Here is a 72,089-nt window from a genome sequence, read left to right on the forward strand (position 1 = left end):
TCTTTCTTTCATTCGTAAGTCACACGCATTAATCTGGGCCCACACATACAGCTGTATAGATAGGCTTATAGGATTTTTTTTTCATGAAAAAATAAAGCAGAGGAGTGTATTATTTGCTGATCCTTGGCTCATCTCAATGTGGTGTTTCCACATTGCAGACATTTTGTTCAGTTGTCTTCCTGTGTGTAGTAGTCTGGTAGCTTTCTCGTTGTATATTCCATACAAATTCTATTAGTTCATGTCTGCTGCAGTTATTGTTTAAAACAGGTAATTGTGACTTGATATCTCATCTCAAAAACATTTGAGAAGTCTCAGGATGGTGTGAAGCCAACAGGGAATGGATCTTTCACGCTCCCGAGGCGTTGTGTGTCTGTTTTCTTATTTACCCCATGATGGAATGTGAAATTATGTAAGTGTATACGTCTGGGCAGCTTCGTCATTGTCCCAAGAGGGTCCCAGTGTTTTTTTTAAAATCCAGTGAGAAAAAGCAAACAAACTTGCAATTTTATCTTCAAAATGCACATCCTTGTGATAAGCCTTGCTTAACTGCTGTGATGATGTTGAAGGAGTCCCTGGTGCCCCTTCTGGCCTTGGTGCCGCAGCTGGAGCTGTGGGATAAGGCTTTGCAGGTATTATGATACCAATCTGGGATTCTGTATTGTTCTGCGGTATACCAGACTGACTGTCGACGATGGATGCTGTCAGAAGCCTTCTCGAAATCAATGAAGTTGATAATAAATGGTTTCTGACACTCTTGGCTCTGCTCTAAGGTTTGCCACCCCAGACACCTGCCTGTTATTTTCAAAGGGTACTGTCTACTTCTGCTTTCAATCATTTGGAAAGCATAATTTTGGAGACCCCGCCAGATATTGATGGAAGGGTTATGCCCCTCCAATTGTTAGAGTTACTGAGGTTCCCTTTCTTTGGCACCTTGACGATCACTCCTTGCCTTCTATCATCGGGAACATCGTCGACAGTTCAGGTCTTGTTGAACAGGTCCATGAGCTCTATTGTGATGTTGTTCTTGCCATGTTTCAATAGCTCTGCTTGTATCTCATTGATCCTAGGTGTCCAGTTGTTCTTCAGGATCTTGATAGCTGTTTGGACCCTCTCATCTGGCAATTTCTCTCAAGTTGGTGTTTAGTGTCTGCGATGTGGTACTGCCGTCAAACGTGATGTGGAGCTGTGCTTGGGCTAGTTGAGGATCTCCTGAACGGATTCCACCCACTTTGCTTCCTGCCCCTCATTCCTCAATAGTGTCCTACTGTTCCTGCCCTTGATTTATCCAGTGGTATTGTTTCGTGCACCAGTCAGAGTTCTTAGATGATTCTGTACAGCATCCTGGTGTTGCTCTGATTTGTTACATCTTATGTTTCTCTGCCTTTTAACTATACCCATGCTCGTTTGTCTTTCCAGCAGTAATTCTTCCCGGCATTGCACAGTCTTCTATACCGCTCATAGTCTTCTCGTCGTTACTCAATGTTCTTTTCCTGGTCCTCCTTGTTCTTTTCCAATTTTCTTTCATCAATCAATTTCCATGTTGTGTCATTTATCCATTGTTCATTTTTAATCCTCTCCTCTGCCTGATGGTGACTTCTGCAATTGCCTTCATCCCTCTGTTGAACAGCACCAGTACTTTGAACCTGTTGGAGAGAGCCAGCTGAAAATTGTCTGCATACATAGATACAAAGAAGATAAGAGCAGCAGAAGGCCTTTTGGCCCTTGAAGCTTGCCCCACCATTCATCACGATCATGGCTGATCATCCAACTAATCCTGCTTTCTCCCCAATAGCCTTTGACCCCATTCTCCCCAATATTACAAATTATAGATATAGAACATATAGTGCAGAAGGAGGCCATTCGCCCCATCGAGTCTGCACCGACCCACTTTAAGCCCTCATTTCCACCCTATCTGCATAACACAATAACCCCTCCTAACCTTTTTTTTCTGAAATATTCTTGTCCTTCAGTTTCTCCATTGCAAATGGCCATTGTGAACGTCATGGTTGTTGCCTACTTTGGCTTCAGGTGGGTCTTTTTGAACACAGGCTGATGGTCAGATCCTACATTCATCACCTCGACACGTCCAGACAACTTGTAGGGATGTTTTCCATCCATTCCTGATGCATATCTAGTCAATGTTGTTCAGAGAGTTACCATCTGGAGACCTTTGTTGGTGTCCTTGTGTTTGAAGAAGGTATTCCCAATACTGAACATATTGCTGTTGCAGAAAGCAGGCTGTTTCCATGGAGCATGCTGACCCATGGGGCCCGATCATACTCTTCAGTCCTCACCAGTTGCCATCGAGCTTAACATTGAGGTTGCTGGTCAGTGGGTTGATATCATAGCAGGTTACCTAGAAACATAAAAAATAGGCCTCATCCCGTGTGTCCTATAACTGGCAGCAGATATCCTCTTTCTCCTCTTCTGTGTCTCTGTCAGTGAATTAACTTGCATGCCAGTGATTTTGACATACCTTGTATAGAATATAGTGGTGGGGACGCAAAGGATTACTGGCTTCCACCCCAGTAAGGCTTGTGCTGAGCATTTGTTGAGTATGATAGGTGTGGTATTCTTGCCCAGAGTACAGGTTGGTTGCACCCTTACCGTTGATTCATCCTTGGCCTGGTCACTGCACCTCGCCGATGTCTAAGGTGTCACATCGATAGGTTCTCATTTCCTGCAGCACCTGGGACATCTTCTCACACTGGAAGAATCTTTGGACGTTCCAGGTGCCAATTCTGATGATGGTTTTGGGGTTTGTCAAGAATTGTGCTGCTTTTTGGCTTTCAGCCAATCCCATCACACGTACATTCTCAGATGTTCCATCCTTTCTTTGCCTATATGGCTACTTCTTCCTATTTCTACCGTGGTAATTGTCGTGTTGGGTGTTCCGATATACAAACGAACCAACACGGTTGTAGATGGTACAACTCTGTTTTATTATTCTGTATAATAACAACTGTTAACTTCTGGCTGTGGTTCGTACTTCACCAGTTAACCTGTGGACCCAGCCCTAGCACTATCTTAGAGAGGCACTCAGCACATGGTGTATGTCTGAGAGGCATGCTGTGAGCTCTGTGCTCTGAGCTATCTCGGGCAGCACGGTAGCATTGTGGGGGGCAGCACGTTAGCATTGTGGATAGCACAATTGCTTCACAGCTCCAGGGTCCCAAGTTCGATTCTGGCTTGGGACACTGTCTGTGCGGAGTCTGCACATCCTCTCCGTGTCTGCGTGGGTTTCCTCCGGGTGCTCCGTTTTCCTCCCACAGTCCAAAGATGTGCAGGTTAGGTGGATTGGCCATGATAAATTGCCCTTAGTGTCCAAAATTGCCCTTAGTGTTGGGTGGGGTTACTGGGTTATGGGGATCGGGTGGAGGTGTTGACCTTGGGTGCTCTTTCCAAGAGCCGGTGCAGTCTCGAATTGCCTCCTTCTGCACTGTAAATTCTATGTTAATCTATCTCCTGGTAGAATGAGCGGGAACTGTGGTGTTCCCTGTTTTATAGTGCGTGTGCTCTCACTGGTGATTGGCTGTGATGTTGCGTGTGTGTTGATTGGTCCGTCGACCTGTCCATCAGTGTGTGTGTGTGATTGCACCATGATATGTTAATATGGATATCATGACATCCCCCCTTTTCGCAAGAATATGTGCCTACATGGTAATAAATATTGGTGTGTACTGAGTGAGGCTGAGTACGTGTGTGCAATATTTACAACATGTACATGAGGCTAAACTATATACATAGGAAGGTGTCAGGTGCAACATAGCAACGAGGTTGTACCACAAACAAAACAAGTGCAAACATCAAATATCGAAAGAGAACTCCTGGAACGACAAAAAGAGAAACACGTTAACATTGTTGCACAACAATTCAGTGAGTCCAATGTGCAAACAGGCTCATAAGTCCAGCCTAGTAGGCGGGCGACGAATTTGGGTCGACCGCCTCAAGGGTGGGTCAGGATCCACCGGCTGAGGAATGGGCCTGGCCACGGGCGATAGAGGAATAGGACAGTGGCAGGAAGCTCCACAAAGTCGACATCAGGGACAACAGGAGGGCGTGGCACCGGTGCATGATCACGTAGCGAGCGCGGAAGCAGCCGAAGGGCCCGCCGATTACGCCGGCGAATGGAGCAATCAGGCATGCGAACCAGGAACGAGCGGGGAGCCACGCGGCGGAGAACCTCGGCAGTTGCCGACCAGCCACCCTCTGGTAGGTGTATGCGGACGTTGTCTCCAGGTGCCAGGGCAGGAAGATCAGTTGCCCGAGTGTCATGTGCCACCTTCTGCTGAGCAGGCTGCTGTCGCATCCTTTGCAGTACTGGAGCATGGTCGGGTTTAGGAACATGAATGGACGGCACAGGGGTCCTGAGGGCACGACCCATCAACAGCGGGGCTGGTGAGAGGCCTGTGGACAGTGGGGCCGAGCGATAGGCCAGCAGGGCTTTACAGAAGTCAGATCCGGCATTAGCAGCCTTGCAGAGGAGCCGCTTCACGATATGGACGCCCTTTTCCGCCTTGCCATTTGACTGGGGATGCAGAGGGCTGGACGTCACGTGTGTGAAGCCATATGAAGCGGCAAAAGAAGACCATTCTTGGCTCGCAAAACAGGGCCCATTTTCCGACATGACGGTAAGCGGAATGCCATGGCGAGCGAAGGTTTCTTTACATGCTCTGATTACAGCTGATGATGTCAAGTCGTGCAGGCGTATGACCTCTGGATAATTGGAAAAATAGTCAATTATGATGACGTAGTCCCTGCCGAGTGCATGAAAAAGGTCCACACCCACCTATGCCCAGGGGGAGGTTACCAACTCATGGGACTGAAGCGTCTCAGGGGGTTGCGCCGGCTGAAACCTTTGGCAGGTGGGGCAGTTGAGCACCATGTTGGCGATGCCGTCGCTGATGCCCGGCCAGTAAACAGCTTCTCGGGCCCTCCGCCTGCACTTCTCAACCCCGAGATGGCCTTCGTGTAATTGTTCGAGGACAAGCCGGTGCATGCTGTGTGGGATCACAATCCGGTCCAACTTTATGAGGACACCATCAATGACGGCCAAGTCGTCCCGGACATTGTAGAATTGTGGGCACTGCCCCTTGAGCCACCCTTCCGTCATGTGGCGCATCACACGTTGTAGAAGGGGGTCAGCCGCAGTCTCACGGCGAATGTGGGCCAGACTTGCATCAGTAGCTGGCAGATTGGCCGACGAGAAGGCTACATGTGCATCGACCTGACAGACGAACCCCCCCGATTCGGGCGGTGTGCTCACTGCTCTGGACAGGGCATCCGCGATGATGAGGTCCTTTCCTGGGGTGTAGACCAGTTGGAAGTCGTACCTCCGGAGCTTGAGCAGAATGCGCTGGAGGCGAGGGGTCATCTCATTGAGGTCCTTTTGTATGATGCCGACCAGGGGACGATGGTCAGTCTCAATGGTGAACTGAGGTAGACCGTCGTGGAATTTATCTGCGTTGGTTAACAAACCCAGGCACTCGTTCTCAATCTGCGCACAGTGCTGTTCTGTGGGGGTCATGGCCCGCGAGGCATAGGCGACTGGGGCCCATGATGCAGTGTTGTCCCGTTGCAGGAGTACCGCCCCAATGCCGGACTGGCTGGCATCAGTCGAGATCTTTGTATCTCGAGTAGTGTCGAAGAACGCCTATACCGGGGCGGTGGTGAGCTTGATCTTGAGCTTCTCCCATTCCTTCTGGTGTGCGGGAAGCCACTGGAACTCCGTAGTCTTCTTCACTAGGTGGCGAAGAGCCGTTGTGTGGGAGGCAATGTTGGGAATAAACTTCCCCAGGAAGTTGACCATCCCGAGAAAGCGTAGTACTGCCTTCTTGTCTGCGGCATGGCTGCAATAGCTATCACTTTGTTTGCATCCGGACGCACCCCTGACCGGGATATGTGGTCCCCCAGAAACTTTAGCTCAGTTTGGCCAAAAGACTTGCCGTGTTCTCGTATCCGAGCAAAGATGCGCTGGAGACGACTGATGTGCTCCTGTCGTGTGGTGGACCAGATGATGACGTCGTCAACATAGACGCGCACCGCTTCGATGCCCTCCATTATCCGTTCCATGATTCGATGAAACACCTCGGATGCCGAGATGATGCCAAACGGCATCCTATTGTAGCAGTATCTGCCAAAGGGAGTGTTGAAAGTACACAGCTTCCTGCTAGACTGATCCAGCTGAATCTGCTAAAAGCCCTTTGAGGCATCAAGCTTGGTAAAAATTTTAGCCCGGGCCATTTCGCTCGTGATTTCTTCCTGTTTGGGTATGGGGTAGTGTTCCCTCATGATGTTATTGTTCAGGTCATTCGGGTCGATGCAGATCCGGAGTTCGCCAGAGGACCTTTTTACGCATACCATGGAGCTGACCCATGGCGTAGGCTCCGTGACCCGGGAAAACACTCCTTGGTCCTGCAGATCCTGCAGCTGCTGCTTGAGGCGGTCCTTGAGTGGTGCTGGGACTCTACGAGGTACGTGAATGACCGGGGTGGCGTCCGGTTTGAGCCGTATTCTGTAAGTGTAGGGCAGTGTGCCCATGCCCTCGAAAACCTGCTGGTTGTGGGCGAGGAGCGAGTGGAGCTGTGCCCTAAAGTCTGCATCCGGGAAATCGGAAGTGCCTTCTGGAGACAGAGTGTGTACCCGCCGAACGAGGTGGAGGATCTTGCACGCCTGTGCACCTAGCAGTGAGTCCTTCGAGGATCCAACTATCTCAAAAGACAGTGTGGCTGTGTATGAATTGTGTGCAACCTCGAGCTGGCAAGACCCCATGGCCGGGATATCATTACCGTTGTAATCGACCAACTGACAGCGGGATGGTCGAATCAGTGGTTTGACCTTCAAGGTGTGGAAGGCTGACCATGCAATGAGATTGGCGGAGGCACCAGTGTCTAAACGGAATGTGATTGGTGATAGGTTGACCGTTAGGGTGGCACACCATTCATCGCCCGGATTAACCCTGTGCACTGGCATCGGCTGGGGGGGTCCTACTTGGGGACAGCCGATTTCTGTCGATTACCGCAACGCGGAAGGCTTCCCGGTCGTCGGTATCACCGGTCTGTACGTCGTCAGGGTATGACTCGGTGTATGGAGGCTGAATTGCCCGCACGTCCCTGCGAGGCTGGCGGAATTGCAGAGCGTTGGCAGGTTGAGCTACTTGACAGCAGGCAGCGTAGTGGCCCATCTTGCCACAGTGGAGGCATTGTCGAGTTTTGTCTGGACTTGCCGCTTAAAGTTTGCGGATCCACAGTTGCCGCACGTCATGACATCATGGCATTCGTTGCGCCACCATGCATGCGCAGATGGTCCTGCGTAGAGCGTGCCTGCGTGTCACGCCACTCTGTGCCAACATCCGCTCTTTTGGCGCGTACAAGCGCGGGAGGCCTCGGAAAGCGCGCGAAATGGCTGCCCTCGTCTGGGCAGCAGGCCGGGAGGAACTCGATCGACTGGACCCGCTCGGCCTTCATAGGACCCCTGCCGTGCCGATTCGGCCGCCTGGAATTGGGAGTACCGGCTGGTCGCTTTTTCGTGGAGGACGCAGGTTTCGATGGCAGTGGCTAGGGTGAGGCTCTTTATTTTGAGGAGCTGCTGGCGTAGGGTGCCGAGGTGACCCCAAAAACTATCTGGTCCCGAATCATGGAATCGGAGGTGGCCTCATAGCCGCAAGACTGCACGAGGATACGCAGTCCAAAGATGTGCGGGTTAGGTGAATTGGCCAATGATAAATTGCCCTTAATGTCCAAATTGCCCTTGGTGTTGGGTGGAGGTGCTGAGTTTGGGTAGGGTGCTCTTTCCAAGAGCCGGTGCAGACTCAAAGGGCCGAATGGCCTCCTTCTGCACTGTAAATTCAATGATAATCTATGATTAATCTAGGACAAAGGTTCGGCACAACATCGTGGGCCGAAGGGCCTGTTCTGTGCTGTATTTTCTATGTTCTATGTGTGTCAAAAAGGATTGAAAAGGCTCATCCTTACCCTGCAGGCGCTGCTGGAAGAGGTACCTCTCGAAGCTCTCATTCACTTCAACGCTGAAGTGTTGCTCAAGTTTTAGAAGGACCGTCTTGTACTTCGTCTTGTCCTCGCCTTCCGCGAATGCCAGGGAGTTGTCGATGTGGATGGCGTGTTGCCCTGCCGTGGATAGGAGGAGGGCGATCTTCCTGGTGTCCGATGCATTCTCCCTGTCTGTGGCTTCTAGGAAGAGCTGGAAGCGCGGTTTAAACAGCTTCCAGTTGACGCCGAGATTTCCAGCGATTTGGAGCGGCGGGCTGATGGTGTCTATGGCACAGGATGGCGGATCTCTGAAGATGTGCAGGTAGGTCTCACAGTTGCTGGGGAGTTTCCAACCCTGGTATCATGTCGTGTTGGGTGTTCTGATATACAAACGAACCAACACGGTTGTACAACTTTGTTTTATTATTCTGTATAATAACAACTGTTAACTTCTGGCTGTGGTTCATACTTCACCAGTTAACCTGTGGACCCAGCCCTCGCACTATCTTAGAGAGGCACTCAGCACATAGTGTATGTCTGAGTGGCAAGCTGTGAGCTCTGTGCTCTGAGCTATCTCCTGGTGGAATGAGCAGGAACTGTTTTATAGTGCGTGTGCTCTCACTGGTGATTGGCTGTGATGTTGCGTGTGTGTTGATTGGTCCGTCGACCTGTCCATCAGTGTGTGTGTGTGATTGCACCATGATATGTTAATATGGATATCATGACAGTGATGAGCTTTTAAAGTCTGAGGGTGCTAGCCCCATGCCAAACTCGCCCCCTTCGGCTTCAGCCAAGTTTTGTAAGCCAATAAATTGCTAAAAATATACACTGACATCCTCAAAAAGCAAACAATAAAAAGTAGAAAACATGTAAGTAATGAAAACGGACCATTAAAACTTGGGAAGTAATTATAGCAGAGTACAGGATGTATATGACACTCATAATTTGATTCAAAAGCTATGTCAAAGTACAAGTATGTATGTTTCGGAATAAAGAAAATGGTATCAGCCTACCATTCTTAATACCGCTCCTCTCTTCACAGGTGGACTTGACCATCTGGCCTACAAGGGTTGAATTCCACATTGTTGACAGCAACAGAAAATCATAGCAGATGTTCAGAAAGTTTGAAGTCAACAAAATGCTGGCATTTTTATAACTGTCAAAATAACCATGTACGCAATTACTTTTGGATGTTCTAATTCTGAACGTAAGGTTTCAGTAAATTACTATCACTCGGTGATATTATAAAGCACGTTACAGTCTTCTGGATTCAACATTGAGTTCAACAACCTTCGACTGTGAACTTTCTCATCCCTCTTGACCCTTTTTTTGTTTCCTTGGTTTGTCCCAATGCAAACGCTCCCTACCCTCCATCACTTGCTCTTCAGTTATGCTTTCACTGAGCATTGGCCTTTGTTGTCCTATTAACACATTCTGCTACCTTACCTTTATGTTACTAGCAACACTTCTTTAGTCTTTAATGCCACCATTAATACTCCCTCTGTCTTGTGTCCATGACATCTTTGTCAATCTCACTTTAGCCCCAACCTACCTGACCTTCTGTCCTGTCCCAGCTCCTCCACCCCTCCATCCAACTATATAAACATTCCATTTCTATCCCTCTTCACTGCTGTAGAAGAGTCATCCAGACTTGAAACTTTAACGCTGTTTCTCTCCACAAAGATGCTGCCAGACCTGCTGAGTTTATCCAGCATTTTCTGTGTTTAGATCTCTGGCTATTAAGTTTTTTGTCCTTGGTCTGTCTTGATTAGTGTGTGTGCGTTATGATTATTAACATTGGCTCAGTGGGGATTTCAACAAGTAACGTTTATCTTATAAATTTATAGTCACCAGCGCTTTAATGTAGTCTTGTTTTGAGCAATGTCGCTTAATGTAAAGTATTCAGAGTTTGTATTGTGAATGAAAATGAGGCCTCCCCTGGGAGAAAGGATTTTTGAGAGTGAAACACTTGACTTGTGCAAAGTGCTGGCCACTTTGTGAATTGGGTGTGAATTCCTGTAATGTTGCTCAATGCATAAAAGAAGCATTACATCTTTTTGTATTTTTGTAATCCAGAAGAAATATTTTGGAAGATTAATGCCTGAAGATGCCTTCCATAGTATCATGTTGTTATTTCATTTGGATAACATATATTTCAGGTCAAAACAATTGTCTGTTCAATTTATTCTGAATCCACATTTGCTTTGTATTTTAGTGAATTGTTTAAAGCAGTGTAAACTTTTTTATTTTGCTACATTTCAGTGACAATTGTTGCAACCAGGCGAGGAGGGATTGGAAGGCTCCCCCATTTTCTCACTCATTGTTTGATCATAACAGAGATTTTTTTATTTAAAAGGATACACTTGCCAATTCTTTAAGTGTTTGGCCGGGATTTTCAGCTCCCGGTCACTTCAGCTGAGTTCGGCGATTGGAGCGAAAAGTCTCACAAGGAGTCCCAAACCTTTTTTTCAAATTGACGTAGACGTGTGACGGGGCTGTTTTCCCGTACCTCATTTCCAAACGTTAGCATCTAATTCTCAGGTCTCTACATCCACATCATCTTCTCCATTAGGAAAACTATGTGCGTTGGTGTGAGGGCAGAATGGGGTGAACCACAATGGCCCTCCCAAGGTATGCACCTGGCAAGCAGACCTCCCAGGGTAGCTCAGGTGAGTGCATCACTGAGGGGGAAGAGGGCCATGTCCAGGCACTGCCTAGACACTGGTCTTGCCACTGCAGTGCCAGGGTGGGGTGCGTGGACAGTTTTGGGAGCAGTGCCCAGGCATTGCCAAGAGACAGTGATGGACAGTGCCAGGAGGCGGTTCCAGGTGAATACCTTTGCACTGGGGTGAAATTTAAAAATGATGCCCCAATCATCGAGGGGCTAAGTTGCTAATGAGGCGGGTGAATCAGAGGCCACCCCGCTAGTGTTGGGTCATGGTACCCACACTTAAAAATGTTTTTTCTAATTCCGATGCGAAATGGAAGCCATTGCTGTCGATGTCCTCACTATTGCTTTTTCCACCCAGTCTTTGCCAATTTACTGGAAAATTCTGCCCTTTATCTGTCTATGTCCTATGGTTGTAAGATAATCAATTGGACAGGTTTTCTTGCGTTTAACAAAATAAGAAGTTAATTTTATTATACTTACACCAATCTGGGTAAGATAATAAAATATGCATCAACCTTCACATGCATACACGTAATTGGAGGGCCCACACACCCACACACAAAAATTACAGAGTGAAGACGGATAGGTTCATCAAATTAGAGTCCGTTAATATACGGTTTGTGGCTCAATGACTCTACTGGTCAGCTACTCCCTCAGTGGTCCTGATGTTTAAATTTACAGGCAAAAAATTTGGTTGTTCCACTGAAGAAATGGTGTTGAGCAGAATTTCTGTTTTAAGAGGTCTCAGTTTGCAGTAGATATGCTTCTGGTTAGTCTTGATCAGCAGACAGGGCTCGAAACCTGCGCAGAATGGTGGAGAGAGAAAACATATTAAGCTACTTATCCTCAGTTCATTTGCACCAACCTTCAACTCCCTGCAAAATATGAATTTTATATCAGACAAAAGGGGTTTCTGACTGCGTGACTTTCTCTCTCCATTGATGGAGCAGACTCCAAATAAAGCTGTTCTTCAGATATTCCAATAGGCAGCTTGATTAGCTCATGCCTGCAAAGTTACTTTAGCAATCGTCTCATCATCCAAGTGATTAGATTTAACGCCCCTCTCCAACAGTTGAATCTCAGCTGCTTGCCTTAATGCCATGTCAATGTCGAATGGAATAGGGTAGTTTGCATTGCTTACGGGTTCATTGTCTCTGCTGGGGGTCTTTGCAGACCCAACAGCCCCATCCCAGTGAAGAGGAATGTGGAATGCACAGTGATGCAAATTGGGGAAACCATTTTTGGATGTGTTTTCCAGTCATCCTTTTTAGCCTGTTGTTTTTAAAGTCTGTTCCATACACATGAGTACGGCCTCAACCGGGACCTTGTATTCATGTCGCATTACATTCATCCCCCGCCTGGGCTTGCAAAATCCTACCAACTGCCCTGGCTTGAGACAATTCACACTTCTTTAACCTGTGATTATCCCTCTCTCCAGTCGTCCGTCTGGACGTGTAAAGACTTAATTACCTGCAAAGACTCGCATTCAAAGTATCGTCTTGCATTTGTCTATATGTGTTTCTGGAACCCAGCTCTTCATTCACCCGAGGAAGGAGCTGCGCCCTGAAAGCTAGTGATTCAAAACAAATCTGTTGGACTTTAACCTGGTGTTGTAAGACTTCTTACTATGTCCACCCCAGTCCAACGCTGGCATCGCCACATCATAGAATAAATAAACACAAAGGCATGAAAAAACTTCAGAGAAATATCACATTTATAAATGCTAATATAGATGTCAAGAAATCAAAGCTTGTCCTCTCCCACAACATATAACTACCAACATTGCCTGCTGAGCTAAGTGCATTAACAATTATTGGAATTTAGCTGAACATACAAAATAAGGCCATTTAGAAAAAAAAACAAATGTCTACCCATTCGAACTGGTTCTTTGGAACTAATTCCAAAATTAGCTCGTTATGAATCCTCAGCTGAGCTCCAAGAATGGCTCATGCACTCAGTTTCGAAAGGTAATGTGCGCACAGTTGCAAAAGGAAGTGTCAGCTTTCAGTGGCTTTTTATTACCTCATATGAGTAATTCTTTCTTTGATCTACATTTTCAATGCCTAGGTGACTATTTACAGACATTTAAGAGGTGTGAAGTAGAAGAATACTTTTGACATTGATCCTATGAAAGGCTGTGGTTGATCAACATTTTAAGGGGTTAAAAGTTGATCAAGTTTCTTTAAAGGAGATTTTCAAAGCCTCTGCTTATGCTGCCAATCATTCCAAAGACTTGCCAGACTTCTAAATGGCTCCTTGGTTCTGTACATACTGGAAACTGGGAGAGCGGATACGAAGCATGCATGAAGGGCATGGAAGGGCATTGGGGATAAGAGAGAGTATGGACAATGCATGAGAGCATAGAGGGTGGATGGGTAATGAATGGAGAGTGAGGAGTGAGGGCATGAGGGTCTAGCACTCACTATTATAACTGGGCTAATGTTCCAGTTAATGGAGGCAAACCTGCTAGTGCCTGGCCATCTGTCCACCTCTGTTGCTGCCCCAGGTGTGCCTTCAGAGACTTTGGGCCCAACTCCATCTTACTCCTGCCTCCCCTGATTGAAAATATGGCAGTTGAGGAGCTCCTTAATGGATACAGATTTGTGGAATTGGGAACTTTCCTATCCCCTTCCCAAAAATCCAGTCCCAGGTTTTCTGCCAGACTCCGCTGCTCTACATGTGTTGGTACGTAAAAATTTCCAAATCTCCTCATTCCTTTTATTTATGGAATTAGGAACTTCTTCAAGAGTGCAATTAAGTTGGTTATCTCCAATTTCCTTGAACAAATTTGTGATGGCCGTACCTGACTAACATCAAGCATTTGTAAATCGTTATTAATTTATCCTAAATTAAGGATAATTATAATTCCAATTTCCCGACAATTTGTTAAAACACCCTTTCTCTTTAAAAATGTTCAAAATTCAGCAATCCATAGAGCATCTTCAGTGCATGATAAGTGAAGCAGCCCAAATTATTTATTTCCATGCAAATTGACAAGTGAGTGGTAATGAGAAGATTTGAAATGAAATGAAAATGAAGTGAATGGTCACACACAGGGCAGCTCCGCCTCGAAGGTGTTGGTGCAATTTATACCCATTAGTGGGGTAGCTCCGGCAGGAAAGAGGTGCAGAAGGTGGGGAAGGTGAGGTTCTCTCCAAGATTGGTATGTCTACTAGCGACCGGACCCGGCAAAAAGCGGTCAAAAACCTGGCTAAGGAATTGGAGGGATCTCGTGGCGCAGCAACAATTGAGAATGTGGCGGAGGGGGAAGGGTCAACGCCAGTGGGAAAGGCCCAGATGGAGCAGTTGATGGCCTTCATCAGAGATTAATTTTGACATTAGAGGAAGGCGATGCATAAGGACTGGTTGAAGGCCATCCAGGGTGCAGTAGCACCTTTGCGCGTGTCGGTGGAAAAGTGCCTCGAGGCACAAAGGGCAAAGTTGTGGGAGGTGGAGACGATGGCCTCTGACCCAAACAACCGGATTGTGTCCCAAAATGTGAAGGTGGGGGCTCTGTGGCACCTGTGTAAGTCATTGAGAGTGAAGGTGGAGGAGTAAGAAAACAGATCCAGATGGCAGAACCTACGGATTGTGGGGATGCCAGAAGGTATGGAAGGGACAAGTGCCGCAGAATATGTGTCAAAGATGTTGGCCAGGATGGTGAAGCAAGGAAGCCAGGATAGTGAAGCAACCTATCAAACTATCCTGCAACCTCTCCTCTCCGCCAATAATTCTTTAATGGGGACCCCCGCGTATCTCCTGTCCACTTCATCTATCTCATCCAACAGCTGTCCATACTCCTCCCTCCACCTCCTGACCTTGTGCATCTTGAACCAGATAATCGCCCCTTGACCACCGTCTTTAATGCCTCCTACAATATGCCGCCATAGGTACAGAAGGGCCATAGATCTTTAAGGCAGAGGCCGAGAATGGAGAATCCGCCGCGGGCGGTGATTGTGCGGATGCACAAATTCTTGGTGAAGCAAAGGATCTTGCAATGGGTCAGGGAGAAACTGTAAATGGGAGGGAAACTGGATCCGAAAATACCAGGATATTGGGGCGGAGCTGGTGCACAGGATTCAACAGGGCCAAGACAGTATTGTACTGAAAGACAATTGGATTTGAGGTGCTTTACCCAGCGAAACTGTGGGTCACATTTGAAGGCCGGGAATACTATTTTGAAACGGCAGAAGAGGCGAATGACTTTAGAAAAGACCATAAACTGCAGGAAAACGTAGAGTTTGTCTGAGATGAAGGAGCTACGCCTGTAAAGGTTGGAGGGTACAGTTGATGTATGTTGCCGTAGGGTGGGGGAGTTCTTTTTGTTTTGTTTGTTTGTTGTTTTTACTATACATTTTGCAGAGTTACAAGTTTCTAACTTTGGACAGGGGAGCAGCCAAGGGTTGGAGATTTGTAACAGTGAGTGGGTGCAGGAAGGGAGTCGGTGGTGTTAGTTAATATAGATGTCCCGAATTGGGATGATGTGGGGTTTGTGAGAGGTTTGCTGGGAGCAATCCTGAATCTGGACAAGCACCAATTGATTATGGATGGAGAATTCAATTGCGCGATGGAACCAAGGGTGGACAGGTCGTGCTCCAAGTCGATGGGAAGGCTGAAGATGGCAAAGGAGCTGGGAGGGGTTATGGAGCGGATGGGAATTGTTGACTCATGAAGGTTTAAGAACCCGGGCCGGGGGGTGGGGTGGAATATTCTTTCTCGCACGTGTATGAGGCAAACTCGAGAATTGATTTCTTTGTGGCGAGCTGGGTAGTGCTGTTCGCGGTGGCGGAGGCGGAGTATGCGGGAATCATAATATCCAATCATGCGCCGCATTGGCTGGAGGTGAGGTTTAGCGAGGGGTGGGTGCAGAGAACTGGATGGAGGCTAAATTCGGGTCTGTCGATGGATAAGGATTTCTGTGAGAAGGTGAGGTTGGTGATCGGGGAATACGTGGAAATCAATCAGAACGGGGAGGTATCGGCGGCATATTTTAGGGGGCATTTAAGACGGTGGTCAAGGGGAGATTATATGGTTTAAGGTGCACAAGGTCAGGAGGTGGAGGGAGGAGTATGGACGGCTGTTGGATGAGATAGTTGAAGTGGACAGGAGATACGCGGGGGTCCCCATTAAAAAATTATTGGCGGAGAGGAGAGGTTGCAGGATAGTTTGATAGGTTGACAACGGGGAAGGCAGTGGAGCAGTTAAGAAGGGTGAGGGGAGGTTCAATACGAATATGGGGAGAAGGCTAGCTCATCAGTTGAGGAGGCAGGCTGTGTCCAGGGAAAGCTTAACAGTAAGAAGGGAGGGGAAATGTAGTGTCAGAGTCGGAGGAGATAAATGAGGCGTTCCGGGGTACTACGAGAAGTTCTATCGGGTGGTGCCAGGTGGGACGGTTGGATGACTTAGAGTTCCCAAGGTTGGAGGAAGAGAGGAGACAAACATTAGAGGAACCACTGGGCCTAAGGGAGGTGATTGATAGTATCAGGAGGGTGAAGTCGGGGAAGGCTCTGAGGGCAGATGGCTTTCTGGTGGGGTTTTATAATGCATTTGTAATGAAGTTGACACCACACTTGTTGGGGATGTTTAATGAGGCACTGGAGAAGGGGGAGTTGCCGGAGGCACTGATGTAGGCATCGATTATGTTAATCTTGAAAAAGGGGAAGGACCCACTGAAGTGTGGCTCATTTTGTTGTTGAACACTGGCGTGAAGGTGCTGGCTATGTTAGTAGCAGGACGGAGGGAGGGATGTGTGCCAGTGGTGGTGGCGGAGGATCAAACAGGTTTGGTGAAGGGCAGGCAGCTCTCCAGTAACATCAGGAGGCTGTTGAATGTGGAAATAACACCGTCGAGGGGACGTGCGCCGGAGGTTGTTGTTTCCATGGATGCCGAGCAGGCCTTCGATCAGGTGGAGTGGGGGTATTTACTTCAGATCTTGGGTGGGTTTGGATTTGGACCAAAGGTTGCAGCGTGGGTGCGCTTGTTATATACAGCTCCAGTGGCATGTGTATTCACGAATGGGACGAGCTCACAAAGTTTTGACTGTAGAGAGGTATGAGACAGGAGTGTCCACTACCGCCATTGTTGTTTGCGCTAGTGATTGAGCCCTTGACAATGGCTCTTAGGGGGTCAGGAGAGTGGCACGGGATTATGAGATCAGGGATCACTGGGTGTCGCTGTACATGGACGATCCATTGTTGTTTGTGTCGGTCCCGCTGGAGAGCATGAGTATGATCATGGGAATACTGGAAAGGTTTGAGGCCTCCTCGGGGTTTACGGGGTTGAACATTGGGAAGAGTGAGGTGTTTCCAGAGAATGCGGCAGAGCTGGGGGTCAACTTAGGGATGCTGTCATTTAAGGTGGCCAAGGGAAGGGTTTAGGTATTTGGGGATCTTAGTGACGAGGGAATGGATTACGATGCAGAAGTGGAATTTGACAACATTGGTGGAGGAGATTAGGGAGGATTTCAAGAGATGGGACACACTGCACCTGATGCTGGCAGGGAGGGTGCAGGTCATGAAAAGAAATGTGCTACCAAGGTTCCTGTTTGTTTTCCAGACCATCTGATCTTTTTCCCGAAGGCCTTCTTTTGGAAATTGGAGACGGTGATCTCAGAGTTCGTATGGGCGGGGAAGGTGCCGAGGGTAAAGAGGGCCCTGCTGCAGAGACAGACAGAGGCACATAGGGGGGTTGGCACTCACGAATCTGCAACATTATAATTGGATAGCGTACGTGGAGATGGTGAGGCGATGGTGGGGAGAGGAGGGGGAAGAGTGGGTTAGGATGGAGGAGGAGTCCTGTAGAGAATTCAGTTTGAGGGCCATGGTGATGCCTCCACTGCTGTTGGCTCTGGGAAAATATACGGAGAGCCCAGTGGTACAGTCAATGGTCAAGGTGTGTAATCAGCTTAGGAAGCACTTTAAATTGGAGGGGATGTCGGTGTTGACACCATGGTACGGGAATCATAGGTTTCAGCTGGGGGAGATGGATGGGATGTATGGGAGGTGGGTCTGGAGAGGATGAGGGACTTTATCTGGAAGGGCGATTTGCAGAATTGGAACAGTTATGGGAGAGATTTGAGTTGCCGAGGAGTGAATTTAGATATATGCAGGTGAGGGGCTTCGCAAGAAAGGAGTGGAAGATGTTTCCCAGGATGCTGAGGTATACTCTGCTGGAGCAATTGCTGCTTCTGGATGAGTCGGAGAGGTAACATTGGAGATATATAAGGGTGGTTTGGGGAGCGGTGGTTTGGGGGGCAGGGGGCGCAAGTGACGAGTATCAAGTGCAAATAGCAGGAGGAGCTGGGAGGGGGAAATAGATTGGGGTCTGTGATGTGAGACGATGCGTAGGGGCCTGCGCACAGATGAGCTTTATTCAGTTCAAGATTGTGCACAGGATACATATGACACGGGCATGGATGAGTGGGTTTTTCATTGGGAGGCTGACGAGTGTGAGAAGTGCGGGCATGGGTCGGTGAACCATGAGCACATGTTCCGGGGCTGTGAGAAGCTGGAACGGTACTGGGAAGCAGTGTTTTGGACGTTGTCCAAAATTGTAGGGCGGACCCAATGGTGGCAATCTTTGGCTGTCGGAAATGGCGGACCTGATGACAGGAGGGGGACTGATCTTCTAGCTATCGCCTCTCTAAATGCCTGGTGGAGGATCTTGTTAAATTGGAGGGCGGATACGCTGCTGGCGGCCTGGTTGGGGGACTTGTCTGACTTTCTACTGTTGGAAAAGATCAAATTTGAGTTGAGGGGGTCAGAGGAGGGCTTTGAGGCACAAGAAGGGTTGTTCATGACAATGTTTGAGGAATTGCTTGTCACGGGGGACGGGGAAGGGAGGGGGTAAAATGGGGACAATTATACAAACTGTAGGTTATTGAACCTGTTGCTGTGTCTGTTACTGTTCTTCTCTATACATGTTTGTAATAAAATACATTTAAAATAAACTAACTGGAAATGATGTTACAATGTTTACCAGTGACTGAACATATTATAAATTTGTGGCATTCAAACAGTTGCATGTATTAAAATCTTTGTTTTGGAAAGAACCAAATTAAAGAACATTACTGAGTTCAGGATAATTTGCTCGACAAGTTACCGTTTTGTGAGAAAGCATTATAATTTTCAGAATATTGGCTACAGTGACAGAAGCAATACTATAATGCAGAATTATAGTACATAGAGCATGGTGACATACCCCGAACATCAATTCTTTAAGCACTTTGAAATATATTCTGTCGCGTATTAAATACAAATCCACAATGTAGGTTTATTGGCTTGCTGTAGGTCGGCAATGGGTTTAATAGTATCACAAACATCAATCAAGGCTTTGTGTTTCTAATAATTTAAGAAGCAAACCAGGAGATGAAAGGTATACAATTAATTTTGAAGGGGTAGGTGTTAAGTGTGACAGCAGGCTCCTCTAGATATTGCCTGATTCAATTAATAGAGGTGTGGTGATCTCTGTAGGTGCATGCACACAAGGGGTTAATGGGTAGATAGCAGCACCACATGATCACCAGAGGGCTGGACCAACAGGGGTATAAAGGGCAGCCGCACGGGGTCTCTGTCTCTCTCTCGGGTGTGCTGTGAACAGGGAAACATCAGAATCGCATAGATAGTTAGTGGAGTTACATTTAGTTACAATTGTTAAATCTTGTTATCCAATTCCTAGTTCCCATGTTAAGGTAAATAACTCACGTATTAATAGTTATAGTTACTCAATAAACCTTTGTTGTTACTGTACGAATTCGAGTCTTCTTCAACAAGATTCAGAGGACCTCAACATCAGCCAAGGATTGAGTAATGTGTTATCGACCACGCAGGTACCACGACATGGTAACACGGAGTGTGTTGGCCTTAACAACGAAAATAGAAACCAGCTAGCTTAGGTTCGACAGACAAGAGAAAACAAAAAAAAGAAAAAAAACTTGGGTAAAATATTTAGCCAAGAAAGGCATCGCTACACTCGGATCTCTCGGGCACAAACCGGTAAGATGGAATCACTTCCAGAACACCTCAGAACCTCTGGTAATCTCCAGTACAAATGGAAGATTTTCTTGCAACAATTTAATTTGTTTCTGCGCCAGATAAAAACAAATTGCATACCTCTTAGCTGCGGCAGGGAAACTGGCCATGGAGATATACAACTCATTTATCTATGCCGAAAGGGAGGACAAGAATAAGCGGGACACAAGTAGAGGTAGATGAGCATTTATCAACATCTTAATAATTACAGTTGTAACATGACAGCAGCATCACATTTATACAGTTTTTCTAACATAGAAAAAAATACCAAGCTGCTGAACGAAGCAAAATTGGATTCTAAGCAAAACAAAAAGGAGAAATTAGGGGGAAGAGCATTGGAGGAGTGCCCGAATGCTTGGACGAAGTGGTGGGTTAAAAAGTGAGGGAGATGTTGAGATGGAAGAGCTGACGGAGGAGGATGCAGACGAAGGAGTATAAAGGGCTGAAGAAACAGCTAACAATGGTAGTGTGACGGGGGAGGTACGCACAGGAGGCCAGCGTTAGAGGAAGAGTTCTGAAGTTGTAGGCTTGGAGGAAGGTGAAGAGGTGTGTACTGAGGAAATAGAGACAATATAGGTCACCAAGGACAGCTGTGATGGATGAGCAGGACTTGGTGCGGAAGGGAATACAAGCAGCAAATTTTGGATGGGTTGAAGTCATTGAGATTTTATCTTTCCCGTTATGTAATATTTTCCTGCAGCTATGGTTTCTACTTTGCACAATCTTCCTGAGTAAATGTATTAAACTACTCTGGTATTATTTAAGACTGGCTTAAATTAAGTTTCATAAATGAGTTGATTGTAGTTATAGGCGGCACAGTAGCACAGTGGTTAGCACTGTTGTTTCACAGGGCCTGGGATCCGGGTTCAATTCCCGGCTTGGCTCACTGTCTGTGCTGAGTCTGCAGTTTCTCCCCGTGTCTGTGTGGGTTTCCTCAGGTTTCCTCCCGCATGTCCTGAAAGATTTGCTTGTCAGGTGAATTGGACATTCTGAATTCTCTCTCTGTGTACCCGAACAGGCACTAGAATGTGGCGACTCAGGAATTTTCACAGTAACTTCAGTGCAGTGTTAATGTAAGCCTACTTGTGACATTAATAAAGATTATTTTTATTTTACATTTGAATATGAAGTAGTGATTAAGGTGGAAATGTAATCGGTGACTGTTTATTCTAAATGCTGGATATGGGTCATGATTCACCCAAAACATGACTAAGTGTCATTTTGGGCAGGTTTGACACGGTGTTTCGTGTTTGCTCTAATGGCAAGATCATGACGTGTATTCAATGGCACTTAGCACAAAAAATGAGCCTCCACAGGAAACTCGCTATACCTAACTCCCTCGCCATCTGATTTGCCTGACTCATGCCTCAGTTGCTTGCTACTAACAAGGGGAAGTTGCTTTTAAAAGCTCCCTCACCACACACTTCCAGTCAAGACATAAGGGTGGCAATGCGGAGACCTGCCTGTCCTTCGTTTTGGTGATGCTGACCTGGTCAGGATTCTCAGTGGATGAGAGATGGGGCACTCAGTTCCCCCGATGGGGCCAGAGGACAAACAGCAGGGTGAGAAATGCCACCTGGAAGGCAATAGCAGCTGTAGTGAGTGCGGGCAGCATGATCAGGAGGACCGCTGTCCAATGCAGGAAAAAGACAAATTGTGATGAACGGTGACTGTATTCCTGTACCCTTATCATCATGTAAGGTGATGTCCCCTTAAAGACCGGGGCTTGGAACCCTGGGGGACTCCGCCTCTGGCTCGGCCCACCTGGGAGCCGTATATAAGGGGCCGCCTTGTGGGTGGCACCCAGTAAACACCTGTCTCGGCACCAGGCTAGTTCTTGGCTTATTAAAGCCTTCTTTACCGTTTACTCTCTAGGCGTCGTTATTGAGGGTACAACAATTTAGTAAGATAAACTACATCAGGATGGACGCAGGCCAAAAACCAGAGACCAGACACCGGAGGAAAAAGACATTTTTAAATACTGGCTCCGATGTATCGAGGCCTACCTGGACTCCTCAGAGACTCCCATCCAGGGGCCACACAAGCTGTGCCTACTCCACGCCCAGGTGCGTCACAGAATCTCCGCCACGCTCAAAAAGGCGACTACCTACGAAGAGGCGGTCGCGTTACTACGCAAGCAGTTTGTCAAACCCATCAACGAGGTACATGCCCGGCATCTGCTCTCTACCTGCCGGCAGCGCTCGGGTGAATCGGTAGACAAATTTGTAGGAAAACTCATCGCGATCGCCAGGGACTGTGACCATCAGGATGTGACAGGGGACATCCATATGAACCTGCACATCAGAGACGCTTTTGTGTCCGGCATATGCTCGACCTACATCCGGCAGCGGCTAGTCGAAAATGTGGCAAAAGACCTCCAGGACACGTTAACGCTTGCCTCCTCGCTGGAAGTGGCCTGACATAATTTGGGCACGTACCCCGCGGACCCTGCGAGCCTCCCTCGGACTTCCTCAGACTCGCCCACATTACGGGCCTGCGCCGCCCAGACTGGGGGCACAGCGTGCTACTTCTGCGGGCAGGGCTAGCATCCACGCCCATGCTGCCCAGCCCGCTCCGCCATCTTCAGCAACAGCGGGAAAAAGAGGCATTTTGCGAGGGTCTGCCTGGCCAGGCCCAAGGGCCAGAAACATAAAGAACAGCAGGCCTGAAAATCAGGCTCACAGGCCCGCAGGTCTCGCAATGCGGCTGCGCATCGACCCGACACGCCCCCTTCTGACGCGTCATCTGTTGCGTGCGAATCATGGGGGCGGCCATCTTGTCGCCGGCCATCTTCTCGACCCGACACGTGCGACCGACGGCGGAGGCCATTTTACGAATCCGACTCGGCTGTGGATTCAGTCTACCCGCAGCTGGGAGCGATTACCCTCGACCAAACGCGGCCAAAACATCTGCAGAACTCGATGATGAAGGTCCAGGTCAATGGACGCGACACTCCATGCCTTTTCGACTCTGGGAGCACGGAGAGCTTTATTCATCCTGAGACGGTAAGGCATTGCTCCTTGCGCACCCATCCCCCATCCTAAACCATAGCCCTCGCATCCGGGTCCCACTCGGTACAAATCAAGGGGGTACTGTATCGCAGATCTCTCGATCCAGGGCGCGAAATACACCCGTTTCAAACTGTATCTCCTCCCTCACCTCTGCACCCCCTGCTGTTCGGACTGGATTTCCAGTGCGGCCACCGAGCCCTCAACCTGACCTATAACGAGGGAAAATCCGTTTTCTCCACAGCCCGGCTAGCCATCCTCGGCAATGTCGTGGAAAACGGGGTCCTAGGTCCCAACCCCGAACGCATGCGCCCCCTAAAGGAACTTCCCTTCCCCCGCAGCCTCAAGGCCCTCAAATAGCGCTTGGGGCTCTTCTCCTATTACGCCCAGTGGGTCCCCAAATATGCGGACAAAGCCCGCCCACTCATAAAGACCACGATATTTCCCCTGTCGGCTGAGGCTCGATCGGCCTTCAACCGCATCAAGGCCGGCATCATCAAGGCTGCTATGCATGTGGTGGACGAAACTATCCCCTTCCCGGTAGAGAGCGATGCGTCAGACATCGTCCTGGCTGCTACCCTCAACCAGGCAGGCAGACCAGGAGCGTTCTTCTCCCGGACCTTCTCCGGCTCCGAGATTCGGCACTCTGCAGTCGAGAAGGAAGCCATTGTGGAGGCTGTGCGGCACTGGAGGCACTACCTAGCCTGTACGAGGTTCACCCTCGTCACCGACCAACGGTCGGTATCCTTTATGTTCGATAACGCACAATGCAGCAAAAAAAAAAACAATAACATTGAGGTGGCGGATCGAACTCTCCACCTACACGTACGATATCAAGTATCATCCAGGGGAGCTCAACGAGCCCCCAGATGCCCTGTCCCGCGGCACGTGCGCCAACGCGCAGGAGGATCGCCTGCAAGCCATCCACAATGACCTCTGTCACCCGGGGGTTACCTGGCTTATCCATTTTATCAAGTCCCGCAACCTACCTTACTCAACCAAGGAGGCCAAGGCCATGGTCAGGGCCTGCCAGATCTGCGCGGAGTGCAAACCGCACTTCTACCGGCCAGACAAGGCTCGGCTCGTGAAGGCCTCGGGGCCCTTTGAGCGACTAAGCGTGGACTTCAAGGGCCCCCACTCGTCCACCAACCGCAATGCCTATTTCCTCACTGTTATCGATCAGTTCTCCCGCTTCACATTCGCCATCCCCTGTCCCGACATTACCTCAGCCTCCGTGATAAAGGCACTGCACAGCATCTTCACCCTGTTTGGTTTCGTTCATGAGCGATGAACTGCATCAGTATCTGCTCAGCAAAGGCTTCTCCTCGAACAGAACGACCAGTTATAACCCGCGGGGAAACGGGCAGGTGGAGAGGGAGAATACAGCAGTGTGGAAGGCTGTCCGTCTGACCTGTCCGCTGGCAGGAGGTCCTACGCGACGCTCTACACTCCATTAGGTCGCTCCTCTGCACGGCCACGAATGAGATCCCTCACAACCGATTGTTTGTCTTCCCCAGGGAGTCCACCTCCGGGGTCTCGCTTCCACCTTGGCTGACGGCTCCGGGACCTGTTCTTCTCCGGAGAAACGCGAGGAGCCATAAAACGGACCCCCTGGTCGAGAAGGTCCGATTACTACACGGGAACCCCTGTTACGCCTACGTCGCGTGCCTCGACGGCAGGCAAGATACGGTTTCTCTCCGCGATCTGGCACCCACTGGTTCCCCCACTACAGACGCCTCTTCCCTCACAGCTCCCCTGTGGGACCCGGCACCCACAACAACCCCCCCCCGACGGGCCCACTCCCCGTCGGTGGACACAGACCGCACGGGCCCCCTAGCGCCTCCCCCTGTACACACTCTGCCGGCGCCAGCACTGCTACCCCAACCCCCAGCTATTTCCCCTGCACCCCGATCCCCTACCCCGGCCCGGACCAAGGCTCCGGCCACCATGCTCCCGGACGTACCCTCAACTAAGACGTCCATGTCCGCCGCACCACCGCCCGAGCTGAGAACGGCGATGAGGACGATCAGGCCGCCGAAACGAATGGACTTATGATGGCACTTCACCCCCGCTGGACTTTATTTTAAAAACAAGGGGTGAATGTGATGAACGGTTACTGTATTACTGTACCCTTATCATCATGTAAGCTGATGTCCCCTTTAAGACCGGGGCTTGGAACCCTGGGGGACTCCACCTCCGACTCGGCCCACCTGGGAGCTGTTTCCCTTGTGGGCGGAAACCAGTAAGCACTCGTCTCGGCACCAGGCTAGTTCTTAGCTTATGAAAGTCTTCTTTACCGTTTACTCTCCTGACGTCGTTATTGAGGGTACAACACAAATGACTTCCAATGAGCTGCAAGGGTTAGTTACCACCACTCTCCTGGCATCAGTCCTGACTGCCACCCTTCAATTTCACATACCAACTCTCCCCACCACCAACCCACTGGCTAGCACCTCTCACCCTCCCCACATCCGATCTTCACGCATGTTCCTCAAAACCTTCTGGCATCCACCAGCACAACCCCTTGATGTCTAGTTGGAGTGCCAACACATGCCACATGCTTTAGACCCCCCTGACCAATCAAGCGCGTGGTTCACAATGCCCCTTTTTGTCCCCACGGGAGAAGACAGCCCATCATGTGAGAGAAAGGGTGAAAGCTAGGGGCGGAATCTCAGAGATTTGAGATTCACACCCAATGAGGAACAGGCCCTTGACATCGTGGGGTTGCCCGAGGTGGGAACAGTGACTGTCAGTGGGTTTGGCCTGCGCTAGATAAGTAAGGATCCACTACCCCTTCATCGAGATGACCTGCCTCAAGTGAGTTGTTGATGTCCCACTAAATGATCCTTTCCCTTTCACTGATCACATGCCCATTGTCTTGCAGGATCACCACCTGATGAAGCCAGGCCATCTGCAGTTGTACCCACCCTGCCACCCAAGAGAACAGCTGAGAGAAGTGCTCCGTGTATACATTGCACGGCTATTAAGCCAACACTGCTGGGATGGCGACTGTCGTGGAAAATCTGGAGCATGATGTCGACGCCTTGCGTGGTTGTGTCTAAGGTGTTGTTCAGTCTGTGAAGACCATGTCTGAGGGCCTCAACATCATGTCCCAGTCAATGAGGAACTTGTCACAGACAGAGGTGGACATTGCTGAGGCACTCCAGAGCATGGCCCAGTCACTGAGGAAGATCACTGGGTATCGACACCATGGAGCAGATAATGGGAAGCACCCAGGACTGGCAGCACCAGGTGACTCAGAGGATTCTGGAGCTCACTCCAGCTGCCCCTCCACGGAGTCATCATGGAGGCGCAAGCACTTCCGGGACCTTCCACCAAGGAGACTAAACCGTCTCCAATTTTTCTGAATCTCCCTCCTGACACAGGAACATCTTAAGGGTAGGGGGCAGAACAGGGTAGCACAGCGATGCATGTGACACCGGTACGTCAGCCAGGGCCCTCCGGCGCTGGGTCCTCCAAAGGATGTCCGCCAAGGGCATCAGTAGCCACAGGGCAGCAGGCTACCTCCACATCTGATGTGTATCCTGGGGACACATCTAGACTGTGGTACCCTCAATAATGACGCTTAGAGTGTAAACAGTAAAGAAGGCTTTAATAAACTAAGAACTAGGCTAGAGCCGAGACGTGTGCTAACTGCTGCACTGCCCACAAGGCGGCCCCTTATATACGTCTCACAGATGGGCGGAGCCAGAGGCGGAGTTCCCAGGGTTCCAAGCCCAGTCTTAAAGGGGACATCACCTTACATTATCACAAGGGTACAGTGTTACAGGAACCGTTCATCACATTCACCCTCTGTGTAAAAAAAGAGTCCGCTGCCACCATAGGTCCATCTGTCTCGGTGGCCGGATCGTCCTCAACGACCTCCTCAGTTCGGGCGGTGGTGTGGCGGGCACGGACGTCCTGGTTGAGGGTACATCCGGGAGCACAGCGGTCGGAGCGTCAGTCCGGGTCGGGGTGGGAGACTAGGCAGGGCCGGGGGTAGCGGTGTCGGCACCGGCGGGGTGTGTAAAGGGGGGGCGCTAGGGGGGACGCGCGGTAGGTGCTCACCAATGGGGGGTAGAGCTGGGAGGGGGTGTATTGAAGGGGGCGCCGGGTCCTGCACGGGAGCGGCGCGGGAATGGGCATCTGTAGTGGGGAATCCAGCGGGTGCCAGATCCCGGAGGGAAACCGTATGTTGCCTGCCGTCGAGGTACTCAACGTAGGGGTAACTGGGGTTGGCATGGAGCAGTCGGACCATTTCAACCAGGGGGTCCATTTTATGGCTCCTCGTGTGCCTCCGGAGAATGAACAGGTCCCAGAGCCATCAGCCATCAGCCAAGGGGGAAGCAAGACCCCGGAGGTAGACCTCCTGGGGAAGACAAACAATCGGTTGTGAGGGGTCTGATTCGTGGCCGTGCAGAGGAGCGACCTAATGGCGTGTAGGGCATCGGGTAGGACCTCCTGCCAGCAGGTAGTTGGGAGACATCTCGACCGTAGGGCCAGAAGGACAGCCTTCCACACTGTCGCGATCTCCCACTGTCTGGCCGTTAAAAGTGCGGTTTGCACTCCGCACAGATCTGGCAGGCCCTGACCATGGCCTTGGCCTCCTTGGTTGAGTAAGGTAGGTTGCGGGACTTGATAAAATGGATGAGCCGGGCAACCCCCGGGTGGCAGAGGTCATTGTGGATGGCTTGCAGGCAGTCCTCCTGCGCGTTGGCGCATGTGCCGCGGGACAGGGCATCTGGGGGCTCATTGAGCTCTCCTGGACGATGCTTGATATCGTACGTGTAGGTGGAGATTTCGATCCTCCACCTCAAAATTGTATCATTTTTTATTTTGCCCCGTTGCGTGTTATCGAACATATAGGCGACCGACCATTGGTCGGTGACGAGGGTGAACCTCCTACCGGCTAGGTAGTGTCTCCAGCGCCGCACAGCCTCCACAATGGCTTGTGCCTCCTTTTCGACTGCAGAGTGTCGAACCTCGGAGGCGGTGAGGGTCCAGGAGAAGAACGCTACTGGTCTCCCTGCCTGATTGAGGGTACCAGCCAGGGCGATGTCTGATGCATCGCTCTCTACCTGGAAGGGGATAGTTTTGTCCACCGCTCGCATAGCCGCCTTGACGATATCGGCCTTGATGCGGTTGAAGGCCAATTGAGCCTCAGCCGCGAGGGGAAAAGTGGTGGTCTTTATGAGTGGGCGGGCTTTGTCCGCATACTTGGGGACCCACCGGGCGTAGTAGGAGAAAAGCCCCAAGTACCATTTGAGGGCCTTGAGGCTGCGGGGGAGGGGGAGTTCCTTAAGGGGCCGCATATGGTCAGGGTCGGGACCTAGGACCCCGTCTTCCATGACATAGCCGAGGACGGCTAGCTGGGTTGTGAGGAAAACGCATTTTTCCTCATTATAGGTCAGGTTAAGGGCTCGGGCGGTCTGGAGGAACTTTTCAAGGTTAGCGTCATGGTCCTGCTGGTCATGGCCGCATATGGTGACATTGTCCAAGTACGGGTTAGTAGCCCGCAAACCGTACTGGTCCACCATTTGATCCATCGCCTTTTGAAAGACGGAGACCCCATTTGTGACACCAAAGGGGACCCTGAGGAAGTGGAAGAGCCGGCCGGCTGCTTCGAAGGCAGTATAGGGGCGGTCTTTTGGTCGGATGGGGAGCTGGTGATAGGCGGATTTGAGGTTGACCGTGGAAAATACTCGGTTTTGGGCGATCCGATTTACCATTTCCGCGATGCGAGGAAGGGGGTACGCATCAAGCTGCATGAATCGGTTTATGGTCTGGCTAGAATCCACGACCATCCGTTTCTTATCCCCGGACCGGACTACCACCACTTGCGCTCTCCAAGGGCTGTTGCTAGCCTCGGTGACCCCCTCTCCCAATAAACGCTGGACCTATGGCTTGATAAAAGTCATATCTTGGGCACTGTAGCGCCGGCTCCTGGTGTCAACTGGCTTACAGTCGGGCGTGAGGTTCGCGAATAGCGAGGGGGGTGCGACTTTCAGTGTCGCAAGGCAGCATACCGTGAGGGGGGGCAAGGGTCCGCCGAACTTCAGTGTCAGGCTTCGGTGGCTGCACTGGAAATCCAGTCCGAGCAGCAGGGGGGCACAGAGATGGGGAAGGATATAAAATTTGAAACGGCTGGTTACTTGGCGCCCTGGATCGAGAGATCCGCGATACAGTACCCCTTGATTTGTACTGAGTGGGACCCAGATGCGAGGGCTATGGTTTGGGATGCGGGATGGGTGCGCAGGGAGCAGCGCCTTACCATTTCAGGATGGATAAAGCTGTCTGTGCTCCTGGAGTCGAAGAGGCATGCAGTGTCGCACCCGTTGACCTGGACCTGCATCATGGAGCTCTGCAGGTGTTTTGGCCGACTTTGGTCGAGGATGATCGCTCCCACTTGCGGGTAGTCGGAGTCCTCAGCCGAGTCGGATTCGTAAAATGGCCGCCGCCGCCGGCTGCGCGTGTCGGGTCGAGAAGATGGCCGCCGCCAAGATGGCCGCTCCCATGATTCGCACAAGGCTGATGACGCGTCAGAAGGGGGCGGGTCGGGTCGGTGCGCAGCCGCATTGCGAGGCCTGCGGGCCTGACAGCCTGATTTTCGGGCCGGCTGTTCGTTGTTCTTCTGGCCCCTAGGTCTGGCCAGGCCGACCCTCGCAAAATGCCCCTTCTTCCCGCAGTCGCTGCAGATCGCGGAGCGGGCTGGGCAGCGTGGGCGTGGGTGCTGGCCCTGCCCGCAGAAGTAGCACGGTGTGCCCCCATGCTGAGCGGGTCGCCGCGTGGCGCAGGCCTATAATACGGCTGTGTCTGAGAATGTCCGGGGGGGCTCGCAGGGTCCGCGAGGTAAGTACCCAAGTTATGTCGGGCCACCTCCAGCGAGCAGGCGAGCGTTAGCATGTCCTGGAGGTCTTTTGCCCCGTTTTCGAGCAGCCGCTGCCGGATGTAGGTCGAGCGGATGCCGGACACAAAAGCGTCTCTGATGTGCAGGTTCATATGGACTTCCCCTGTCACATCCTGGTGGTCACAGTCCCTGGCAAGGGCGGTGAGTTTCTCGATGAATTCGTCTAGCGATTGCCCCGAGCGCTGCCGGTAGGTAGAGAGCAGATGCCTGGCGTATACCTCGTTGATGGGTTTGACGAACCGCTTGCGGAGTAGCTCGACTGCCTCTTCATAAGTCGTCGCCTTTTCGTGCGTGGCGGAGATTCTGTGACTCACCCGGGCGTGGAGTAGGCGCAGCTTGCATGGCCCCAGGATGGGGGTCTCTGAGGAGTCCAGGTAGGCCTTGAAGCATCGGAGCCAGTATTTAAAAATTTCCGTTGCCTCCGGTGTCCGTGCTTCCAGGTTGAGCTTCTCTGGTTTTAGGCCTGCGTCCATCCTGATGTAGTTTAGTTTATTAAATTGTGGTACCCTCAATAACGACGCTTAGAGTGTAAACAGTAAAGAAGGCTTTAATAAACTAAGAACTAGGCTAGAGCCGAGACATGTGCGAACTGCTGCACTGCCCACAAGGTGGTCCCTTATATACGGCTCACAGATGGGCGGAGCCAGAGGCGGAGGTCCCAGGGTTCCAAGCCCGGTCTTAAAGGGGACATCACCTTACATGATGACAAGTGTACAGTGTTACAGTAACCGTTCATCACATAGATGTAACATTAGACGACAGAGGATCAAGAAGAGTGAGGGACACTGCATGGGCATTGGTGAGATCATTATCTGTAGCTAGAGGCAATGGAAATCTGTCACATTAAAATGTTCACCTTTAAAACATTTTACACCTGATTCATCTGCAGCATCTGTTACTTTAGTCTTCGCAACCCCCACCCCATGTCCCCCCCCCCCCCCCCCACGATTCCCCCTCCCCACCTACAATGGTCTAAGATCAAATGCACTTGATGCAGATTCCACCATGAAGATGGGTGTGAGCGCACCGTCAACAGGAGGACAGGATTCAGACTTAATCCAATCCTAAGGAGCACCTGATCTTCCCTCACGGTGAATGGTCATCACACTCTTGCCTTGCATAGGGACCTGCTGAAGGTGCCAAAACAGGCCCATCATCCTTGAGTGATGTTACTTGGACCCCTGGAGGGGGAAACAGCATGGTCAGGGAGGGGGAGGTGGGGGGGATTGGGGGTTTTGAGCAGATGGACACAGACTCTTTGCAAGAGAATCTGGTGATGATGAGAGCCTCCCTGGTCGTCCTGGCATGTTGTATCCTTGCCGCTGCTGTCCTCCATCCACCGGCCCATCCTTAGGGTCATCCTCCAGTTCTTCCTGGTCTTTCTCCTCGTTGCCATCAATTGAGGCTGTATGTTCCTCTTCCTTCTCCTCGTCCAGTATATCACCCTGCTGCTCTGTGGAGAGCACAGCAGATCACCACAAAATGGGAGACCCTCTGGGGGTATACTGTAAAGCCCTGCCAGAGCACTCCAGGCAGCAGAACCACATTTTTAGTAGCCCGATGCACTGCTCAATGACAGCACTGGTGGCAACGTGGGCCTAATTGTGTTGGGTCTCCACCTCAGTCTCAAGACTCCTCACTGGCGTCATCAGCCATGTCCCCCATAAGCCAACCATTATTCTGGGGTGGCCCTCAAAGACACTGGGGATCTCCGAGTTCCCCAGAATGTAGCTGTAATGCATACTCCCAAGGTAGTGTGTTGTTATCTTACTTTGAGTAACATATGCCGCTACTTGGTGTCGGCGTTGTTGAAGAATACTCCAGACCTTGAGGTAAGTTGGACGTATTTATTGAGCTCCTAAATGAGTTGTACACGCTACTGATTTGACTCTAGTAACACAGTACACTCTACTAACTATATGAACTTGCCCTAGACCTCATGCTATGGTGTGGCGGTGCTGCTAACTACACACGTCTTGCTCTCACGGTTTCTACCGGTGGAAGGGGCAGGGCCTGTGTGCCTTGTCCTTTTTATAGTGGTCGTGTGGTGCCCTCTTGTGTTGATGCCACTGCTGGATGTTCTGATTACCCATTGGTTGTGTCTTGTTCTGATGACCTATTGGTTACATGTCTGCATATCATTACAGGTAACAGGCACACACATACATGATCCTCAGGTGGTAGTCTGAACAATCAGCGAATGGAACCCCTTCCTTTTAATATATGCCACTCACAGATGCCCTGGTGCTCGAAGGGTGACATGCGTGCCATCGATGGTGCCCTGAACCTGTAGCCAATGCATCTTGGTGGTCCATGTCGCAAGCGATATAGTCAGAAGCACGGGCATACAGAGCATCCGTCACCACCCGGATGCTGAAGATTCCGCAATGCCACACAGGTCTCCACTTAGTGCTACCGTGATCTTCATGGCTACTGGGAATATGTATCCTCCTTCTCCATGGGGTGCCGTCCGCCGGGATGTGGTACAGGCGCTGCAATGTCTCTCAGTCTTCTGCGGCATATCTTCACTGAAAGACAAACGACTCCTGTACACCCTGGCACATCGCTAGCTTCCCCTTTTGGCCCTTCCTCACCCTGATGGGCAACTGGGTCTCCAAGGCATGCGGCAGCCCCCCGCATATCTGCTGCCACCTCCAGCATGTGATGGCCTTGCTGCCGTCTTGACAGCAAAATCTTTACATCAGGAAAGAATTGGAGAAGGAGAGAGACCAACAGTCAGTTAGGTGTTCTATTCCGGGACCCTCAAATCCCCAAAGCCACCCTCACACTTAGATGACTGTCCTGCCTTCTCTCAAAGTGCCATCCAGGGAGCCAGTTGTGATGGCAAACCGCCCTCTGCACACTCACCCCCAGCCAGATCAGGGAACTTGTGCTCAGCTGTCTTCCTCTCATCCAGACACTTAGCCTTTAGCTGCGAGAGTGACCTCAGTGGTGACGCCCGACTCTTACTTTTTGATTGTTAACAGTTGACTCTATTCTATTGACACTCCTAAAGTTCAGGCATCAGAGATTGCTGGACATGCAGTGCACTAATCATCCTTGGAGACATCTGTTCCTTCAAGAAGGCACTTGAGCTTTTAGGAGCGTGAAGTGCTATCACAACTAACAAGGCTAATCCCTTCTTTGAAATAGCCTTCAGCTGTAAAGCTAAAGGCTGCTCACAGTCAAAGGGGTGAAATTGACTTTCAGGAGCAAAGCTGCAGCTGGGCTCTGTCCTGGGAGAGTTTGGTAGGGCAGGCAGGCTGCAGCTGTGGTTGTCCTTGTTATGGGTCTCCACAATATTCAAATAAAAGCTTGAAGGCCTCACAGATGCAAGCCCCCCCCCCCCACCCCCACCCACCTGCAGGGCAACCCCCGATCTGGATCTCTCCAGGTCCCCAAACAACCCCAACTCCACTGATGCCCCCCTGAACACGGGGGCAGCACCTCTGATACCTTTGAGTATGCCAGTAAATAGAAAGGGCTATTCACCTCCTCACTTCACCTTAGTAGCCATTGCACAAGGTTCCAATTTTTGGAGAGGAGTACTGAACAACGCCCGTGTGACTTCTCGCTGGGGAGTCGGGTGACTCCTAGAGGCCGCTGCATTCGACTTCAATCTCGCTAATGAGATTAAAGTGATTGCAAATTGGGCTAAATGATATTCCCACCATTTTTGGGTGAGATCCGGAACTCCCCATTGGGAGCGGGCCAGGTGAATTGCAAAATGGATTGAGCCCATCTTGAATCTTGATTTGAGTTTCTCACGCGATTCATCCCGCCCACCCGGATCAGCGTCAGGTGCAACTCGGTGGGAAATTGCATCCATTGGGTTACTTGCAATGGTTTAATCAGCCAGATGTTTGCTGATTGACTTAAATATTAATTATATTAAATACTAATTATATAGGGGGCGGCAGTAGCGTAGTGGGATTGTTGCTGGACTACATCATTGCATCACAGATGTCAGTCTTCAGCCACTATGATTCACTCCACATGATATCAAGAAATGGTTGAAGGCACTGGACACTGCAAAGGCTATGGGTCCTGACAATATTCAGGCAATAGTTCTGAAGACTTGTGCTTCAGTACTTGCTGCACCCCTAGCCAAGCCATTCCAGTACAAATACTGCACTGGCATCTATCTGGCAATGTGGAAAATTGCCCAAGTAAGGCTTGTACCCAAGAAACAGGATGAATCCAATCCCTTCCATCATCAGGTCAGAAGTGGGACGTTCGCGATGACTGCACAATGTTCAGCACCATTTGTGACTCCTCAGATAATGAAACAGTTCATGTCCAAATGCAGCAAGACTTGGAGACTATCCAGGCTTGGACTGACAAATGTCAAGTTACATTCGCACCACACAAGTGCCAGGCAATGACCATCTCCCACATGGGAGGATCTAACATCACCCATTGCCATCACTGAATTCCCCACAATCAACATCCTGGGGGTTACCATTGATCAAATACTGAACTGGACGAGCCATATTAATCCTATGGCTACCAGAGCAGGTCAAAGTCTAGGAATCCTACGGTAAGTAACTCACCTCCTGACCACCCAAAGCCTATCCACCATCTATAAGATATAAGACACAAGTCAGAAGTGTAATGGAATACTCTCCACTTGCCTGGATGAGTGCAGCTCCAACAACACTGAAGACGCTCAACACCATCCAGGATAAAGCAGCCCATTGATTGCTATCCCTTCCACAAACATTAAAACCCTTCCCCAGCGAAAAACAGTTGCAGCCTTGTACCATTTCCAAGATGCACTGCAGGAACTCGCCAACGTTCCTCAGGCAGCACCCTCCAAATCCACGACCACTACTATCTAGAAGGACAAGAGCATCAGATAACTGGGAACCCCACAACTTGGAAGTTCCCCTCCAAGTCACACACCACCCGAACTTGAAAATATATTGCTGTTCCTTCACTGTCGCATGGTCAAAATCCTGGAACTCCCTCCCTGTCAGCACTGTGGGTGCACCTACACCTCAGAGATTGCAGTGGTTCAAAAAGGCAGTTCGCCACCACTTTCTGAAGGGCAACTAGGGTTGAGCAATAAATTTAAAATGGCAAATCGGACTTGCCCGCACCTTCAGATTCATCACATCACTTTTTCAGCACATTTCCCTGGCTCCCACTAAGTGTGAGAAGACATTGACAGGAATTGTGCCAGAGCAGTCGGCACGATTAGTACTGTTTTTCCCGCTCAAAATGAAACGGTCATTTTTTTAGGGAGAATTTCACCCCTTAATTCCGATCCATCTTGTCCTTTTCCATAACTACCTTAAACCTTACCGGGTTATGGTCACTATCACAGAAATGCTCCCCCACTGACACCTTTATCACCTGCAGGGCTTCATTCCCTTAAATTAGGTCAAGTACCCGCACCCTCTCTTGTAGGACTTTCTATGTGCTGGCCCAAAAAAGCTCTCCTGAATGCACTTTAAGAATTGGGGAAGTTGAAATCCCCTACTATTATTACCTTCTTATTTTCACACTTCTCTGAGAGTTGTCAATATATCTACTCTTCGATCTCACCCTGACTGCTTGAGGGCTTATAGTACACTCCCAGCAATTTGATTACCCCTTTTTGTATTTAAGGTGCACTCATATGGCTTCAATTTAGAAGCCTGCTAAAATATCAACCCTCCTCATGTTACAAAGCCACGTTCGCTTTTACACACACCACCGTCCCCCTTCCCCCGCCTGACTACCACCCCCATCCCCCCTCCATCCCCATCTCACCCTCAAGATTCTACACCCTGGAATATTAAGCTGCAAGACCACTCTTTGAAGATGAAAAAGTTAGAAAGCCAAAAAACAACACCTCTTTCCTCCCTGCATTGAATTCCCACTGAGCTCCAATTTCCAAAATACAAAGACTCATTCAGGGTGTACTCCCCCAACTGCTCATGCGTGAATCTTGCTGATGGGTAAGTGTGGATTTTTGGTCACCACCATACTTAGGCTATAGTCAGCAAATGTTTATTAACATATGTTTATTAGCAGCTGGCTGTTATTTTAATTGGAAATATTGAGGATTATTTGCATCAAGTTGGTGGCCTACGACCAGAAACGGAGCATCCTGGGGTAGCCCATTGGCCAGAGACCTCTGCAATACCAGGCTGGAAAACCTGATTGCCTTCTGCACTGGAGTAATGTCAAATAAATAGATGAGGGGAAGAAAGTTCCTAAACTGCAGACAGCAGTAAACAGGGCAGCAGTGTTTCAGCATGTGTTTGTGAAGCGTGACTTACAACTCCTCTTCCTTTCAGCTTGACAAAATGAAAGGGAAATCACTTTCGGGAATCTTTTGGCTGCACAATCATTTGATGCACAGTGCACGCTCACATAGCTTAGTTACAAATTGGCAATCAGGATCCTTTGTACAACATAGGAACCGTATAATTATCTAAACTGACCCCCTGCTTGACTCAGTGGGTCACTTCCGCTTTCCACCTGTAGGCCGAGAAAATGGTCGCCATAGTACTGGCAGGTCATACATAGCCCGCCAAATTTGGGATTCTACCTCCCCATTTCCACTGGGCACGAGGGTTGAAAATTGACCATATATCTTAATTAATTGTTGCACTTTGTGGGAATAATTTCCAATCTCCACTCTGGATGGTACCTTGGCAAAATGCATCTGTTGAAATCCATGGAACTACAGCTGGGAGGTTTCAATCCAGGGCATATATTCTGCTCTACCAAATTACTGTTTAATTGCAGGTGCTGAAAATTACCACCAAGAATTCATAAAAGTGATCAACACAAATTGTCATCATTCTCATGTAAAAAAATTACTTCAGTTGCATTCTGGATAGAAGAAAACTCTTCACCTCGCAGGCCACAAAATGACTGATGCCACAAGCTGTGAAATATTGTATGGTACATAACGGTATGAATAATATTTTTGATACTGGTTTTGTCTTTTCAGCAGTTCTTTGTTACTCTTCCATGGGATACTCGCATCCCTGGCAAGACCAGCATTTGGTTTTTATCCCGAATTGAGAAGATGGTGAGCCGTCTTCTTGAACTGCTGTACCCCATTTGGTGTGGGTATATCTGCAGTATCACTGTTTTAGATGGATGTCAACTTTCCCAAGTCATGGATCATAGTGGAGCAGTGTTTCTGATATCCTAGCTTTCTTCAGTTAGCAGCAACAAAGCCAAATTAACAGCACATTCATTGCTGTTATGGGGCATTGCTGTGGGCAAACTGACTGCTTCATTCAACTATGTAACAGCAATGGCTGCAATTCCAAATAATTCACTTGCTTGGAAAGTACTTTGGGATGTTTCTAAAAGCTCTGCCAAGTTGCAGTATAAACACAAATCTATCTTTTTTCCTTTTTAATGAATCTACAAAGTACATTTGCATCACAATGAAATTCGAGAAACATCAAAACACATAGATTGCACTGCAATTTTAAATTGAGTATGACTGAACAGGAGCAATAAATGTGCAACTAAAGTTAACTTGCTTGATTGAAAAATACAATTGCTTGATCATAACCATTCCATCAACATTTCCATCTTCAGTTCCATGGGATCTATAGTTTGATAAGAGCTACCCAGTGCTTTTAAAATTGTATGCATGCTATCATTTTTCCTGGCATGACTTCCTGCTGACTGAACTCCTGAACATACTGGTATTATAGCTCGATAAATGATTTGAAAAGTTCACATCAGCATGCTGCCTTAATCTAGCAGTCTCGCTTTTTAAATTCAACTTCAAGTGGTTAGTGGCATTTCAACACTTAGCTCATAGTCATTCACTGGGGATTTAGTTTTAACAAAGGAACAGTTTCTTTTTAATTTTCTATTAAATGCCCGATACATTTTTCAGCATTATAATTAGAACATGCTGTTTGGATCCATAAAGTCATTGTGGTAATAAATAACTGTGACTGTGTTTTCCCTAAAAATACATTGTATTACTTTTTTGGTCTTTTTATTATAAACAATAAATTCATGGTTTATAATGCTAATTGCTACCACCTTAATAACTTTGCATGTTTGTATCGATTGACTAGATTCTCTGATTGTTTTTCTTTTTCCCATAATTAACTAGTTGGTTGAACATGTCAGTCAACAGCTCTTATACTCACAAGATGGAATGAATATAATAAGTTTAATGGAATTACTTTTCAGATAAATGAACTCCTGTGGCACAAATCCCTCGTACATTGTTCAATTTAGCTTTTGTCAGTCAATTTAATGAACACTGTAGTTTATTAGTTCCTTCCGTTTGTGTTTGCATTTTCAGACTAGATTATTTTTTGCTTTAAAATACAGTTTTATTATAGTTGAATCAATAGTATATCTTTATTAATGAATGCCTTACCTCTACAATTTATATTACTTAATATTCATTTTGTTTATAAAGATTACAAAGTAAAGAATATGGAAAGAAGTGACTGCTTGGATATGGCCATAGCTGAATTTGTGTCTGGGTGCAGAGGCCTGTTTCAGTGCACCAAAAGCTACACTTACCTTTTTGAGAAAATCTGATTTCCCTTCAGATTCCTGACACTGCTCTATTTCCATCTGGCCTTATTGCACGTCTGGAAATCATGCAGTGAAAAAAGCACACCCCATCACCCCTGAAGTTGGGTTCACCATTTTAAATGTGGGATGGAAATGGAATTTTCTCAATTTCTGAACAAATATTGATCAATGTGCTGGGTTTTGGAAGTCCATTGAAGCACATCAGGTTAGAAAGTTTGTTAAGAAAATAGAAAGTCTGAGTATGGAACAGACTGAAAGGTAAATATATAGTGTTTTCAAACATTCAAATGACACCATCAGTTGATGTGAGGTAATTTGATATACTTCTTCGTGCAGTGATTCATCACAGAGATCTGTCCTTTCAAAGGTAAATTGACCCTGACATTGACTAGCCTTGTGTAATTGTTCAATGCATGCAGTTCTTTCACAATGGAGAAAATTTCTTAAGGCAGCAAAAAATGTGACAAGATGTCCTCTCAGCTGCACTGTCATCTTTCCTACTGTGATTTAAATAGCTCTGGCTTTTTATAAACATTTTTGTTTAAGGAAGCTTTACCTTTTTTCTTTTCATTTAGTTCAGTCTTGGGATATGGCTGTTGTTTGAAGGGTTGATTTTTATTGCCAATACCTGGTTATCCATGAGATTAGGTGGTAGTGCCATTGCCTTGAACCCCTTCAGTTTATGATAATGATTAACGTATTGGAGGGAACACCTGGCATCTTAACATTCAAGGCGATGGGCCAACTGCTGGCAAATGGGATTAGGTAGATAGGTCAAGTGTGTTTTCACGTGTCGGTGTGGACTCAAAGGGTCGAAGGGCCTCTTCTGCATTGTATGATTCTGTGCCTCTGTAATACATCCTTCTATTCCTTTCGCTCTCATGTATCTATGTAGCTCCTCTTAAATACATCCATGCCCCCTTAAATACATACATACCCCCTTGTAACAGGTGGTTCCACATTCTAACTACTCTGTGGGTGAAGAAGTTTCTCCTGAATTCCTTATTGAATTTATTATTGACTATTGTATATGTATGCTCCTAATTTTGATCTTGCATACAAGTAAAAATATCTTCTCTGTTTCCACCTTATCAAGCCCTTTCATAATCTTGAGGACATCTATCAGGTCAACCCTCTGTCATTTTTTTTCCGGGGATGAGAGCTTCAGCCTGTCTTGTCTTTCTGCGTAGGTCTAGCCTCTCAGTTCGAGCTTGACTGTAGTAATAAAAGAGCAGAAAAAGTCAGCAGGTCTAACAGCATCTGTGGAGACAGAAGCGGAGCTAATGTTTCGAGTCCAATATGACTTTTCTTTGGAAGAAGTATATATTTGGATTCAAACCATTAATTCAGGCTGGAATTTTCCCCACCCCGCCATAAGTTCCATTACGGGGACTCGGAATGCTTCCCACCGATGTGCATACCAACTTGCCCTCCCCAATCATATGCTCCACATCAAATTAATTATACCTGCGTGCAGTTCGTGATGTGTCTCTTCGTCAGGTGAGCAGGAAGTCGCGCACCCTGCCATAATGTCTGGGCACCATATTTAAAAGGCATCTGGATAGGCAGTGACACAGGCACTAAGCACCAGCCCCACTCTTCATTGATACCTTCCTGGAGACTCTCCTTTGAGCCTTGGAAGGCAGGAGGGACATTCTTTTTCCCAGCGATGGGAGCAAGAAGCCCACCGACTCACAAGCTGACCTGGGAGGAGGTCACAACATCACAGGACATGAGGATGGACCTCTCTGTCTCTCATCCCACTCTGTAGAGAGCCTCTGACACCTCTGCCTGATCTTCCTCTGTGTCTCTCTGATACTCCAGCATCTTTTCCATAACCACTTCCAGGCGGACATGTGTCTGTGAAGTGATGACCAGAGTGTGAGCCCAAGCCTAATCTAAATATATCACCCACTGAGGTGTGTGTCTCTAGGTTGGTGAAGGATGTGGTGAACACTGTGTCCAGGTGGAAGAAGTGTTTGTCATCACTTGAGTTTCCTAGGGGCTGAGGCAGAAGCTAGCCTCCCCCTCTTCCTACTGGCACTGGGAATGAAGAGAAAAGAGAATAAGTGACAGCCTCGGTATTGCACACAGCATCACTGTTGCCTTCTTTACATTGGGGTGAACCACAAGCTGTTTCTTATATCGACTAAATGATCACACAACCAATATGTTTGCTCAAAAACACAGTTTATTAATAGCACAAGACTTGTATCTCTGCAATAACACACGCGGCTCCGTACTAAACTACACCTAACGGTTAAGATGACCTTTACTTAACTTCGAGTGACCAGCATTATGTGAGACAAGGCCTTTACCCGGGTCCACGTGGTCAGTTTGGAAGTGGTTGGGTTCGTCTCAGCTGGGCTCATCCTTCAGGATGGTTGAGGGTCCTTGAACTTGGTTGTTCTGCTGCAGTTGGTCGCACACAGGCCGGTCCCAAAAGAGATCGATCTTTTGGGTGGTCCTTACTTCGGGTCCAATGGATGGGTTCAATGGATCGATAGGGTTCTCGATCACCTTCATAGATCTCAGCCAATTAGGGGGCAGATACCTCGATAGCTGGGCAGGTCCTAGCTCTCATTGTCCCAGGCACATAGGCCTTTCCAAATAAGGGGGCTGGCGCCGTTTAGTCTGCTACTGTTGTAACTCCTTGGTTCAAACTCTATTGTCCTGGGGGAAATGGTGATCGACTCTTAATGGATACAAGTTTCAGCCAAGTCTGGTTTCTTTGCGCAATACACAGAGGAGGCTGTGTACCTGTCTGTGTCCCAAATTGACCACAATGCCCATGGTCCTTTGCAGGTGGCCATTTTACATTGCTACATTACCCTCAAGTTCTGATTTTCAAAGATTAAGCATGCTTCCTTAGTGGAGGCTGACCTTACCATCGGCACAGGCACGGTCCTCCCCGGCCTGCTCAGGAACCTGCTGTACAGAATGTGTGAGGGGCTGGATGCCGGACACACTGCTTCCTGGCTTCTCCCTCTCGTGCCAGTTTTGCACAGCCTGCGTAAAGATAGATAGATGGATTGTGAGCACTTTTGATGCAGGAGCAGGTTGCATTCTGCTAATTGATGACCTCTTGTCTCCAGAAAACCTGTCCTTCGTGCACAATGCACAAATGAGGCATTTGAGAGAATACTGCCCACTTACCTGGATAAATGTAGCTCAACATCACGATGGAAGCTTGACACCATCCAGGATGAAGCAGGCCACTTGAGTGACACCTGATCCAGAACCCTCAGTATTCTGTCCCACTGCTACTAACTCATTGAGGCAGTTGTATGTGCTTTGTGAACAATATATGGGCTGCAGTGGGGCAATGATGCAGCACCCCAGCTCCTTCTGAAGGGATTTTAGGGATGGGCAGCACAAATACTGGCCTTGCCACTGACGCCCACATCCCATAGCAGATTCAGAAAGTGATGAGGTGAGTTTAGACAATAGAAGGTTCACTTACCTTAGTTGCATGGATTAGATCTTTCATCTATTTCTTGCACTGCAGGTCAGTCCTCCCCTACACCTATCTGGCGCTGACCACCATGGTGACCCTGGTCCAGCAGAATGCAGGGTTTCTGCCGGGTATATGCTCTGACCCGCACTTTGTTGTTCTATCAATGGGTAAGCTTGTTCGGTGGCTAGACATGAGGAGGATGAAGTACCTTAACCTCCCTCCAGATGCCCCCTCTCCTCAACAAATCAGGGAGGAGCCCTCTGGCACCAAAATGGAGGAGGAGCGTCAGTTGGTCATCTCTGGGTCTTTCACCCAGGACACTCCAATGGCATCCATGTAATCCAATTCCTTTCTTGCTGTAACCCAATCACCTCCAACCTCTGAGACCACTGAGTGTGTATCTGCCCAGATTAAGAGACCTAAAGAAGGCTGGGGTCCTCCAGGCCTCAGCCCTCCAGACGGTGCTCGCCAAAGTCATCACGACAAGAGGGAATAGTATTCAGTAGGCCGCTTCCCCGCCTGCTGAGGATGTCTGGGAAGTTTTCTATTCAAATTTTACATCACTTCTCCACTTTTCAATTATCTACCTGAAGGATGATAGAGGAAATTTAACAAAGTTAATTCAAGTAGTTGCTTGGTAGGACAGAACTTCAATGTTGCTGGAAGAAGGGACATGTTAAACTTATTCATTTGGCACTCATCAGGACACTTTGCAAGAATACCAACATGAGGGTAAACAACAATTCAGACTGTATGATCTCTTCTGATAAAGTATAAATTTTTTCCCCCTTATTCTCCTGATGGAGAATTGTCCTGATGAGTGCAAGATGGCAAGTGGGCAGTACGGTAGCATAGTAGTTAGCACTGTTGCTTCACAGCTCCAGGGTCCTAGGTTTGATTCTCGGCTTGGGTCACTGTCTGTGTGGAGTCTGCACATTCTCCCTGTGCCTGAATAGGTTTCCTCCGGGTGCTCCGGTTTCATCCCACAAGTCCCGAAAGACGTGCTGTTTGGTAATTTGGACATTCTGAATTCTCCCTCTGTGACCCGAACAGGCGCCGGAATGTGGCAACTAGAGGCTTTTCACGGTAACTTCATTGCAGTGTTAAAGTAAGCCTTCTTGTGACAATAAAGATTATTATTCTTATTAAATTAAGACAAAAAGCTTTGACCTGTCTTTTTCAGCAATAAGCTAATTCAGTTAGGCGATGTATTGAAGACATTAACAAACATTCAGGGTTTTTTTACAAGTGGGAATATGCAGTTAACGTTTTGCTTCTTGTGAAGACGTAACTATTTATTCATACGTCTAACTGAGTATACGTCACATATTAGCAAGCACATTATCACAATTGTTATGGGAGAGGCGTTTTCAGAACCCCAAAATGTATCATGGAGTTCAACCAACCTCCCCCTTTAATGTATTTGTTGCTTTTCCTAGCACACGGCTTGCTCCCTAGGTGTGGGATTACAATTATGGACACGTGGGTTTTTAAACACAAAAGAATGTTTATTCCATGAACTCAACTCAACATCTTAAATAAACATTGGATCTCTTAACACCCCTTACTTCAAAGATAACTCCAAAAATATTACCACAGTAAATAATTCCTCAAAATGTTCCTTCAAACTTCCAAGAGACTTAACACCTTTAAACAGAATCACATCAGGTTAAAGGCTTTACTATTATGAGTTTAAATCACCCAAATGATCCAGAGATAGTCTTTCATGGCAGAGATCACAGCAAATCCAGCTCACTGCAAAACACCGACACACACCCAAGCTCTTTTCCTCCAAACTGCAGCTCTCTGGAAAGACACAGACACACACAAGCTCTTTTTCAAACTGAAACTTCAAAATGGCTGATCTAAAGCCCAGCTCCACCCACTCTCTGACATCACTGTTTTCTTACAGGTACATTGAACAAACATCCATGTCTTAAAGGTACTCTCACATGACACAATATCCGATAGTTTTTCGGCTTTCAGCACCTTTAATGTAGTAAAATTCCCCAAGATACTTCACAGGAAGATTATAAAACAAAAATGATGCCAAGGCACATAAGGAGATATTAGACCAGATGACTAAAAGCCTGGTCAAAGAGGTAGGTTTTGAGGGGTAACTTACGAAAGCAAGGTAGAGAGGCTGAAAGGTGCAGGGGAGGAATTCAAGGGGTTTGGGCCAAGGCAACTGAAGCCATGGCCACCGATGGTGGAAAAATTCAGAATATTCAAGAGCCCAGAATTAGGTAAGCGTAGATATCTCAGAGGATTGTGGGGCTGGAGTAGCTGGGTTCATAAAATATGTAGACTTGCAAAATCAAAACTGGAGACAGCTTAATCTACAAGTCAACATAACCATTGGGAAACACAGAAACATCTGCCTGATATGTTACTGAGGAATAAAGGTAAATTCTCCTTTCTGCAATGCTGCAAACAAATACTGCTACACGAGCAAAACACCAAAGGGAAGGAATTCTACAGTGTCCATTGAAAGGATTCCTGATTCAACTGCATTATGATTTGTGTTTACTGGTGTTATTGAGAGAGCCAAATGATTTTGAATCTGCAGATATTATTAAACACTTGACTATTCCAGTGTGGCATTTTATCTTGAGCACTGAACTACATCAGAAGATTAGTTTATCAGCTGTGCCAGTGCACAATTTCAGCCTGAGGTGCAAAATCCCTGGATCAGTGCACAAGCTGTACATTCCAAATAAGGAAGCGTGATTTAGACATGTCAACTACAATAACATCATACGTTTTCTCTAGAAGCCAATTAAAAGATGGCAGAAGCACATCTATTATACTCATTAGCATATTCAAGAACACAACCAAATGAAATCAAATAGATTGTGATAGTGTGCTAGCTAATATAAAAGGCATACTCATTTAATTAGAGAATTATGCAAATAGTCATGTCATCACAGGAAGTAATGTAATGTCATATGATGCAGCAGTCATCTTAGTTATAGCCTGCACAGTAATTAGCACATGTTGTCGCTGTATGAGAAAGCTTCCCTTAAAGATCTGTTTTCAATCTCTATGCTTGCCTTCAGCATTGTTTGTATTTGTCTTGAAAAAGATAATGCAACAAAACATTTCAATAGTTTATTTTCATTTTTCTATCTTTAAAATGAAGATATTTTCTAGGCGTTGATGGATATTATCAACAAAATTGCAATGGGTGAGTATACAGTATAAGTTATCAAATTAATGAGGGCTATAATTATGATATACTGAGAGATTCCCTGCAGCATTGATCATGCTGGGGCCTAGAATACATCGTCCAATCTTTTAATCAAGTTCCCATGCAGGTTAAATGCAATGATGTTTCAGCTATTAATGCAATATAACAAATACATTGAAGGGATGGATCAAATGAGTAGTGAGGTTAAAGACGTTCACTGTAATTCATGCACATATCCGACCGGCAACTACAGTCAAGGACAGATGTGCAGTTAATCCTGAAAATCTAGATGGTGCTATCTGACATGTGCCACTCTTCCATCTTTTGGATGAAGATGTATTTATCTGGATTCTCATTCATATGCACTGAATGGCATGAAGGTCCTGCAATTGCACAGTAGATATGAGGTAAACCTGCCACAGAAAATTAGGCCTGGTCCATTCAGCCTGTTCATCTTTTATAATGATGTGATAACTCTCAATTACTGCCAGAAAGAGAAAACCTCTGGCATTGAAAATGTTCTTTTACAAACATTGAGTCTCATTGTTTCAGCATTTAATTGGTGGTGTAGGTTTCTGAGAGTTCAAGCCTCTTACGGTTTGGTTACAGAACTAGCAATTTGACTATTGCTATGGCTGCTTGGCCCAGCTGGCTTTCTGGCGTCATGGTTGTCATTACTTCAGGGGGTAATAAGGAAGCTGGCACTCTGAAATTTTGATTGAGGCTAATGCTCCATCTTGCCACTGGGTTTGGCCTCAGCATTTATTGTGAAGGAGAGTGGACTACGGTGGAAAGGACTGGACTGGTACCGCACATGGTTAAAACACAGGAGTGGATGGTGTAAAGCATATACACCACCTCCGAGGCAAGGAGCTAGCGTCAGAACTGTCCTCGTCGGATGAGCCAACTCTTTATCCCTCCGATGGGCCTAGTTCCCGATGGCGTGGTTCACTTGTGCTTTTAAAAATCGTGAAACCGGCGTGGCGGCTGCTGAGGGAGCGGGGGTAAAGAAGGTGTCCAACATCGCCATAGTTTGCTGACAGTTGTGCCGGTGGCTGTGGGACTTCCGCCAGGGCCGGAGGGAGTAGTGGGGGGTGGCTAGCGCGTGAGCTGTGGGGTCGGGCATGGAAAATCTTTGCCGCAGCCGGCAAGGCAGCCATGCAGCTGCGCCCACAATTAACAGCTCACTTTGAAACGAATGTCATGGGTCATATAGGTGACCCTCCCAGGACACCCTCTGGGCGCCCTTTGGCCCCAGCCGACGTATCAGCTGTATGGGCACACTCCAGCACAACCAGTGCCATCTTTTTGGCTGGGATGGTGTGTGTAGGGAGTGTAATGTGTATGTGCGGCTGCAGCTTGTCAGTCTCCTGAGTGTCAATCGCGGACCCGCCGAATCCCGCACTGTTTTTAATTGGAATTAATTTTATTCCACGTGGCAAGGTGCCAGCCCCTCAATGTTAGTGCAATCGGTCCAGGTGCTGCGCCGGTTTTTCTGTCGTAAAAGTCCAGGGATTCTGTGTTGGCGGTAACACTTAGTCTCAGAAACGGAGAATCCAGCCCCACAACCTTTAATTTAATTGGCTTCAGTCAAGCCGTCTGTTATGTTCCGTGTTGTGACCATGGTAAAAATACACACAGAAGATCTAGTTCTTTGACTAGTAAGATAGTTTATTAACTAAATGATCAATTGGAAAGGTAACTAACAAACTATAATACAAACGGTAACGAATAAGTACATTCTCCAGGAGCTACTTTTAATGCGATTACCCTCTAGTACGACCTATTACCAACTGCCCGATCTCTGGCGTCACATGGTGGATCTCTGTCCCCGCTTGCTGGTCAGAGGATGTATATCTAACTATATATATGACTGTGCATATCACTATAGCATCGAGTACAATGATGTCAGAGGTAGGTTCTTTACTCAGAGAGTAGTAAGGGTGTGGACTGCCCTGCCTGCAATAGTAGTGGACTTGCCAACACTAAGGGCATTCAAATGGTCATTGGTTAGACATATGGACGATAAGGGAATAGTGCAGATGGGCTTTAGAGTGGTTTCACAGGTCGGCGCAACATCGAGGGCCGAAGGGCCTGTACTGCGCTGTAATGTTCTATGTTCGACAAGGAGTGGCTGATCCACAACCATTGATTTTTCTTCTGTGCTCAAAATAAAACCTATTCTGTTAGTTTCCATCATTGTTGTGTCATACTCATGAGGCACAGCACCATAAATATTTATGGAACCAAAAATGTTTCCAGAAAATGTGGTTCATTTTTTTATTCTGGGCATTATGGCCGGGATTCTCCGAAATCCCGGTCAAGGTTTGACGCCGGCGTACATTCCGGAGTGGTGTACGCCGGTGTCAACGGGCTGCCTGGCCCAGCGATTCAGCGGTCCTCAGGGGGCCAGCGCGGCGCCGGAGTGCTGCGCGCTGCTCCGGCACCAAAAGGCGGCCCTGCACGGTCGTCTCCGCGCCAGTGTCGCGCAACATGGCGGAGACCTACAGCGGGCCCACGCGGAAGGAGGTAGGCCCCCTCCAGATCGCGGGTGCCACCGATCGGTAGCCCCTGATCGTGGGCCTGGATGCCGTGGAGGCCCCCCCACCAGGATAGTCACCGCGGCCGCAGGTCCGAGCTAGCACTGGGTGGTACCAGGTTCGAACCATGCCGGCGGGACTCGCTGGGAATTCAGCCGGCCGAACGCGGAGAATCACCGCAGGGGCCTCTTACAGTAGCCCCCGACTGGCGGCACGTCAACTGCGCGGGCACGATTGCTGCCGATTCTCCGGTCACCGGAGAATCGCGTCCCGGTATTGGAGCGGCGTGACGTGAATCTCCTGCGTCACCGCTGATTCTCCGACCCGGCACGCGCTCAGAGAATCCCGGCCACTATCTTTTCGACATATGAGATAATAAATCACAGTGCAGAGTTTTATTTACTTTGGTTATGGAGGGAGAGATATTTTTGAGACTGCGGTAAGTGATTTTAGCAGCATTTAAATAATTGGTAGTTTATTGTGTTGGCTCAGCAGCATAAACAGCAACTTGAAAGGACAGCAGATCTCTGCTGACTATATTTAGCTGCCTTCACTGGAATCCTGAACCAAATGCGTAATAGTTTCAAATGGCATTCATGCCATCATCAATATGCTTTTTGAAATGGATCACAGGTGGAATTACTCTTTAACTAGAAAATAAAGGGGGCTATGTCTCCCTTGTGCTTCCTTGTCCAATTTTGGCATCACAATTAAAATAGAATCAGTGGAAATGCAGTTAAATTATTGTCTAATTCATCTTCCGGTGGTATACAATCCCGCATTGTCCAGTAACATACAATCCTAACACCTTGGAATAAAGCTTTAGGTCTGAAATAAGTACTCCTCTCCCCAACCTGGAGAGGTGGGGGGGAGGGGGGGGTACTGTGGTGAGGGGAGGGTGGGGTTGGGGTGGAGCAGTGTGGAGAGGGGAGTGTGGTAGTGTGAAATTGAATGGACATGATTCCCTTCGGTTTGCCACCTGCCCTGAACCTGGTTGCAATTTTACGCTGGGGTAGGCATGGCCACAGACATGCCATCCACCCTTGCCCTAATTGAGACCTTAAAGTGGCAGATTAAGGTCTCAATTTTTAAGCTGTCAGACGGATGATAACTTTGGGGGCGGGGGAACCTTGAAATGAAGAACAAAGAACAGTTGATCTTAGATGGTGCAGAGGGTGGGGGGTGGCGGGGGGGGGGGGGGGCGTAGGGAGGAGAGTCCTCCATCAGAATTCCCCTTCAGACTGGGGGCATCCTCCACTTTATGCCTGGTGACCTCCGGATCTTCCTCCTTCCTCACACACACCTGACGCATCCCCCGAGATCCCAATTGTACCCCTCCCATGATAGCCCAGGCCTTCCCTGATGTGTTGGGTGCTCTGGATCCGTGGAACGCATACAGGCCACAAACACTTAAAATAGTACAACACTATTTTATTAAGTTAGAAACTGTTGAGCATACTTTCACTGTGGGTTAACACGATGTTAGATTAAACTAAAGACCTATGCCTGTCCTAACCAGACTATGCACTTAGCACATGGTGAAGATCTGTGCTGTAAGCTGTAAGCTCTGTCCTTCTAAGAGGCTGCATCCCGAATGAGCGGGAACTCTGATGCCCCTTGTCTTTATAGTGAGTGTGCTCTAACTGGTGATTGGCTGCGGTGTTGTGTGTGTTGATTGCTCTTGCTGTGTGTCCATCACTGTGTGTGTCTGCACCATGGTATACTGGTGCATATTATGACATTCCCCAACCTCCCTGCCTTGGGATCCCAGACTCCCACGGCTAGTGCAGTGTCTTTTCCGGTTAGTGCAATGCTGTTGCTTTCAGATTGGCCGACAGCACTTCGAGGCTGTGCATCCTCTCAGCTGAGGGGGAAAAAGTCTTGTCTTATGCCAAACACTGCTTGCCGAGCGTAAAATGGCAGCGGGGCTCTCAGAGTCAGCGGCGATGGGTTCACCACCAACCCTTTGGATAGTGTGGTGCCCCCGTATCATCCTATAAATTCAGCCTTTCTCTGTTAACAACAATTTCACTCGTGATCATACCAAATTAAATAAGTGTTCTCTGCGTGTATTAGAAACCCAAATCTGGTCAGTAGCCACTGAACAAACGGAAGGCTCACATTTCCACCTGGTTCCCAGTTTATAACATTATTTAATATATATCTCCTTGCTATGTGGACATCAATACCAGTGAGATTAGGTAATCTCTTTGGTACAAGCCGAGTTGGTCATATGGATTTTATTGTGCTTGGTTATCCTTAGTCCATTAGTCATGGGAAGATTGTTTGCTGCATATGTGTAAGTCTTTTGGAAATTATGATGGAACTGTTCTTTCTCTACTGCCCAAAGCTGCAGAGTAGCAGATGCTAAGTGTCATTCTTATCCACAAGGAAAATTATCCAAAACAGCAGTCAATACACTCAAGGCTGACATGTAGGCACTGTATAATCATTTGAATAATGAATCGTAGCCCAGAGGCAATTTGTCTGGAAAAAGCGCCAACTCAAATTGATTATAAACACAAATGATTAGAGACAGGAGAAATCTTGTTCATAACCACATGTCAAAATTTATCCATGCATATGTTTTATAATTCACATGCTATACATTTTACCAGCAAAATGACTCAACAGTATGTAATATGAATGTCACACAGTTGAGTGCATTTAGGATAGGCAGAATAGACAAGCAAGCCTTTGTGGTTTTTGCAGTGGTCTCTTCTCATCAGCAATGATACCTACCAATTCCTTGAACAACTGGAGTTTACTGTACCCTATGCAGTAGATAAAGGTTTCGACTGTAGCTATTTCACTTCCCAATTTTAAATGAAAATCTGCATTTTCAGGAATGGCTGAGTTTATGTGAGTGTTTTTCAATGCTACACATTGTGACACCAAGATTAATCCTGCCTTGACTGAAGCACATACTAATTACTAGTGCATAAAGAACTAAAGTGTTGAAAATGTCATTCACAATTAACATCTCCAGGTAGTAGCACCATTAGTATTAGGCGATAAGCAACAAACAGGAATACTAATGCAACACTAACGGGGAGACATGAATTAATAATGACACTTCCAAGATCTGGGTTATTTCAGTGCACATCTGCCGTGCTATTTATTTTAGGTAGACAAGCAAGAATGACCACACTCAAAAAGCAATTGAACACACTGTATTTTGGACATATGTTTATGAACTGGAACTGGACAAAATGGCAAACCCTCCTTATAGATGTAATAATTAACCCTGCAATGTTAACATTGCTCATATAAATTTGGTTATTATCACATTTTAAAAGAATTAAGCATAGATATTGGCTGAGGATTATCGGAGCCTGCCAGCTAGCTGGTGTGCGGGCCTGCCTAATCGGAGGGGAGACAATGTGGCCTATACTCTCCAGTGGAAAAACTGACCCCCATTTAGTCAGTGACAAGAATGGACCAACGTGAGGGAACCTACGTGTTGGCTAATCAGTCTTGTCACTGAGCTGCTCAAAGACCATTGTTCCTCAAGCCACCAGGCGTTGGTGGTGCTCAGGGATTCTCCAAAGTTTGAATGGCTCTCGCATGCCTCCCAAAGGCCACCCAACAAACTTTGTGGGGTTTGCCAGTGGCCCTCCATAAGGGGCCCCTCTTTCAAAGGCACTTAGTAGCCAATCGAGGGACCCAGCATCGAAGAAGAATTTGCACTGAGAGCCACCACCCTTTCATCCAGCGATGACCCTTGGTGAAACTTTCAATGAATTACCAGCAGTCACTACTCCCGGTACTGCCTGTAAAGTAGACCTGCTGGTCTATGGTTGGCTGGCAGCTCTCTGGGGTGGGATATCTTCAACATTGGGGATTAATTCTGAGGGAGACCTGGCAAGATCCACTTAAGTGACTGATTGCACTTAAATAGTGTTGAGCACCCCTTGGAGAGATGATATTGGTCTCCCTTCCGTTCTCTTGAACATTTCCATTATTCTACCTGAAGTCTACACCTTATAGAGAATCATAGAGATAATGTTCCCAAGGCCTGGATTAATGCTCATGGACATGAGTTCAAATTCTACCACAGCAGCTGGGGAATTTAAATTAAATTAATTAAATCTGGAATATAATGTTGATCTCCGTGATAGTGACCATGAAACTACCAGATTGTCGTAAAACCTCATGTCCTTATGAATATACGAAATGGGAGTAGAAGTAGGCTCTTATGCCACTCGAGCCTGCTCTGCCACTTAATAAGATCATGGTTGATCTGTTTGTGTTTGGAGTTCCACATTCCCTTCTTGCCCCGATAACCTGGCAAGGGAATCAATGTACCTCCACCTTAAAAAAATTCAATGACCCCGCCTCCACAGCCTTCTGAGGCAGAGAGTTCCAAAGTTGCACAACACTCTGAAAGAAAGAAATTCCCCTCAACTCAGTGCTGATAGGGTGACCCCTAATTTTAAAACAGTGCTCGCTAGTTCTGTACATAACCACGAGAAGAGACTTATTTTCCACGTTAACACTGTCAAGACAGTTCAGGGTCTTATATACTTCAATCAAGTCACCCCTCACTCATCTAAAATCCGGTGAAAATTTCCTTTTGGACCTTCCTGACCTGGTTTGGGCTAGAAATGATTCCTGACCACAGCAATGTGATTGACTCTTAACTGCTCTCTAAAACAGTCTAGCAAGCCACTGAGCTACATTAACTCACTACAAATAAGTTAAATAAAAGTAAAACTGGAATAACCACCCAGCATCCACTTTGGCATCAGAAACGACAGAAGAACATCGTCCCAGTCAACGTTGCAAACTTGTCGGCAATAATCTGGGGGCTTGTGCCAAAATCGGGAGAGCCATCCTACGAACATAGTCCTACTCACTCAATCATGCCTTGATGCCGATGTCACAGATGTCCCTGACCATCCTTGCATATGCTCAGTCACAATGTCCAATCATATTTACCAGAGGTGGTGGCAAAGTGGTATACTATCTGGAGTCAGTGATCCCTGGGAGTCTTCAGCATTGGCTCTGGATCTGAGGAGGTCTCATAGCATCAGGTCAAACACAGACAAGGGAATTGTGGTGATGTGCATCAATGCAAATGCATGTAGGCTAGCTAGACACTAGACACTACAGAGACATCGCACACACACACTCAACCAATAGATCAGTTAGACAGGACACTACCAATGGACATTCACGATATACACAGAGGTGAAACCACCACAGGAGGGCATTACACCAACCGATATATAAAGGACACCACACACATGATCTGCCTCTTTGAAGTGGAGACAGTCAGTGAGTAGAGACACAGGGTTGATTCAATATTACACCCACCACATGGATTGCAGCAACTGGGTAGTCAGTCTGGGTAGCTATAATAGGATTAGCAGTAGTGTCAAACCCGAGTAATAGAAGTGTAAATAGTTTAATAAACGTGTTGAAGTTATCTCCAAGTCTGAACCTTCCTTTGTCAAGTGCACCACAAGGAAGCCGCTTATGTTACACCTAGAGCATAACAAATCAGGAATCACCTTCTGATTACCATCTACAGCCTATTGCAGCTGATGAATCAGTACTCCTCCATGTTGAACTCCACTAAGAGCAGCAGTGGAGACAGCAACAGCACAGAATGTACTTTGGGTGCGAGACTCCATCACGAGGAGTTGTCCATAGCAGCAGTAGTGACTGAGCTGGCCGAGTCCTGAAGGACATATCTGTCAGACTAGGCCTGTGGCAATTGATGAGGGAAGCAACATGAGGGAGAGATTTATTTAAACTCATCCTCACCAGTCTACCTGTTGCAATTGTATCTGTCCAAAATTATATTGATAGAGTTTAATCGTATTGATACAGAACTGGCTAGGTCATAGAAGGCAGAGAGTAGCAATGGAAGGGTGCTTTTCTGATTGGAGGACTGTGACTAGTGGTGTTCCGCAGGGATCAGTGCTGGGACATTTGCTGTTGGTAGTATATATAAATGATTTGGAGGAAAATGTAACTGATCTGATTAGTAAGTTTGCAGACGACACAAAGGTTGGTGGAATTGCGGAAAGCGATGAGGACTGTCAGAGGGTACAGCAGGATTTAGATTGTTTGGAAACTTGGGCGGAGAGATGGCAGATAGAGTTTAATCTGGGCAAATGTGAGGTAATACATTTTGGAAGGTCTAATGCAGGTAGGGAATATACAGTGTGTGGTAGAACCCTCAAGAGTATTGACAGTCAGAGAGATCTAGGTGTACAGGTCCACAGGTCACTGAAAGGGGCAGCACAGGTGGAGAAGGTAGTCAAGAAGGCATACGGCATGCTTGCCTTCATTGGCCGGGGCATTGAGTATAAAAATTGGCAAGTCATGTTGCAGCAGTATAGAACCTTAGTTAGGCCACACTTGGAGTATAGTGTTCAATTCTGGTCGCCACACTACCAGAAGGATGTGGAGGCTTTAGAGAGGGTGCAGAAGAGATTTATCAGGGTGTTGCCTGGTATGGAGGGCATTAGCTATGAGGACAGGTTGAATAAACTTGGTTTGTTCTCACTGGAATGACGGAGGTTGAGGGGCGACCTGATAGAGGTCTACAAAATTATGAGGGGCATAGACAGAGTGGATAGTCAGAGGCTTTTTTCCAGGGTAGAGGGGTCAATTACTAGGGGGCATAGGTTTAAGGTGCGAGTGGCAAGGTTTAGAGGAGATGTACGAGGCAAGTTTTTTACACAGAGTGTGGTGGGTGCCTGGAACTCGCTGCCGGAGGAGGTGGTGGAAGCAGGGACGACAGTGACATTTAAGGGGCATCTTGACAAATACATGAATAGGATGGGAATAGAGGGATACGGACCCCGGAAGTGTAGAAGATTTTAGTTTAGTCGGGCAGCATGGTCGGCGCAGGCTTGGAGGGCCTGTGCTGTACTTTTCTTTGTTCGTTAACCATCACCGCTTGATGATTAATGGCATTCCCAATGCTGAATCCCCACCATTAACATCCTAGGGGTTACCATTGACCAGAAGTTGCCAGTATGGCTATAAGAACAGAAGCTTACAATTTTGCAACAAGCAGTTTGCCTCTTGATTTCCCCAAAGCCATACACCATGTGAAAGACACAAATCAGGAGTATGTTGCAATACTCTCCACTTGCCTGGATGGGTTCAGCTTCTGTAACATTAAAGAAGTTCACCACCATCTAGGCTCACTTGACCGATACTCCATTTACCACCTTAAAAATGAACTCCCTACAACACTGGCGCACAGTGGCAGCGGCGCGTGTCATCTACAACTTATACTCAGCAACCTGACTGAGCTCTTTCAACAGCAATTTACAAACTGGTGACCTCCAGCAACGAGGATGCCATGGGCAGCAGACGCATGGGAATATCACTCCCTGCAAATTGCCCTCCAGGTCACACATCCTCTTTCTCTTCTAAGTTTGAAGGAGTAAAGACAGAATTAGAGTAAAAATGCAAGAGAAATCAAGATACCCACGGTGAATGTTATCTAATGTATTTTACACAAAATTGCCCTACAAAAGCCCTATAAAGTTTTGGATTTTGTGGGACCCATGGCCTCTGACTCCCCAGCCTAAAAAGCTAGTGGGGAGCCTTTCCATGGGAATAATGGCTGCTCCTTCAGGAACAAGTAGGCCCTACCACTGAGAACTGCCAATCAATCAGAGAACTAGCAGCTCTGTGGTCCCAGCAGTGTCAGGTGGGAGCAGTGGCCACTGCTAGGACTACAGGCACTCTCCACTAGAGCCGGGCACAGTGCTAAATGATGGGGAGATTTCACCAGGATCAGGCAGGCCGGGTGAGGGAGTGGGGGTCTGGGTACGAAAGACTGGATAGGGCAGGGTGGCCTCCTTGCCCTTGGAGCTATTGAGTCCATTAAATGGCTGATTATTAACGATTTAAAAGTCTTATGCAACCCCACCACATTTTTACCCATGGAAGGGCAGGGCCGATGGCAAGCAGATAGCCCAGTTGGTTTAATTATACTCCACCACCTTCCAGAAAGTTTCATACACAAATCCTCTTTATCTTCTAATTTTGGGGGTGCAGAAGGTGGCCATTCGACCCATCTACACTGACCCACTTAAGCCCTCACTTCCACCCTATCCCCATAACCCAATAACCCCTCCTAACCTTTTTGGACACTAAGGGCAATTTATCATGACTAATCCACTAAACCTGCACGTCTTTGGACTGTGGGAGGAAACGGGAGCACCCGGAGGAAACCCACGCAGACACGAGGAGAACGTGCAGACTCCGCACAGACAGTGACCCAGCCGGGAATCGAATTGGGGACCCTGGTGCTGTGAAGCCACCGCGCTATCCACTTGTGCGACCGTGCTGCCCATGAACATGAACAACAGTTCAAGACGGTGACCTACACCAACTTCTCCAGCAATTAGGGATAACTACTAAATATGTGCCTTGTCAGGGATGTTTACATCTCATAAATGAATAAGAAAATCTGTTCCATTGATCAGAGCTGGAAACTTCAGGGACAATGGCTTTAAATTCATACTTTATTTTGCCTCACGTACCTCATGCAAAGTCCAACAGCTTTAGAGTTATCATGCCCATTGGTACTTAATCCATAATAAAAATGGCAATACAGCAACAAACGTACTAGAAATCAGACCTGTTGCACATTTCCTATTTTTGTGTGCATATATGCAGCATCTGTACTCAATTTGCATACATTGTGTAAGCGGAAGAGAGAAGTGGCCTAAAAAATCACAGGGATCAGAATTTTGCAGTGTCCAAAAAGCAGCGTATGTACATATACAGAGTGAAAGTCCACTTCGACCTAAAGGGCCCTTTTGCTTACTGGTGGTGATTTAACCTGGAGGTCACCTCAGGTGAAGGACAGTACCTCTGCTGGTTTGGGAATTGAACCCATGCTGTTGATGTCTTCCGCATCACACACCAGCCATCTAGCCAACTGAGCTAACCAACTTCTCCATATATAGAGTATGGGAGAGGTATAAGCAGTATTCTTAGGAGTAGAGGACGATTGAGTTATTACCTATACCAAAAGTTGGGGAGATGAGATTATTTCTTCATCAAGTAAGGTGAGAACAAGAAAATATTTTTTTCCCACAACTATTTTTCCCAAGGTCCAAGTTTCCTGAGGAGAGTACTAAATGCTCAGTGTCTGTCGCGCTGATGCACATTGGGCACAGGAAAACCATATTATCAGGAGCCAGAACTAGCTGTGTGCCTGTTGTGCACAACAATGTTTAGTGCAAATATATTTACTTTAAGCTGTATCTAGTTTGTCATCTGTGGATCTTGGCCATGTGTGTTGAAAAATTGAGTTATGGTGACATAATATTTATGTCTGTTCTGCATGACATCCCTCTCCATTTAATTATTATTTATATTAATGATTTGGATGAGAATTTTGGAGGTACGGTTAGTAAGTTTGTAGATGATGCCAAGATTGGTGGCATAGTGGACAGTGACGAAGGTTATCTCGGATCGCAACAGCATCTTGATAATTCGGGCCAGTGGGCCGATGAATGGCAGATTAAGTTTAATTTAGAAAAATGTGAGGTGATGCATTTTGGTAGATCGAATCGGGGCAGGACCTACTCAATTAATGATAGAGAGTTGGGGAGAGTTATAGAACAAAGAGATCTAGGAATACAGGTTCAAAGCTCCTTGAATGTGGAGTCACAGGTGGACAGGGTGGTGAAGAAACCATTTGCATGCTTGGTTTCATTGGTCAGAAAAATCTTACTGAAGTTGTACAAGACATTAGAATACACTTGGAATACTGTGTCAAATTCTGGTCACCCTATGAAAGGGAGGAGATTATTAAACTAGAAAGAGTGCTGAAAAGATTTACTCGGATGCCATCAGGACTTGATGCTTTGAGTTATAAGGAGAGGCTGGATAGACTGAAGCATAGGAGGCTTACTGCTGTTCTTATCGAGGCCTATAAAATAATGAGCGGCATAGATAAGTTGGAAATTCAACATATTTTCCCAAAGGAGAGTCTAAAACTAGAGGGCATAGGTTTAAGGTGAGAGGGAAGTGATACAAAAGGGTCCAGAGGGGCATTTCTTTCACACAGAGGGTGGTGAGTGTCTGGAATGAGCTGCCAGAGGCAGTAGTAAAGGCGGGTACAATTTTGTCTTAAAAAGCATTTAGACAGTATAGGGAAAGCTGGGTATAGAGCATTATGGGCCAAATACGGGCAATTGAGCTCAGTGGTAAAAACTGGGTGGCATGGACAAGGTGGGCTGAAAGGCCTGTTTTCATGCTGTAAACCTCGATGACTCTGTGAGAAAAGGCAGAATTGGAGTAGATATGGAGGATAGACCTCGATGCCCAAGATGAATGTGATCTGATGCATCTTACACAACCGAGCATTGCAAAGGCCCATTGTGATAGGGAGGAATCATCCCAGAAATCAGCAATGTCTGATTTTGGGTGGGGAAGGTGATATTTGACCTGCCGATACCAATGGCAATTTTTTCCACTGTATTGTGTGGCACTTAGCTGAAAAGATGAACAGGCACCGGCTTTATGTCAGATTGCTGGCAAAGCCAAGAAGCATGCTACCCCCACTCTTGGCAAAGACCATGAAGCAAGGACACCCATCCAGCATGGGAGGCAATGGCAGTGTGGTCAGTGTCAACACGCTCCAAAAGTGGGCAGCCAGATGGTGGGGGAAGGCTGAAAGACAATGAATGATCTCCATTCTGCCAGAATAAGTCACTCTTCTCATCACTCTCAACTAACGTACTCACTCAATTCCAGCTCAAGGGACACCACCACTCAGTCTCCAACACACACCTTCATCTCCCCTGTCGGTCATGTCCTCATCCCATCCATGGCTCCACTCACCACCCTCACATGCGCGACATCCTTATCCTTTGGTCTGACAGAGGTCCTGCTTTGTGTCTCCATCTGTCTTCATTCAGGACAAGCTGGCACACAACAAAAGGGTGAGGTGGAGACTGGTGGAGAAATGGCTGAACTCAAGGTCCGCATAGACTTTGAAGACAGAGTGATTCAGCAGGCTGGCAAGGAAATGAATTGCTTGTGTGCTAACGGCGAGGTCAGCGATACTCAATCAGTTGTAACAGCAATCAGACAACCATGCTTGAGTGATATCTCCTGTTTCACAGGCTGCTGCCATGCACTAATGATCTCTCCTTTCTTTTGCGGGCATGACTGTGAAGGAGCAGAGCGGGCCCATGAGCCAGGTAATCCACTTGCGCCCAGAGAAGAACATAGGTGAGGAATCCACAGCCAACAACATTGTTGACCCATCACAGTATTCACCCACATCCTCCAGCTATGCAGAGATACATCTCAGTGGGACCTAATTCTAGAGTAACCTGGGGAGTCACAACCTGGTGAGAACATCATACTGTCTCATCCACTGCAGGCAGAGGAAGGAACATCCTAGGGTGCTGGCAATCGGGGAATTGTGGAGGCCACGATTCTGATGAGTCCAAGTCAGATGAGGAGCCTATGTCTTCAGTCATGCTTCAGTTCTTGGAGCTGCAAAGACAAGTTTGGGAAAATCAGGAAGGGATGTCTGCTGCACTTCTCAGATTGCAAGGCAGGATGGAGAGGTCCTTCAAACCAAGATGATAGCACTGACATGCCAACACACCAAGGCCAGCACTGGTAAGGTGCTGGTCACCATGGAGACCTTGGTCCAGGACATCTGTCCTGCACTGCTGCAGGAGCTGAACTCCATCGTTGAGGCACTTGCTGGCATCCATCAGTGTCAAAGCCAAAGGAGTTGGAGCATCTCAAACTCATTCCAGCTGCCCCTTCCTCCAAAAGAGGCAGCCTGGGGCTCTCAGGTACCCAGAGGAAAGAGTATCAGCAGGTGCACACCCTGGAGCCATCCGCCCAGGTGACTCCAAAAGTGTCATCCAAAACTCCCCTTCCTGTGACCCCTTCAGCTCTAACTCCAGAAGCTGAAGAGGATAGCATTGTCACATAGCAGGACCCCCAAAGTAGGCCGGGGCCCTACAGATGTCTACCAAGGTTGTCACAGACAACAGGGCAGTCATCAGGCTGCTTCCACCTCCACTGTAAATATTCGGGATACACCAAGATGTAGCAGCAGGGTTAGAAATAGCATGAAGGTGTAGTACAGAAGGTGTAGAACCCTCAAGTGGCAGCAGGTCTCTCTCTCTCCACTCTGTTGCCTGCTGTCTGAAGGCAGAAACTTCTAGACACTGAAAGAAGAAGCTGTCTTTCTCTCTTTCAAATGCTGGCTGTCTGCTATTTCTGTGAGTCTGCAGTGAAAACCATTACCAGCTGAAATTAAACATAATGTCCATCTGAAAGAATGTCCTAAACTGAAGAAGAAACCACCTGGAAGACATTCACCCGAAACAAAGACTCTTATCCTTTTACTTTCATCATTATTTTACACCCCTCTTTCCCCTCTGTGTTTGTTTGTCTGTGGGTGTATCGAGGGTGGAGCAAGTTAAAAAGGGGAGGGTGGCGATTAGAGGTTAGATAGTAGTTAAGCAGTTGTATTTGTTGCCTATTTTATTATAGTTACTGTAAAAAAAAAGTTAATTATGTTTGAATTTGCAAACCTGGTGACTGTAGTTATTGGGCAGCTAAAAGACCTCAGTATTTTTAAAATAAAAATTAATTTCAACCGTGTTGTGACTCCCGGTCAAGTGGGCCTGCAATTGACCGTGCATTGGCCCAGGGTGCTGTAACACCTGTGAACAACCCTGAATCCATGGAGCCACTTCCTTGAGCTGGGATCCTCACACGTGCTGTGTTAGGTTGATTGCACTCACCTGCGACTTTTTCCCTCAGAGCTACGGCCACCTTTAAAATCGCACCATTCTGAAATCACGCCGATGTGGACTTTAAATTTGACGGTGGGAATGATTCCGGCATGTGGCCACTATAATGAGATACATATTTATTATAATTACATTCTTGGAAATCAATAGTGGGTATCGTGGTCCATCATTGACAGAAGCATCTCTTCACAGATGCTGTCAGACTTACTGCGATTATCCAGTATTTCCTGGTTTTGTTTCAGATTCCAGCATCCGTAGTAATTTCTTTTTATATTTAAATGGTGATCTATTGGGAAATGTGGAGGTACAAAGGAATCTGGGTGTCCTTGTGGACCAGTCAATGAAAGTGGAAAGGCAGGTGCAGCAAGCAATTAGGAAGATAAATGGCATGTTGTCCTTTATTGCAAGAGGAAAGTTCAGAAGTAGAGATAGGGATGGCACAATGGCACGGTGGTTAGCACTGCTGCCTCACAGCACCAGGAACCTTGGTTCGATTCTGACCTCGGGTGGTTGACTATGTGGTGTTTGCACATTCTTCCCGTGTCTGCATGCGTTTCCTCCGGGTGCTGCAGGTTCCTCCCACAGTCCAAAGATGTGCAGGTTAGACGGAGTGGATATGCTAAATTGTCCCGAGTTGAGGTGACAGGGATGGAATGGGGGATTGGGCCTGAGTTGAGGTGCTCTCTCAGAGGGTCAGTGCAGATTCGATGTGCCAAATGGCCTCCTTCTGCACTGTAGGGATTTTCTGATTCAATGTTTTCATGCAGTTTTATGGGGCTTTGGTGACATCACACCTGGAGTATAATGTGCAATTTTGGGCTCCCTACCTAAGAAAAGGTATACTTGCCGAAGAGGGAGGCTAACTAGGCTGATATGGGAGTTGAGGGGACTATCCCATGAGGAGATACAGGGTCAACTGGGCCTGTGTACACCAGAGTTCAGAAGAATGAGAGGAGATTTGATTCTGAAATGTATAAAATTCTAACAGGGCTGGACAGACTAGATGCAGGAAGGATGTTTTCCCTGGTTGGGGAATCTAGAACCAGGAGACACAGTCTCAGGATACGAGGTAAACCATTTAGGGCTAAGATGAGGAAAACCTTTCTGTCATAATATGTACTTGTGCACATAATGAGATACAGACAGGCGTGACAGACACTCAGTACAGCCAATCAACACATAGGACAGAACACAACCAATCACCAGGCAGAATACTAGAAGAGGGTTTCCCACTATAACACACGAGGCATCAGCACTCTGCCTCTTTCCACTGGTGACAACTGTAGTGACAGTCAGGGTGTATATATCAGTTAGCGCCTTCTACAAGTGGCTCAGAGCTAGTCTGGTCCAGTTAGTTATAGTAAGCACGCTTACGTTAGTAGAGTGTCAAACCCACAGCAAACTGTGTGCACTGCTTAACAGGTTCAATAAAACGTATTGAACGAACTTCAACGTTTGTAGTCTATTTTCCAGTACAACTGCATCCAGTTGCAGTCCGTGTTATTCCAGGGTGATTAACACAACGCTTTCTTCACTCAAAGGGCAGTGAACCTATGGAATTCTCTACCATAGAAGGCTAGGGAGGCCAAGTCACTAAATGTATTCAAGAAAGAGATAGATATTCTTTTAGATTTTAATGGTATCAAGGGTATGAAGAGAAAGCAGGAATATCGCATTGAGATAGAGAATCAACCATGATCCTATTGAATGGTGGAGCAGGCTTGAAGGGCAGAATGGCCTACTCCTGCTCCTGGTTTCCATGTCTTATGCCACAAGCCTGTCTGTGTCCTCTTGAAATCTATCACTATCCTCCTCACAATTCACTTTCAAGTTTGTCATCTGTAAATTTAGAATTTGTGCCCTGCACACCCAAGTTTAGGTCATTAACACAGATCGAGAAAAGCAATGGTCCAAATACCACCCTGGGTAGCTCCATTGTGTGCCTTCCTGGAATGGAACAGGTTAGCACAAGAGAAACTGCTTCAGCCCCTGGAAGAAGAGGAACTTTAGCTTTTAATAGTATGTGAGCATGTGGCAGGTGAAGTGTAGTATATCATGCAAAAGGAAGAAGTAATTTGGATTCATATAATCGCTTTCACACCCTTAGGGTGCCCCAAACTGATTTTATGCTGATGAAATTCAGTAGTGTAGTCACTGTTGTAATGTAGGGAAATAAAATAACTAATTTGCACACAGCAAATACCAAAAACAGCAAGAAGGTAGTGTCCATAGGACGGCATGGTGGTGCAGTGGTTAACACTGCTGCTTCACCACGCCGAGCACCCGGGTTCGATCCCGGCCCCGGATCACTGTCCGTGTTGAGTTTGCACATTCCCCCGTGTCTGCGTGGGTCTCTCCCCCACTACCCAAAGATGTGCAGGGTAGGTAGGTTGGCCATGCTAAATTACCCCTTAATGGGAATTTAAAAAAAGAAGGTAGGATCCACATTCTCACCCCCCCATACCTGCCCTGAATTTACTCAACGACTGAGCCTCCATAGTCCTCTGTGGTTGAGAATTCTAAAGATTCACCACCCTCTGAGTGAAGAAATTCCTCCTCATCTCAGTGCGAGATAACCTATCTCTTACTCTGAGACTGGGCCTCCTGGTCCTAGTCCCTCCCCCAAACCAGAGGAAATATCCTTCCTGCATCCACCCTATCGAGCTCTGAAAGAATTTTCCATGCTACAATGAGATTACCTCTAATTTTTCTAAACTCTCGAGAATATAGGCCGGGATTTTTCCATCTCTCCTCCTAAGACAATCCTGCCATTCCAGGGGTTAGTCAGGTGAACCTTTGTTGCACTTCCTTAAGTATATCCTACTATTAACTGAGGATGTCACAGATATTGAGTAATAAGTTGGATAAAAGGCATGACATTTCAAAAATATATTTATGCCGTTTGAAATAGACTGAGAAAACAAATATTGCCTGCACTGTTCAGCATTCCTCTTGGTCCGAGGGCAACAAAAGTAGCTCAGTATTGTACCGCCTGAAGTTGATGACTTCATAAAGGACAACTGGCCGAAGGACCAGTCTCCGATAATACCTGATCTAGCGTACTCACTCAATTCCAGCTCAAGCTAATACGTAGCACTCAGCTAATACGTACGGCATTCTCATGGCTGTTGTGATCTCTAGCTTTTCTCCACAAATATGTTCAGCTGCATATACTGTGTCATGAATGCAGCAGGACACCCACGTTTTGGTGACTAATTAATAGTAAATGGGACATCAACAGAGCACGGAACATTAATTATAAATTATTGTATTTTATTCATTATTATTAGGTAATCATTATTCTAAAAAAAGTCCCTATAATGAGTATTTGATGCAGTGGTGTACTTAACGAAATCCACCCTGTTCCACAAAGCTGTTTCAAGTAATGAAGATTAACCCTGAGTCACTGCATTTATTTGCATTTCCCCTTGACAGCTGGCTGTGTTTTATGCTGACTTCTGATGAAAGTCCTCGCGTCCCTTCCTTTATTAATGCAGACTGATTGGATCTATTACAAGCAAATGCATTTTCCAATTCACCCATGCCAGTAATACTGTTTGCTAAACTTAACAGTCACCGAAATACAAATCCATAAATACGCATTTCTGTCTCAATGAACTTGGCAAAGAAGAAAAATGGGATTCATTATGCTTTTGACTGCCAGCTTCCTTTTGTTTTACCGAATAAAGTTAGTTCAGGTCTTGATGTGATTTGTGTATAAATGTTGTCACTACACACTCTGAATAACATTGAGTCCTACAATGCCACCTTCAAGAGGGACATTTGTAGCCTTAAATTCGGATTGAGAGGAACAAAGGATAGTTATTGGATTTTTCTGAATTTTTGACCTTTGGAAAGAACATTAAGACATAGTCAAGGGAATTAGTTGGGGCAATTTCCTATGGCTCTTTCAGCTAGTGAAATTATAACCAGGCTTTCTTTGTTTGTGATTTTGAGTGAATTAGTAGAAGCAATGGATACCATTGTGCCATGTTGATGAGCGGGAAAAGCAATGTTGAGTGAGCGTGCCGACGGCAATGGTGGCTTTTCATGCTGTTCAGTGCAGAATTTAGTGCCACAAATTCTTATCCATGGGTTCCACATCATATCATTGAAGGGCCGTCTGATTCACCCAACCCGCCATTACTTCAATCATTGGGGCATTACATTTAAAAGCTGCCCCAATGAACACCAGCCATACCTCGTAGGTCGCTGGGAAGCGATGGCTTGGGCCCAAGTTTTCAGATGTCTTCCTGGAGAAACTGTATGATGCTGTAATGGCTCATCATGATGTGCTGTACCTACGCTCAGGAAAAAAAACACTGCCAGCAAGGCCCTAACCCAACATGGGAGTCAGTGGCAGCAGTCATGAGTACCAATGCCCTGCAGAAGAGAACAGCCATCCAGGGCAGGAAGAGGATAAATGATCTGTTCTGCTCTGCTGGATAAGATGTCTTCTTATTACTATCAACTCACAGACCCATTAACATTCATAGCGATCTCACTCACTGTCAGCTTATGGCACGCCACCATTCGCTCTCCCACACAAATCTTCATCTCCCCAGAGAGTCGTTTGCTCATCACCTCGCTGATCCAACTCACCATTTATGGTGATATACATCACTGTAAGTACACAAAGGGTTAATGTACATTCACTACACCTAGGTAGACACTAGAGGGAACACCAGAGACATGACACACAGACAGTCAACCAATAGGTCAGTAAGGTAGGACACGACCAATGGGCATTCACGATACACACAGAGGTGACACTACCACAGGGGGGCATTACACCAACCCATATAAAAGGACACCACACATGCTCAGTTTCTTTCCAGTGGAGACACTCAGTGAGTACAGACACAGGGTTGATTGAACATCACTCCCACCACATGGATTGTAGCAGACTGGTTTGTCAGTCTAACTATAGCAGGATTAACAGAAGAGTTGAATCCAAGTAGGAGAAGTGTTAATAGTTTAATTGTTAATAGTTTAATAAACGTGTTAAAGCTATCTCCAAGTCTGAACTTTCCTTTGTCAGAGTGCACATCAAGGAAGCAGCTTATGCTACGACAAGCACATAACAAAACATGGTACCAGGCGTAACACAAGCCTCCACAGCGAGCTCGTGGCAGCCCCACGATAGAAGCAATGCAAGACTCCAAAGCGCAGTCCTTGCATGAACAAGACCATGAAGGTTTAGCAACCTCCTCTGAGCAACCAGCAGCAGACAATGCAAGTCTGCCACGCTCAAGTGAACAACAGAAAGACTATGACAGTCTGCCACGCTCAAGTGTACAGCAAGCAGACTATGACAGTCTACCACACTCCAGTGAACAAGAAGAAGACTCTGACAGTCTACCACGCTCAAGTGTACAACAAGAAGACTTTGACAGTCCACCCAGATTATTTGAGCCACCAGAAGAAGACAGTGAGGCTCTACCCACTGTATGTGTGACAAGTGACGACGGCATCCCACTTCCCATACCAGATGTGCAATGTGACAGACCTCATCTAGTGTGTACAGAGGCACTCGACAATCACAGTGAGACTACTGGTGACTCCGGTGACACCACGTTACTTCAAACCTCATTCTCTCGAGCCTCTCCACAAGCAAATGCATTCCTGACTGTTTTGACTCCGGACGGGGAGCATCACGAAACTTCAGAAGATTCAAGTGAACCTGAAATGACTCCGGACGTGGAGCATCAAGAAACCTCAGAAGATGCAAGTGAACCTGCAGTGACTCCGGACAGGGAGCATCAAGAAACCAAAGCTGATTCAGGTGAACCAGAAAGGGCTCCAGACGGGGAGCATCGACAAACCAAAACTGACTCAGGTGAAACAGACCAGACTCCAGAGGGGGAGCATCCACAAGCCAAAACTGATTCCAGTAAGTCGGACATGATTCCAGATGGGGAGCGCTGCAAACTCAGTGACGGCACGCTCAAGGAGACAGCAGATGCCACAAAGCACGCTAACACGAGTAACTGTGTGAGGGACTCGTATTATCCACAGAGTGTGGTCCTTGAGCAGAGCAAACACAGCAACAAAACCAACCACCACAACAACAACATCAAATACAATAGCAGAAGCGTACCAAAAGCAACAACGTCGACAACAAGCACGACAAAAACAACACCAACGGAACTACGACTGGTATGACATGGTACAACTCTGCAAATGAGGAACACTGTTACTGCTCAGCATAGTACAATGACATGCCATGGCAGGACGATGCATCTTACCAATTCACGTTTGCTGCACTACCAACAGGCAACCTGGCTTTCAGGACAGATGTCATGAAGAATTACCACCACAAGCATCGAAAGAAAAAAAAAAAGTCCAAATCCGACAACGAAGTGATTTGACCACTTCTTGGTTCTTTCAGCACAGGGACACTGATGGCGTTTACAATGCAATGCCACCATCAACATCACCAACTCACCAACCAAACAAAAAAGACACACGACCATAATAATTAATGAACTTTGGACTCATGCATATGATTTGAACTTATTGTTTAATGATCACTGTTATCATAACTTGTACAGAGTATCACTCATCTACCTAGTTTGTTCAATTTTCTTGAACACTGTACAGAAAATATGTAACATGAAAAAAGGGGGGATGTGGTGATATACATCACTGTAAGTACACAAAGGGTTAATGTACATACACTACGCCTAGCTAGACACTAGAGGGAACACCAGAGACATGACACACAGACAGTCAACCAATAGGCCAGTAAGATAGGACATGACCAATGGGCATTCACGATACACACAGAGGTGACACTACCATAGGGGGGCATTACACCAACCCATATAAAAGGACACATCACACATGCTCAGTCTCTTGGTTCGTCAGTCTGAGTAGCTATAGCAGGATTAACAGTAGCATTGAATCCAAGTAGGAGAAGTGTTAATAGTTTAATAAACGTGTTAAAGCTATCTCCAAGTCTGAACCTTCCTTTGTCAGAGTGTACATCAAGGAAGCAGCTTATGCTACGACAAGAGCATAACAAAACACCATCCACACATGCCAGGCATCCTTATCATTTGCTCTGGCAGGCGTCCTGCTTACACTCTCTCTATCTATATTCATGCAGGAGAAGCTGGCACGCAACAAGAGGGAGAGATACCAATTGGGAGGCGCAATACCAGAACTCATGGACTTTGACGGCAGAGCCATCTAGCTGCCTGGGGAGGGCATTGACTGCTTCTGTGCTGATGGTCAAGTCGGCGGCGATTAACCAAGTGAGGATCCAGTACTGCATCATCCATCAGACAACAATACTGTGAGTTATGTCTCCTGTGTCTCAGGCCTCTGTCATGCACTACTGATGTTCCATTTCTTTCGCAGGCGCACCTGGGAAGCAGGGAGTCCACCAGCCAGATCTTCGACTCCAGCTCTGACACGAGCACAGAGGAGGGATTTGTGTGTCAAAGAATCATTACAATGCTCAATCACAGTGCTCATCCACATTCTGCACCAGTAGAGGGAGCCACACCTTGGTAGGACCTAGTTCTAGAATAGCCTCGGGATCACCATTTGGTGAGCACATCAGTCTCTCAGAACCACAGCAGAAAAGGACGTCTTAGGGTGCTGGCACTCAGAAGATTGCTGGAGGCCAAGAATCTGCTGAGTCCCAGTCAGATGACGTGGCTCTGGATTTAGTCATGCACAAGTTGCTGGAGGGCCAAAGGCAAACTCGAGAAAATCAGAAAGGATACCTAGTACATTCCTGACATTGAACAACTACATGGAATAGTCCATTGGCCTTATATCTGAGGAGATTGTGTCAACACAATGAGGGTGGCAGCTGCTGTAGCGACTTTGGTGAAAGACTTTTGCCCTGCACTCCATGGTGCATGCACTTTCTGGGATCCATCAATGCCAACACCAGAGGACAGCGGGGTGTCTGAAGCTTACTCAAGCTGCTCCCCTATCCCAAGGAAGAAGCCAGGGGCCTTGAGTACCCAAAGGGAAGAGCATCTTATTTAGTGCACACCCTAGGGTGATCCATGGTCTGCGTCAAAAAGCCGTCAGGGGAGCTTCGCATTTGCATTGACCCTAAGGATCAAAACCGAAACATCATTAGGGAGCATTACCCAATACCAAAACGAGAAGAGTTGACCAGTGATATGGCTCATGCCAAATTCTTTACTAAGCTCGAGGCCTCCAAGGGATTTTGGCAAATACAACTGGATGCATCCAGTCGCGAGTTGTGCACGTTCATCACCCTGCTTGGTCATTACTGCTACAACCGGATGCCTTTTGGCATCATATCTGCCTCCGAAGTATTTCATCGCATCATGGAACAGATGATGGAGGGCATCGAGGGGGTGCGAGTGTATTTTGAAGATGTCATTATCTGGTCCACAATGCCCCAGGAACACATCGCTCGCCTCAAGAAAGTATTCCAAAGAATCCATGAACATGGTCTTCAGCTCAACAGGGCCAATGCTCATTTGGTCAATCGGAGATCAAATTCCTAGGTGACCACATCTCGCAGCAGGGCGTACGGCCAGATACCGACAAGGTCTCGGCGATCAACGCCATGAAGACCCCGGAGGACCAAAAGGTGGTCCTCCGCTTTCTCGGAATGGTCAACTTCCTTGGGAAATACATTCCCAATATGGCATCCCACACCACGGCCATCTCGTCAAAAAGTCGACGGAATTCCAGTGTCTGCCCACGCATAAAGAGGAATGGCGTGTGCTGAAAGCAAAACTCACGACAGCCCCGGTCCTAGCGTTCTTCAACCCAACCAAGGAAACCAAGATATGAACTGATGCAAGCCAGGACGGCATTGGGGCGGTGCTCCTTCAGCGGGATGACTCCGCGTCCTGGGCTCCAGTGGCATATGCCTCCAGGGCCATGACGCCCACTGAGCAACGGTACGCTCAGATTGAGAAGGAGTGTCTGGGCCTCCTAACAGGGATAGTCAAGTTCCACGACTATGTTTATTGCCTGCCGAAATTCACGGTAGAGACGGACCACAGGCCTCTTGTCCACATAATCCAGAAGGATTTAAACGACATGACACCTCGGTTACAGCGTATTCTTCTAAAGCTACGCCGCTACGACTTTGAACTGGTCTACACGCCAGGTAAAGAGCTGATCATTGCAGATGCCCTGTCCAGGTCTATTACCACACCGCATGAACAAAGTGACTTCATCTGCCACATAGAAGCCCAAGTGCAGTTGTGTGCCTCGAACCTTCTGGCCTCCGACGAATGGGTGGTCCAAATTCGTGAGGAGACAGCCAAGGATCCTCTGCTGCAGCGCCTGATACAGCACCTCAACAATGGCTGGCAGAAGGGGCAATGTCCCCAGTTCTATAACGTAAAAGACGAGCTGACGGTGGTGGAGGGAATCCTTCCGAAACTCGACAGGATCGTAATTTCTCAGAGTATGCATGCGATGGTGCTGGGCCAACTCCATGAGGGTCACCTTGGGGTCGGGAAATGCCGACGCAGAGCTCGGGAGGTGGTCTATTGGCCGGTCATCAGCCAGGACATTGCCGACACAGTCCTCAATTGCCCTACCTGTCAGAAGTTTCAGACAGCTCAACCCAAAGAAACGTTGCAGCAGCACGATATTGTGACCTCTCCGTGGTCCAAAGTCGGTGGAGACCTTTCCCACGCCAAGGGGCGTGACCATGTACTCCTGGTCGACTACTTCCCCAGTTACCCAGAAGTAGTGAAACTGTCCGACCTCACGTCGAAGACGGTGATCAAAGCCTGCAAAGAAACGTTCGCCAGGCATGGGATACCGCTCACGGTAATGAGCGACAACAGTCCTTGCTTTTACAGCTAGGAATGGTCTGACTTCGCTCAGTCCTACAACTTCCGTCACGTTACTTCCAGTCCCCACTACCCGCAGTCAAACGGGAAGGCCAAAAAAGGGGTCCACATTGTAAAGCGGCTGCTGTGCAAAGCTGCAGACTCAGGCTCCGACTTCAACCTGGCGATGCTGGCATACAGGGAGACCCCACTGTCCACTGGATTGTCTCCAGCCCAGATGCTCATGAATCGCACTCTGAGGACCACAGTGACCAGCCATCCACATTCCCGACCTTGACCACCTCACGGTCCTACAGAAAATGCAGCAGCCACATGCCCAACAGAAAGCCACATACGATGCCCATGCCACGGATCTACCCGAGCTGGCCCCAACTGATCATGTTCGTGTCCAGTTGCCTGAGGGCAGCTGGTCAGCCACAGCTGTTGTGCTCAAACAAGTGGCCCCAAGATCATTCCTTTTCCGCATGGCTGATGGCTCCCTGTTACGGCGCAACAGACGGGCACTGGGAAGAGGTCCACGCACGCTACCTGACTGGTGTGCCCCGCCGCCTACGATGCCTCCTCCGGACGTACCCGACCACATTCACTGGATCCCGCGCACCTAACACATCATGATACCATGAGTTGAGGGATATTAGAACTTCTTAGACCTACCTGCAAGTGATCTGCCTTCCACCAGCATACTGTCATGCTGCAAAATGGACAGTGTCTGCCCGCCGCCGCCGCTCCTCATCACCAGTAACCTAGGGGCCAACTGGAAGATAGTCAAACAACGCTTCCAGCTCTACCTTGAAGCCACAGACCGGGAGGATGCCCCGGACACCAGGAAGATCGCTCTCTTCTGGCCGGGGACCATGCCATCCACATTTTCAATTCTCTCACCTTTGCGGACGATGAAGATAAAACAAAGTTCAAGATGGTCCTCCTCAAGTTTGATACTCACTGCAGCCTAGAGGTGAATGAAAGTTTTGAGCGCTATGTATTCCAACAGCGTTTGCAGGGTAAGGATGAACCTTTCCAGTCCTTTCTCACTCATCTCCGCATCCTTGCGCAGTCCTGTAGCTACGGGCCTACCTCCGACTCCATGATACGCGACCAGATCGTTTTCGGACCCCCTACGCCAGCAGCTCCTCAAGGTAAAGCAGCTCACCCTAGCGACCGCCATCGAGACCTGCGTGCTACACGAAAATGCCATCAGTCGGTATTCCCACATCCAAGTGGCTGAAACCGAGGGGCAAGGTCCCCACGTGGCGGAACGGGTCCAAGCAATCGCGCAACTCCAGGGCATCAGACTGGATGAGGGTGGCCATTTTGCGTGCTTTTCACGGACTCCCGCGCTTGTGCGCACCAAACGAGGGGACGGAGACGTCGATGAACGTAATGCGCAACCGCGCACCACGTACGACCGCACCGTGCATGCGCGGTGGCGCAGTGAACGTACTGACGCTACGACGTGCAGCAACTGTGGCTCCGCCCATTTAAAAAGGCAATGCCCTGCCAAATCCCGACAATGCCTGAGATGTGGCAAACTTGGCCACTATGCTCCCTTATGCAGAGCAGCTCAGCCTGCCAACTCATATCGCTTCAGCCAGCCTCGCAGGAATGTCCGGGCCATTCAACCCATGGTCACCGTGTCCGATGCGGACCTGCTACCCAACATTGACACCGAGGACACGAAGGCGCCTTTTCGAGTCGGTATCGTTACAAAAAACAGGGTGTCCCCGAAGCAAAGAATCCAGCCGCTATCGGTATACAGCATCGATCCAGGCGATGAGTGGTGTGCCACCCTGACGGTCAACCGGTCCCTAATACGATTCTGCCTGGACACTGGTGCCTCCGCCAATCTCATTGCGCGGTCTGACCTCCAAAGCCTTCGTGTCAAACCAGCCATCCTTCCATCAGCCTGCCAGCTATTAGATTACAATGGCAATGCCATTGCTGCCAGCGGCTCGTGCCAACTTGAAGTGACGCACAGGTCACGCAAAGCCATCCTTCCCTTTGAAATCGTGGGCTCCTCAAAAGCCTCCCTGCTTGGCGCGCAGGCATGCAAGCTGTTGAACCTAGTTTAGAGAGTTCACTCTCTCTCTCCTGCTGACGCATCTGCCTTTCAGGACACTGACTTCAGGGCGCAACTCGACGCCATTATCAACCAGCACCACGACGTCTTTGAGAGCATGGGCACGCT

The sequence above is a fragment of the Scyliorhinus torazame genome, chromosome 14 (genome assembly GCF_047496885.1).
Source record: "Scyliorhinus torazame isolate Kashiwa2021f chromosome 14, sScyTor2.1, whole genome shotgun sequence".
NCBI classification, from domain to species: Eukaryota; Metazoa; Chordata; class Chondrichthyes; order Carcharhiniformes; family Scyliorhinidae; genus Scyliorhinus; species Scyliorhinus torazame.